The following is a 72,089-nucleotide window of genomic DNA, read 5'->3' as shown; positions in this document are numbered from 1 at the left end:
GCGGCTTGACTAAGTCGCGAGATCCAGTCGCGAGATAACCGTATGGCCAGTTGTCCTGTTTGGTCCTGTAGTGCTCCAGCTAGTATGACTGTTCACCTTCTGGCAAGTTTGGCACGTGTGCTACGTTTGGCGGCTTGCAGCCGCGAGTCACCCACGAGGCCAAGCCGCGAGTCTCTGTTTTTTTGCACACTCTTGAGCAAACTTCACTCTATCTCACTCACTACCCTTACAACAAACCCACCTAAATACAGGGTTACTAAATGCTGAATTACAAGCAAATTTGGCACGGAATAAAGCCAATTAGATGGTTGAATAAATTCAACCTTACAATCTCCCCCTTTGGCTATTCCATGACAAAACCCTAAAACAGACTCAAGACTTAACATGTGAGTTGGGAACAGTTGAACAAAACTCACTCACACCTAACTCTAGAAGCTGTGAAGTACTTGAATCATAAGAACAGAAACTCCTGAAACACAACAATACACCATGATCATTGTATGCAGAAAAACATGAAATGCATATGAAGCAAGCTTAAGGTGATCAAGCAAAGATGGAGTTAAGAAACAAACCATGGCTTGATCAACCAAGTGAACACCACAAGGTAGTGATCACAGTGCTCATTCACACTTGGAATGAACACAAGGACATACAAGTTAACAAGCACAAGGCAAGATACTTGTATGCTCAACACTCAACCAATGCATAATACACTAAGTATATGCATCTAGGAACAATCCTACAAGGGCACAAGAGTGACAGTACATAAATCAGAATGCAAGACATTTAGATTGAAGTATTGATTTCAACATGACATTAAAGGCTGCATTAAGCAAGGTACATACCATAAAGCCTACAAATATGCATAAAAACATTAACCCTAAAAGCTTACATAAGCACATGGGTACAAACCACAATACATTCTGAATAACATCATCAAAATATATAAAAGATTAAATCAAGAGTATAGGATATGAGTTAGAAACAACTATACACCAAAATCACAGTGTATCAAACCCATATAAACACTAAAAGTCCAAAAAAAATAAACCTATAAGTTTAGAGGATAAGACTTAAAACAAAAGTATGTCAAAAGTATGTGTGTACTCCCCCTATCACTATGCACACTTCCCTTTGAACTTTCTCCCCCTTACTGAATGCTCTTCCCCTTTTTGGCACGAATAGCTAAAGGCTGTCGTCCAACTTTCGTTGAATAGCGTCTAGCTGATTCTCCATAGTCTCGAGACGCATTTGGACATGGTTATTTGTGGAGTAGAGAATTGTCACAATCTCATCAACGTGTTTCTGAATATGCTCAAGTAAACTGCCCACTCTATCAATATGAGGAGCAGTCTGTGCTTGCGAAATACTAGCTTGTGAAGCTTCAAAAACAGCATGCGAAGTAGATGTGGTATGTGCAGGTGTCTCTGACTCAGGGGCAGATGGAGTAACCGAAGAGATGTGAGCACTCCTTGGTGTTTTAGAGGAGTGACTTCTGCTAGCTTGAAGAGTGAACATGGAAATGGGACACTGACGGGTCAACATTTTTCCTTCTGTAGGAGGAACAATGCCTTCATGAAGAATGAGCTTCATGATGAGACTGCAAAATGGAATAATTCCTCGAGCTGCAGTTCGAACCGCGGTCTTCCTCAAGGTGTAATAGATGTGAGCACATATTTCAATGGGGGCTCCTGTAATAAGATCACAAAGGAATAGAGCTCTCCCAAGATTGATGAATGTAGTGTTGGACAGTGGGTAGAGATTGGTGAACATGATCAACTTCAGTGTGGTCAGCTCTGGTGCAAACTTTGCGGTGCTGATGGATGTTCCTGTATTGGATACTTCATGATCGGATCCTAGGATTTGTAAAATTTCTTCAACCTCTGGAGTTCGATCATCGTACGGAGTTAGATCCACATTCTGAGGTCTAGTGATACCGAGAAGATCTGCGATGGAGTTTGGAGAAATGCCAAACTCTTTTCCTCTGACCCAGAAAATAAGTTCAGCTCCAAGATCAGTTGCATTGGAGAAGCATTCTTTGACCAGTTCATCCATTGGATCGTCAAAGTTCCCAAACAAGTTTGCCCAATCTCGTTGCTCAAAGATACGAGGGATAAAGGTGGTCCCTAATGTGTTAAACTCCACCACTCGTTCCACTATAGGAGTTGACTTGTCAAAGATGTTTGAGTAGATGTGTGAGGTAAGCGGAGTTCTGAACCTCTCCTCATTGGGGTCTTGAGATGCCTGTGATGATAGTCGAGTCCTTTTAGCAACTGGTGTCGCTGGATCATCAGCAACAATGTCTTTACCCCTGGAAGATCGACGAGACATCTGCAAGAGAATAAGCCCACAGCAAAGAACCAACAACAGTACCATACAAGATAAATATCAACATGATTCGATGCAAATAGAAGTGAAAAACAGACCCAACCAAACTTGAGATAGTGCAGACCCAACCAAACTTCCATCAATACTAAGGTGCACAATGTGACAGATGTAGCAAAATGGTGATAGTGCAAAAGGCATAGAGAGACAAGCTCAAACAGAACTGTCAATGAAACAATCTACCATGACCATGATATGCATACCAAGACAGCATCCGAGCATTAAGAACAGATATCATAAAACATAGCACATAAGATATGAACATGGAAAAAATTTTGAAATGAAGGATTAGAGCATCCAAACTAGAGCACATGGCTGTGAGACACAACATTTAGAAAAAGTTGTTTCAAAAGAATACTTTCAAGAAGCTATCAACCACACGATATATAAACATTAAAGCATAGTAAACCAATGCCGTAAGCCAACATCAACACCCAAACAAGTGAAATAAGCAAGTCATATAAATACCAAACCCATTTAACAAAAGATTTTCAGAATCAACAACAGGCAATTATCAGAACAATGAAAAAGCACATTGTGACCACTCAACATGAAAACAGATGAAAACAACAGCAAACATAACAAGCCATACCCATAACACAAAGAGAGAAATGTTTCGAACACAATATCAATCCAAATGGTAATAAAAATATCCATGAAATAGGGAAAATGAGATGAGGAAAACAAGATCCATACCTCTTCTTGATGATTTGGATAAGAGATGAAGCACCAATGAGGTTTGAAAATGGGTACACGGAGTGTTTGGGAAGGAGGCAGTTGAGAAAGAAGATGAACAGTCATAAATGTTCGAGGGAAAACTGAAAAAGATTTAAAAATTGCCCTTATTTTTGCCAAACACGTGTTTTTCGCGACTTAAGAGAGCCGCCACAAAGTCGCCAGTTCAAGCTGCCAAAACACTCAAGGACAAAAATTTGAAAAAAAATTTTCTAAGTGTTTTTCGCAACTTGAAGGTCTACCCGCGAGTGAGTCGCGAGCTGAGCCGCAAAAATCTCTGAGTAACCCTCGCGACTGGACCTTCCACTTGCGAACAAGTCGCCAAAAATGACCCGCGAAGACGCGACTGAGGCTCGCGACTTGACATACCCGCGATTGAGCCGCCAAAACAGGGCAAAACTGGATTTTTGAAAATTTTCAGATTTTTAAACAAAATACTTTCCAAAAACACCTAAAACACTCAAAAATCTTTTTGTGTTTGAATTAACAAAGATTGAGCGTGTGAAAACACATTTCATCAAGTACAATCACACAAATGAATATGGCATTTATTGAACATAAACTTGTGTGTTGTGTGTGGATATCAACAATGAGATAGTTCTTAGTCTAATGTGAAACTTCAATGATCAATTCAACCAAGGCATACATGATTAACACTAGATCATGTGAACCATCTCAATTATAGAAATATGTATATATGACCTCCCACAAAACTTGATAACATATCTTGGAGCTTTACATTTGACTCCACTTTCAATCATAACCTTTGATCATTTTGATCTTTTGAGGCAATCACCTCTCATTGTGAGAGTGATATCTGATATTTCACCTTAATGAATAAGCCTTTGGCTTTTTGAATAAACATTTTCTTTAATATAAGGTCGCTTACCCTTTTTCCTAGTCGAATACTAGAATGTGCGACAGGTTTTTGCAGCTCAATATCTCTTTTCATTTGGAGATTTACATTTGGTGAGCTCTTCTTAGCAAAAACAAAAAATAAAGAGTGGGAAGATATATAGACACAAGTCTATGCATGTCTCAAGATCAATATAACCATTCACTAATCATTCATGACAAGTTTGAAGATCTATTTACAACAATCACATAGATTTCAAAATTTCTCCCACAGTGATATGAGTGCAAAGAAACAAGCAATGCTCGAAAATGCACAAAGCCATTAGCACAAAAGTACAAGGCAAAACAAGTTTTGAGACAAAAGCTCAACAATGTCAATCAAACTTTTTGATTTTCTAATTTTTATGTGATTTTTGGATTTTTGACATAAAAGAAGAGAAAGATTGATCAAAAATGAAATAAAATAAAAGTATGTACAAGTAGGCAAGCAAACCAACCAACAACAAGCAAACAAACAAACATCGTCGCAAAGTATAGGAAGTATTAATGCATGGACATGTTGTAATGCTTATGCATGAGTACCATTTTTCACCCACACGTCACTTGCGTTTGGGGTGATTTCCTTATAGGATTGGGTATGGGAGTTAGGGCTTTCAAACCTTCGTGAGAAGCTTTCCAAGCAGTTGGTGAATGCACCAATCATCTTTATCACGTTCATCATTCCGGGATCACCATTCTGATCTCTAGATTGTTCACTTGCCCAATCTCTTCTATCATTTCTAGGTCCTCGTGACCTTTGAGGAGTTGTACTATTTTTTGCTCTCAGCTTTTGGCAATTTGGTTGAGTATGCCCTTGAAGTCCGCAATAATGACACACATAAGTTGCTCTAGGACCTCTTTGTGGTCGTGGGAGTGACTTGGCACGAGATTCAGACCTGCCCACAGATTGATTGCGAGAATTCAACAACCGTTGGTTCTCCACATTCTTCTTCTCCTCCATCTTGAGCTTTTCAGCAGTAAGGTCAACTACAATTGGATCTTTAGCCTTTACAAACTTCACTTTTTTAGTGTCATTTCCAGATGAGCTACTTCCTCCGGTATATCCCAATCCGAATTTGTCTGAAAAACTCTTTTGAGATGAAATAACATCATCTAACTTCTTGGTGGTGACCCTCTCTATTTTAGTATTTGCTTGCACAACCTCTTGCTCAAGAAATCTCACTTTTGTATAAGTTTCGGACAGCTCACCATTTAGTGTTTCTATCTCACATTTGGCCTCCCTATATCGGATTAGGAGACTTTTTTAGTCTTCCTCTGCCTTCTTCATTTTTCTCACAGCAGCCTTGGCCACCCTTGTGTACTCACCCGACTTCTCCAGGAGTGAGTTATAATTCTCTTGAAGATTGACTGTGCTTTCATCTTCTTCAGCATCTGATTCTTCAACAATTCCCAGTGATTCTTCATCACTATGTTCTCCAAGGTCTCGTACAAGCAGATTCAACTCGTCTGAAGACTCAACATGAGCAATAGTCATAAAATCTGAGTAGTTCCCCTCTCCATCACAGCTTTCTTCAGATTCTGAGTCAGATGAATCCGAGTCACTCAATGTCGTGGCATACACTTTGCCTTTCGATTTCAAATAATTCGGACATTCCTTCTTAAAGTGTCTATACCCGTTACATTCAAAACAAGTGACACCTTGTGTAGGTTGGGATTCTTTTCCATATTTCCTTTTGAATTCCTTTTTCTCCCTTCCTGAACTTTGGAATTTTCCTTTATCACCAAATTTACCATTATTTTTGAATTTCAAGAATTTTCTGAAATTTTTAACAAGGTATGCAACATATTTGTCAACCACATCTTCTCCCGATGAGTCTTGATCTTCCACCTTCTCATTAATGGTCTTAAGGGCAAGAGATTTACTCTTCCGTTGATTGGACAGCGACATCTCATAGGTCTGAAGAGAACCAACCAGCTCCTGGATTTTGATGTCATCAAGGTCCTTACTCTCTTCAATTGGTGTCACTTTAGCACGAAAACTTTCCGGCAATGATCGAAGGATCTTCCTTACAATTTTAGAATCCTCCGTTTTCTCCCCCAAATTGAACTTGCTGACAACCACCTCATTTAGCTTCCCATAGAAAGAGTCAAATGACTCATCCTCACTCATTTTGAACTCCTCAAATCGAGTGGTCAGCATTTGCAACTTGGTATCTTTCACTTTCTTAGTGCCTTCGTAGGTGGTTTCTAATATCTCCCATACTTCTTTGGCAACGGTAATGTGAGAAATCCTATGAAATTCATCTGGAGACACACCACAGAAAATAGCATTGAGTGCTTTACTGTTAGCATTAGATGCAGCAAGTGCTGCCTTATCCCATGTGGATTTTGCTGCCTCAGGTCTGGTCCAACCAATCTCAACAGCATCCCAAATAGATTTATCAATAGAACACAGAAAGGCTCTCATGCGAACTTTCCAAAAAGCATAATTACCACCATCAAAATATGGAGGTGCATTTAAGGATTGAGACCGATCCATCTCAAAAGGGAGTCAAGGATCACACAATGGTACTGAAACTAATAAGAGTGTATCCGCTCTGATACCAATTGAAAGTTCAAATGTGTGTATAAACACCCTTGAACGTTTAGACCCCCAAATTACAACTTACCAAGACAAGTTTTATATCAAACAATTAATGTGCGGAACATGAACAAAAGCTTAATACAGAATTGGTAAACAATTTAAGCCAATTAAAATCACATTCATAGCAGAAAATAAAAGGCAAAGATAAAGGGAAGGAAGATGCAAGCACAAAGACAACATGTGATGTGTTATCGAAGAGGAAACCGAAACCCTCGGCGTAAAACCTCTCTGCCGCCCTCCAAGTGGTAAACAATCCACTAGAAAATATAGTTAGGATACATGGACAGCAATAGACCCTCTAAGCCTAATCTACCCAGTGCACGTAAGCCCTCCAAGCTTCTTGCTCCAACGAGGTTGCGCCGAACCTTTTTCTTTTCTAGCTTCCCGGATTCCGCTACTAGACCATAGCATCAACCAATGAAGATTGGTTCCTTCCTAACTGCTTCCCAGAAATCCAAACAGCTCTCTCACAGTAATGAAAATGGTGAGAACCAGGTTTGGTAAGATGCCTCTCAAGGATGTGACAATGGAGAGGAAGAGAGTTGAGGAATTTGAAGAGACTCTAATGTATAGATTGTGGGTGAATCAATCTTGTTTTTCTTTAGGGCTTCTCTCTCAAAATTCTCTCTGGAAGCTCTCTTACATTTGTGGGTAAAAGGGGTATTTATACTGGAGTGGGAGAGGAATGTGAAACGTCAGAATTTACAAAACAGGGGTGGCTCGCGGCTTGACCTCGCGGCTTGACTAAGTCGCGAGATCCAGCCGCGAGATAACCGTATGGCCAGTTGTCCTGTTTTGTCCTGTAGTGCTCCAGCTAGCATGACTGTTCACCTTCTAACATGCTTGGCACGTGTGCTGCGTTTGGCGGCTTGCAGCCGAGAGTCATCCGCGAGGCCAAGCCGCGAGTCTCTGTTTTCTTGCACACTCTTGAGCAAACTCCACTCTATCTCACTCACTACCCTTACAACAAACCCACCTAAATACAGGATTACTAAATGCTGAATTATAAGCAAATTTGGTACGGAATAAAGTCAATTAGATGGTTGAATAAATTCAACCTTACAGCATTTTTAATACAATATAGGTCAAAAGATGTCTAGGAATGGAAATAATAATGTTCTCTCAATGATTCATCATGCCTTTGGTTTTGTAGCATGTTAGAATGAATAATTTCTTTCTTTTTTATTGGATAGTTGCACTTTCAATAATCTTTAACCATAAATAATCTCTCTCTCTCTCTCAACTAGGCATTAATTCTCACAAACTCTTTATTGTATATTATCCGTACACCACCCATTTCACATTTTAAATGTGGATATCAATAAAAAACGTGAGCACCATGGACGAAATTATGGACATTTTGTAAACGGAATGCATATTAACGAGTGCGAGAGAATATATACCGTCAGCAATATATATACATGAAATAAATGTGCATGAAACTGATTAGAACATATAAAATCCTTGACTCAGTGTCTTGAAGTGCTCCTTCTATATATCAGAGTAGAAATCCAATCCCTGGGGCCTGTGAATAAGTTTCAAACGCCAGTCATTATCTCCTTGGTCGCTAAACTGCTTTTGCTCCAATCACTCTCGTAGTTCCATGTGTGTGAGAAGGTGAAGTAAGAAGCGGCCACAGCAGATTCCTCTGTTCTCTTACTTTCCGAACAACCATCTTTGAACGTTGCCTTAAAACCCCATTCACAGCCTTCAGATAGTTGCTTGAGTCATGGTCTCTGCAGATTGTACCTTCTGAACCATAGGCTGTTGGATCGCCTAGGGTCTCTAGTGGATGTGGACAATTGAGGAAGGCTCTTAGGGCACTTGTAGAGTACCCAATCTGGGTCTTTTCCAATATATATAGAGCACTGTCTGGTGGGAGTAATGGATGTGCAGGTGATGACTTCTCATCAGGTTGAAGAATGAATAGTTTGCCCAAAGGAGAGTATAATAATTTCTGCATAAAAGATCGCCATAAGAAAAAGTGAGTGAAAAATCTTGTTAGAATATTGGTTAAATGATTAAATTTATTATTTCCTAATAGTTTAAGTTTTGGGGACAAATGGTAATTTATCATGATATTTGACACCATTTCCTAATGACTTAAGCTATGCTTCAAATTTATTAAATAGCATCAAATTTTCAAAATCCAGGTGTTTTTCCATGCCTGGAAAGTAATATGAATTTAAGCAATGTGGAGGGTTTAAGATAAGAAAGGATCAATCAAGGCTACAGAAACACTAAATGATGAATAAAAAGATGATACTTACATTTTTTATTAAACAAGAATGTGAGCGAAAGGATCCATTTAAACGCTTCAACAGTGAGGCAACATGATCAGGGTAGTTGCAAGAGAAGGCTCTAGGGACAATATCTCTATGCATCATCACACAATGAATGTTGCTCTCATCCAAACCCAACTCATCAAGCAAGTTCTGACCTCCACAGAACACAAATGGCGAGCCGAAAGTGACAACTGGCCGTAGATGGGAGGGCTTGACAACCTTTCTGGTCAGTAGCATCAAGTTGACTAAAAGAGAGAGACTACCCCCAAGAGAGTGTCCAGTAAATTGAAGTTTTGCACGATCCCCATATTTGTTCATATGTTCAATTATTTCTGGCATGTATTGCTCATATATTCCCTTTGCAGCTTCATAAATTCCTCTATGAACAAGCACATCTGTACCCTGCAATCAAGGCAGGTAAATCAATGGTTCTGTTTCATTGTATGGTACATGTATTCACTAAATGGAGAAGATCGTTACCTCAGATTTAGTTGGTTCAAAGAAAAGGTTTGCTTGCCAAGATGCTAAAGAGTCTGATCCCTGCAACTCAAAAAACTAGTCTTCTTCCTCAGATCCTAAGCAAGACACATATATAAATGGAAAATCCATGGCCTACAGATCATCATGTGATCAACGGCTAAAGTCGGAATTACCTGAATCACAAAGCAGCGAGTATAAGTGCTTAAATCATCACAGACAAACCATTCACAAGGTGATGAATGGAGTGACTGAAGGACCCTTGCTGCCTCCAGCTTTTCCCTCTCTCCGGCAGCAACCACTACAGTCATTGTTGAAGCTGCCATGTAAGCGGCCACCTCTGACTTATATAATCGGGTTGAACTCTCTCCCTCCTCTTGTGGTTGGCCTTCGGTTTCGAATGAAGCCTCACCATTACCCTCCTTCGATTCAGGGCCTGGGCACAAAAGGCCCTTGGGGCTAAATTGGACATAAGATGCAGCTGAGGCAGCAATCTCGTAAGCAACAGATGGGTGGATGGGACATTTCTTCTCAAAATCCACAGCTTTCTGTGAACTGGCATCAATATTTATTGAGGCAATTTCGGGTACTCTAGTGGAGTCCTCATCCAGCTTGGCTTTAATAACAGCGGCCTCTGCTTTCTTCTCTGGTGACGATGTTACAAATTATAGGCCATAATATTTTTTCAAATCCTTGGCCTGCATATTAGTAGGATGCTCTTATTTGTACTCAAAATATATTTGATTGATCAATCTAAAAATTTGGTTAAGAAACAGAATTATAAGTAATTAAAATATCAAGGACATTTTTTAAAAGGATGCAGAATAACATACCTCGATCTCTGGTATCACATAAGCCATGTTGCTCAAAAACGCCAATTTAGAGAATAGCTTGGTATCAGACCATGGTACTCGGACCAAAAGTCATGAGAATGATTCACGATTATGTCTCACTTATACTTCTTCTTCTTCTGCACTATAATCAACTGTCCAATAATCACAATCACCAATGTCATCTCCTTCACAAGCCTCATCTTTATCCACACTCTCCTTCTGCTGCCTATCTCTCCAATGACTTCTTAATTCCAACAGCCTCTCCACCCAATTCAATCTCTTTCTTTCCTCTCCTTCGCTACTATTCACCGAGTTCTCCTTTATATTCATATCTTTCTCAACTACATTCATGCCCTTACTAGTCTCCGGGTCAAACAAGAATGATCGAACTGAATTTGGAATAATGGAGCCAGATAATTGAAATGGGAAAATTCCCATTGAACGACTGTTCTTTTGTTCTGGTTGTGTTGCTGTGGCTTGAATATGGTTTACAGAATAACAAAGGTGGTTATCAGAGTAGGACCTCCGGATACCAGTGGCTCTATTATGAAGGTCCTTGCTAGAGAGTGAGCGGTGAAGACCATTGTGCTCCTTGAAGATGTCTTTTGTTGTTGTGGCAACTGGAGATGTTGGAATGGACACCGTTGTGCATACCATGACTTGCACGCTATTGGTTTTGCAGAATCCTAGCAAAATTCTTATTAATGAAGGGTCTTCTTACGCTTGGGATGGCCTGAAATATTATCAAAATCTATTATTGAAGAATGAAAGAGTCTAGAACTCAAAACATTGGGTTTTTGGTGGAGTTATTGAAACAAATTAACATAGAGCATGGACCTTGTAGGACACTATAGGGAACCATCACCCCTTTTTAACAACGAGAATGCCTTTGTCCCTATTGGGCCAAAACAATGAGCACATTAGATGAAAACATTTGCTTGTGTCAACTTTGCCAACAAAGTTAAACGCTGTCTCTAGGCTACAGATAAGGGTTTTTCAATTATTTTATTTTATAATTAGCTCAGATATGGAGTGGTCATGTTTTTCCCAAAATAAGACAGTTATATTTGATATCATAATCCATTACCTCAGTTCTTTACCATGGACTTATCACCAAAAAACATAAATGCCAATGTTTGACGATTATAACAAATGTTCTTACTTTTTCATCAAACAAAAAAAATGTTCTTACTTTGACATTTGACCCATAGAACTAAAAAATGTGTGAACAGTGAACACCACATGCCATGGATATCAACGTTGGTAAATTCAATACAACCACCTTCAAAGACTCTAAACTGATTATTCATTAATTTAATCCACCTGGTTACAATAGGGAGAAAACAGTAATGAGCGACGAAATTACAAAAATTTAATTTATCCCCGCTGTTTCAAATTACAATAATAATAATATAATAGTACCTTAATTTCTGTTCTTTTATTTTTCCATCTCTTATCAAATACATATGAAGTAAAACAAAAATATTTTATTTCGTCCCATTTTTCTATCATTTTCTATTTTCCATCCACATTTTTCCATCTTCAAAATCTTAGTTCGATATTGTTAACTCAATGAAAATTTGGGTAAAATTTCTATTCTATACTCTTCCATTTTTCTATCTCTCATCAAACACAAAGAAAAACAAAAATATTTTCTTTTCCCCCACTATTCTATTCATTCTTTATTTTCCATCCACATTTTTCCATTTCAAATTCTTTACTCTATACTCTACTCAATAAAAATTGTGTAAAATTCTATTTTGTACTCTTCCATTTTTTCCATCCCTTATCAAAAAGAAAAACAATAATATTAAATTTTCTCCCACTTTTCTATCGTTCTATATTTTCAATCCACTTCAAAATCTCAATTTCCACGGGTGAAAATGCACTTTTGGTCCCTACATTTTGGGCTTATTTACAATTTGGTTCCTAAATTGATTTAGCTCCTAGGCCAGTCCCTGATTTTCAAAAATCGTTTTTAAAATAGTCTCTATCGTCAACCCAGTAACAGAAAATGCTGAGATGACAAACAGAAATGCCAGGTGGCATGTTAGATCTGACATGGCTAATAAAATAACATTAATAAATACCACGTCAGCATCCATGTCAGCATTTTAATGACAAGTCAGCATTTTAATTAATAAAAAAATAAAAATAATTTTAAAAATATTAAACTGAAAAAATTCAAAATCAAAAACAAAAAAATAAAAAACTTTTTCAGAAGAACATTGTTCTTCTTCTTCCCCAGGACATGAACTTCATATGCTTCATGTTCTTCCCCAAATCAAACCTAATAAATCCAAGAAATCAAACCCATAAACATCCAGTAAATCAAACCCATGGCTTATAATTTCTCTTCTCCACACATAACCTCTCTTCTCTTCAACCCTCACTCTCTCTCTCTAGCTCTCATGCACTTCGACTCTTCTCTCTCTCTACCCTTCTATTTCCCTTCTCTCACTCCCGTGACTTGCGATTGTTCTTGGAGGTTTCGTGGTTGTGCTCCGGCGGGTCATGGGTTTGATTTCATGGGTTTTTGTTGGCTATGATATGGGTTTGAACTTTGTGGTGGTCAGATTCGTGGGTGAGGACGTGCTCGATGGTGTCACTGTCGGTTTGGCCGCGGGTCGTGGGTGACTATGCTTCGATGGTTCCGATCGGTTCATGGGTTTGACTGGTTTATGGTTTGTGGGTTTTTTTTTTTTTTTTTTTTTTGCCATGGATCGTGGCTAATTTGGCCGTGGGTCGTGGCTGATTTGGTTGATTTGGTTCATGGGTTTTTTTTGGCTGTGGGTTGTGGTTCGTGGGTTTTTTTTTTGTTTGGCTGTGGTTGGTGGTTGCAGATTGAGAAATGGTGGAAGAGGAAGGTTGTTGGGTTGTGTCTACTGTGGTTTGTGGTTGTGGTTGGTGGGGCAACGGTGGAGGTGATTCCGTTGAAGCAAGATGACCCAAACAAAACGCCAACACCGATGGAGCTTCGGTCAATCACGGATCCAGACGAAACCCAGATTTAGACTAAAAAAGCTATGGAGATTCGGGCATGGGTCTTTGTTGAATTTTTTGGGTTTTTTTTTTTTTTTTTTTTTTTGTGTTTGTTTCCCATGAAAATTTCTAGGTTTGGGTTTGTTGGAGATTAGTCTGTTTTTTTTTTTTTTTTTTTTTTTTTTTTTTTTTTTGAGTTTATGGGTTTGATTTGCTGTAGAATTTGGTGTTGATTGTGTTAGAATTTGTTGAGTTTGATTGTGTTAGTTATGTTAGGGAAGAACATGTTCTTATGTTCTTCCAAAAAAAAAATGAAAAGAAATTTAAAAAATACAAATTTAATTATTTAATTTAATGAGATTTAAGGTTTTTTATTTTATTTTATTTTATTTTTAAATTTTCTGACATTGATTTTTTATTTTTAAAATGCTGATGTGTTATTTTTTAAAAGCCAAATAATTTTTTTATTATTATTTTATTAGCCACATCAGATCTAACATGCCACCTGGCACTTCCGTTTGCCACCTCAGCATTTTCTATCACTGGGTTGACGGTAGGGACTATTTTAAAAACGATTTTTAAAAATCAAGGATTGACCTAAGAGCTAAATCAATTTAGGGACCAAATTGTAAATAGGCCCAAAATGTAGGGACCAAAAGTGCATTTTCGCCATTTCCACGAGACAAAACTTTTACTTTTACATGTGTTATTTATATCAGAAATTCTTTAACATATGTAAGGCAGGTAATTGGCTTTTTAATATATATATATATATATATATATGTCTGATAGTAATACCTAGAACCAAATGAAATTTTGTTGATTACTTTCAATGGAAGCTTTTCTCTAGCGTTGCAAATATAAGAATCCATAGTCTCTTTCAAGCTTGAAACTCTCCGCCTTCACTACCTGCCTGCCACGAACTATAAATGGAAGTCATAGTCTACAAAGATGACTGATAGTCTCTGTTAGGGTACTTTCTTTTTATTACACCTAATTTTATTTAAGTACCACCTATTCACTTTCAAATACACACAGTTTATCTATATATATATATATATATATATATAAAACCGAAACTTTTGAAGCTTCCACAATTTTCCACGTCAACACATCATTAAAAAAAAAAAAAACAAATTAAAAAATAATAATAAAAAAAAAAAAAAACCATAACCAAAAATAAAACAAAAAAAACCCGACTGCCTTCTCTTTCCCTTTCACGAATACCTTTCCCCTTCACGAATACCGGACCTTCCTCCCACACGAATACTCTGCCATTACCTTCCTCCCAGCTCCTCCTCTACGAGCTCTTCTCTGCCTTTTCCTTAGCCCGATTCTCTGCCTCTTCCTTTCCACGGCAACACCCAACAGGCCGATTCTCCTTTTCCTTAGCCCGATTCTCTACCTCTTCCTTTCCACGGCAACACCCAACAAGCCGATTCTCTGCCATTTCTTTTCCACGGCAAGACCCAACGATCCGACCCAACAGACCGATCCTCTGCCTCTTCCTTTCCACGGCAAGACCATTTCTTTTCCATGGCAAGACCCAACGATCCGACCCAACAGACCGATCCTTTACCTCTTCCTTTCCACGGCAAGACCCAACGATCCGACCCAACAGACCGATCCTCTGCCTCTCCCTTTCCACGGCAAGACCCAACAGCCCGATACCGATCTGACCCAACAGACCGATCCTCTGCCTCTTCCTTTCCACGTCAAGCCCATGGCCACAGATCCCACCATACCCATATCCACTTCGCTCAGTTTCCACTCTTCCCCAGCCCATGGCCCGACAACTATGTCGGTCGGCAATGCAACCGACCCAGCCCGTCGAGATCGGCCTAAAGGTATTATCTTATAAACCTATAATATATATATTTTTTTTCTGAATCCGAACTCTATATAGATTAGGACTCTATAACTATATATATAAACCTTTCACGATGCTTTTTTTTTTTTTCATGGCTATTCAATTTCTAGGTATGGTTTTTTTTTTTTCATGGCTATTCAATTTTTAGGTATGGTTTTTTTTTTTTTCATGGCTATTCAATTTGTGTGGAAACTGAGCTATAGATTATTTTTTTACCCCAGCCTATTTTGTATTCTATAGTTGATTGAATTGTAGTTTTTGTGCACACACTTAGATAATCAATTTAACTTTTTTTTGAATTTTAGTTATATGTTTTTGTGTGGAAACTGAGCCACGGGTTTGAATTTGTTTAGTGGAAACTAAGCGAGGTGGAGTTATCTGCTTGCTTCCTGATAATCTTAGCGAAATTGGTGTGGAGTACGTTGAGGTTAGTTATTACATTGTTTATACTGAAATTTATTTATTTTTTTACATTGTGTTTAAATCTGCTTTTATGCTTGGAGTTTTAATATCATAGTATATTGTAGTGTTCTGTTCACAAATTTGGATTTTTTGAATCTATAATAGTCTCAAGTAGTACCAAATACGAATCCTTATATTTTTAATAGTCTCAAGTAGTACCAAATATCAATCCTTATATTTTTAATAAAAAAAATCAAATAGTATCATTGTGTGTCAAGAGTTTTTTTTTTTTTTTTTTTGGTTGGCTGTATATATGTGTACATAATAATGATGTTTGTTGGCTGTACATATGTTTTTGTTATTGGCTTCGCACAAGAGTTTGATAGAATTCCTAAATAGTGTTCATATGGTTGCTGTTTTAAATCTGCTTTTATCATTGTGATGAAGAAGTTGCTGTATATATATTTGTCTTCTATTAATGAGTTTTATGGTTGCTATTTATTATGGTCTTTTTTTTGTTTTTGTTTTTTACCCAGTAGATACACATTGCATTAATAGTAAACACAAGGAACATATATAGTACTTACACAGTAACTTCTCAACTAGAATTGTGTTCTCCTTTGTTAAATTATTTAGCTGCATAGAACATATTGTAATTGCAAACATTGAGATGAATGTTCAGTAAGTTTTCTATAACTATTAAAATTTATTTATAAGAAAGAATAAAAAGAACTAAAAAAACTATAAAAAAACCATTCAGGAGCCCCATGGGTTTCTCATGACAAGTGGAACCAACTCCTATTCTATACATTATCAGAAGCTACAGACTCATCATTTAAAATGGATTTAGAGGAACAAATGTGAGCAATCACATTGATAAGGTTTCTCATCCCATGACACATGGCCATTAGGATTTTTATTAGCATCCCTTTTCAGTTACAGACAGAACATAATGGAACAATTCAATGTCCATTGGAAATGCAAAAACACCTTCACCAAATGTAGTCAGTTCAACTTTAAGTGCTGACAACAGAAAGAAAATTAATGAAATGATTATACGAGAATGTTGTACCTGCTTCTGGATGCGCTCCCTTTTAGTGGCTATTGGTCAATTTGAATTGCTTTTGTGTTTTTGAATTTTAGTTATAACTATTAAAATTTATTTATAAGAAAGAATAAAAAGAACTAAAAAACTATAAAAAAACCATTCAGGAGCCCCATGGGTTTCTCATGACAAGTGGAACCAACTCCTATTCTATACATTATCAGAAGCTATAGACTCATCATTTAAAATGGATTTAGAGGAACAAATGTGAGCAATGACGTTGATAAGGTTTCTCATCCTATGACACATGGCCATTAGGATTTTCTACCATTATTTATGAAGGCTGTCAATTTCATTAGCATCCCTTTTCAGTTACAGACAGAACATAATGGAACAATTCAATGTCCATTGGAAATGTAAAAACACCTTCACCAAATGTAGTAAGTTCAACTTTAAGTGCTGACAATAGAAAGAAAATTAATGAAATGACACTTTTGTTTCAGCTTGAGCATAGTATATCTGCTGCATATTTTAGGAAGAATACTTAAAACAAACAAAATAGTTTATTTTTACTAAGATAAAAGAAAAAGAAAAATATATAGTACTTACACAGTAAATTAAGATGAGTATAATACAAATAAAATATATTCAAAATTGAACTAATTAAATCAATTTGCAAAAATGCAACATCACTTATACAACTGCAGAACCAACTTAGTCAGTGCATTAAGAGATTGGTACTCAAAATACTTAGAAAAGGGCCATAGTAAACTTGTGAGCACCTTTTCATAAGCTAAACAATAGTTCCCAAGTTGGGGCCAACATTTTGGTAAGGTACTCAGTTTAGGTTGTTGAAGCACTAGGCAATTACTCGCGACCATGTACCAACACAAATTTTTAAACATTACAATCTATCAATTAAGGCATGGGCACTATTGAGAATGAACCCTAAACCACCCAACATTTATATGCCACACCTGAACCAAAATACTATAACGACTTTTGTCAAGCTTTAGGCAGATGAATCCACATCAAGAGATTTATCAGATTACAAAATTTTTGTTTTGTGATTAGCTTTTCTTCTTCTCTTTGTTATGAATTCAGTGATATGATAGCATAGAGAGAACTAATTTTTACTCAACAGTGAGTGATATTTTATGTTGATATTGCACTTGCAGTAAACAAACCAAGATATAGTTTTGTTAATATTAATTTAGACCAATTATTATGCGTTTCATAAGTTAAAAGAGAAGAGACAGAAAAGATGATTCAGGGTAGTTTTTGGGATGAATCGGAGGATTGTGACTTTTCATGTCCCTTTGACTGACTCTATTATTAAGTCTCCTGATATATATGTTTGCAATTGCCCGTCAATAATGTTTGTGCCACATTCAAAACAGTAGGTGTGTGCTGTTACATAATTAGATATGCAGAAAGTATGGCTTCAATCTGTTTGACTTTTCTACTGCTTTAGGGATGTCAATGGGGTGGTTTTGGATGGGGTGGCACCAAATTGAAGAAAAGATCAGATTACATAATTGCTCTTTCTCTTTATAAAGTCTAATATTTACTTATAAAGAAAAGATCCACTATTATCTCACCTTTAATAGACTTGAATTTAATATTAGGTATATGCAAGTACCTATCCTAGACTGTTACACAAGTTGCGATGAATCTACTAAGCAAGCAAACTCTTAATGTTACTCAAAATTTCAAATAGCCCCCTTGCTGTTCCAATTGCCCTCAAATTAAGAGCAAATCAATGGACATGAGAAGGAGAAAAACCTGAAGAGAGCTTTGGTTGCATCTTTTGTTGTTGTTGTCAACTTTGGTTTGGTGGCACATTTGTGGAATAATCTGCTGTTAATTTGAGGGAAACTGGAACAGTAGAGGGCCATTTTGGAATTTTTGAGCTATAGTAGGGCATTGGTTGCTCAGTTTCAGATATAAGGGGACATTGCAACTTGGGTGATAGTTTTGGTGAATATTTGTAATTTATCCCAAATATTATTTAATCCAAAAATATGCTCATAACCTGATCATATGCCCAAGAGAAGAGAAGTTTTATTAGGGATGGGGTAGGGAAGGTCACCTGACTAACAAAATAACAATGCCCAACAACCTTTTTTACACATTTTTATTCTAAGCTTGCCTTAAGAGAAACTTTTCATGATCCAATGTTCTATTTTCATTTTACTTTTGAATCTATAATAGTCTCAAGTAGTACTAAATACCAATCCTTATTTTTTTAATAAAAAAAATCAAATAGTATCATTGTGTGTCAAGAGTTTTTTTTTTTTTGGCTGTATATATGTATACATAATAATGATGTTGGCTGTACATATGTTTTTGTTATTGGCTTCTCACAAGAGTTTGATAGAATTCCTAAATTTTATATATCTCTAGCATTCATTAATGCAATATTTCAATTAAGAGGGTGATTGAGGAAATTGTTTCAATAAGTTATCTGCTGAATCAACAATAAACAAAAAAAATTGTTTCCCTGTGCACTTTTGTTTCAGCTTGAGCATAGTATATTTGCTGATTTTTTTTTTTCTTTTTCAATTTTTCAAACCAGTGCCCAGCAAACTTTTTTACACGTTTTTATTCTGAATATTATACTTACTCTAACCTCCATGTATCCAAGAATTTTGATCCAGCTCAAATATGCGGTTTAAATTGTGTCCATGATCCAATGCTCTATTTTCATATTACTTTTAAATTGTGTTTGTGATGAAGAAGAACCAGACATTCATGGTGCAATGGATTTTTTCTTCTTTTCATTTTGCATTTGTGATGAAGAAGTTGCTATATATGTCTACAGTGTAATGGGGTGGTAGAATATTGCTTATTGTATTAATTTGTGTATGTGTGTGGTGAGAGTTTTTTTTTTTTTTTTTTTTTTTTTTTTTTTTTTTTTGCGTTTGTGATGAAATGAAAAGTAAAATATCCTTTGTTATCAGGAATTGATCTTTTGTCCTTTGTTATTTTTTTAAGCATAAAAATACACTGGTATAGCAATTGATCTTTTTTTGTGCAACTCCCAAAAAAAAAAAAAAAAACCCAAGTAGTACCAAATACTAATCCTTATTTTTTTAATTAAAAAAAATCAAATAGTATCATTGTGTGTCAAGAGTTTTTTTTTGTTGGCTGTATATATGTGTACATAATAATGATGTTTGTTGGCTGTACATATGTTTTTGTTATTGGCTTCTCACAAGAGTTTGATAGAATTCCTAAATAGTGTTCATATGGTTGCTGTTTTAAATCTGCTTTTATCATTGTCTTCTATTGGTTTTGCAGGTAGGGATTTAGCATTTTGATATCTGGCTTATTTGGTAATACAACTACAAGACTGGGAAAGTCAGGTATTTACCAGTCTTTCTTTTATTCTGTACTGTTTATTGTATATTTATTGGTAATATGTTTGTAGAGAGAATTTGAAAATTTTATCAAATAATCATATCTTTATTTTTTTTTAATTCTAAAGTTAGTATGTGAATGCTATATTTTTCTTCAATTTTTCACCTTTCTATAACATCTAACTGTTAATTTGTAATATATGTTTTTGCTATATAGTTATATTTATGAATTAAAATTTTGTGAATGTTTTGCTTTTAGTTTATTCCCCAAGCATGGACTCTGCTTTCTATGCAAGATTGAGACGAAGATTAATTTTATCTGAAAAGAGAAATAGAAGGGGTATGATATTGACATATTAAAAAAATATTTTTCTTTAAAAAACTCATAATTAGTACGTAACCTAATAATTAGTATGTAACCTAGGCCAAACAAGAACAAGAGATGACGAGCCATTTGAAAGGAGTATTCGATGTAGACAATATAGCATTAACGATGAAAGCAGAAAACAACGTAAGTGTTACATTTTTTAGTTCTCCCAAAAAAGTTCTAAAATTAGGAAGAAAAAGTGAATTTTTTTGTTTTTGTTGTCATAGGAAAATTTACGGAACCATTGGATTTAGGACCTCCAACAATAGTATGTGAACATTGTGGAGCTCAACTTTGGTATGAAGAGAGAACTGTAAAGTCAAAAACGCCTACAAAACCGAAGTTTAGTTTGTGCTGTTCTGAAGGAAGAGTTGAACTCCCTCTATTGAAAGAACCTCCACCCTTTCTTGGAAACTTACTCAATATTAATAGTGATCAGAGATCAATAAACTTTCAACTAGGGATAAGAATCTACAACTCTCTCTTTGCTTTCACTTCTTTGGGGGTTAATGTTGATAGATCAGTGAATAATGGTTCTGGTCCATATGTGTTTTGTGTAAATGGTCAAACTCATCATAGAATTGGATCACTTCTTCCTGTCCATGGCCAAAAACCTAAGTATGCACAGCTTTATATTTATGAAACTGATAATGAAGTTAAAAATAGAATTGATACTGTTATACATGAAGATGATAGAAATTATGTGGATACAGATATTGTTACCGGGTTGATGGAAATGTTAGACCAGTGCAACCAATTGGTTAAATGTTTTAGAATGGTCAGGGACAGATTTGATGAATCAGATATACATAATGTCAGAATTCGTTTAATACGAAGTCGCAATTCTGGTGAAAGGCAATATGACTTACCTGTAACATCTGAGATAGCTGCTCTTATTGTTGGAGATTTTAATATTGAAAGTTCTGATAGAGATATTATTGTTGAGAATCGAAGTTTAGGATTGCAACGTATAAATGGAACTCATCCAAGCTTTATGGCATTGCAATATCCATTACTTTTTCCGTATGTTGAGGATGGGTATATGCTTGGTATACCTTATAGGAATTTGAATGGGAGCAATTCTAGAAAAAGGGAATCAATAACAATTAGAGAATACTATGCTTATAGGCTTCAACAACGCTTTCATGAGGGCAAGACATTGTTGCTTGGTAGGAGGCTTTTTCGACAATTTATAGTGGATGCATACACTTCCATCGAAGAAGAAAGACTACAATGGGTTAGATTCAATCAAAAAAAATTGAGGTCAGAGTTGTACTATGGTTTGAAAGATGTCGTTCTTCGTGGTGATACAGATCCCATTACTGTAGGCAAACGAATAGTCCTACCATCCTCATTTACTGGAAGTCCAAGGTACATGGTTCAAAATTATCAAGATGCAATGGCGATATGTAGATGGGCAGGTTACCCGGATTTATTTCTTACATTTACTTGCAATCCAAAATGGCCAGAAATCAATCATTCCTTAGAATTTATAAAAGGCCTGAAATATGAGGATCGGCTAGATATTGTAGCAAGGGTTTTTAAGATAAAATTAGATGAACTATTACATGATTTGAGGCATAAATCTCATTTTGGAAGAGTTATTGCTATTGTGTATACAATTGAATTCCAAAAAAGAGGACTCCCACATGCACATATTCTTCTATTCTTGGATCCAAAGGATAAGTATCCAAGTCCAACAGACATTAATGGTATCATTATGGCCGAGATACTAGATCCAGATGAGGATCCTGTTGCTAATGAAGCTGTAAAACAATTTATGATGCATGGGCCATGTGGATCTGCAAATCCGAAATCACCGTGCATGATGAATGGTAAATGTACAAAACATTTTCCGAAAAGATTTTATGAAGAAACAACAATTGATGAAGAAGGCTTTCCAGTATATAGAAGGAGAAATGATGGAAAAACAATAGAGAAGAATGGAATTCTTTTGGATAACTGATATGTTGTACCTTATAATGTAGATCTTTTGGTGAAGTACCAATCCCATTTGAATGTAGAATGGTGTAATAGATCTCGATCGATCAAATATTTGTTTAAATATATATAAACAAGGGATCAGATAGAGCAACAGTCGTTGTAGAAGAGAATTTGCCAAATATTGCGAGTGATGGACAAGAGACCGAAATTGTTGTTGAAGAGACAAAAGCATACTTGGATTGTAGATATATTTCAGCTTCTGAATCATGTTGGAGAATATTTGAATTTCCAATTCAGTTTTGATATCCACCTGTTGAAAGATTAAATTTTCATTTGGAAGACGAACATCCCATCATTTATCCAGAAAATACAAGCTTGGATAATGTTTTAAATATGCTTGGTATTGAAGAAACAAAGTTTACAGAATGGATGAAAACAAATCAGGCTTTTGAAGATGCTCGAGAGTTGGCTTATGCTGAATTTCCTACAAAATGGGTATGGCATAGTAATGATAAGCAATGGCAAAGAAAGAAATCTAAATATTGTATTGGAAGAGTGTATTACGCACATCCTTCAAGTGGTGAAAGGTTTTATTTGAGAATGTTGCTTAACATTGTCAAAGGTCCAAGAAACTTTAAAGAATTAAGGACTATAAACGATGTTACTTATCCAACTTATAAGGAAGCCTGTTATGCACTTGGACTTCTTGATGATGACAAAGAATGGCATGATTCCCTAATTGAAGCTTCGAATTGGGCCAGTGAGCAACAATTGCGTCAACTATTTGTTACAATGATATTGTTCTGTGAGGTAGCTGATCCATTAAGTCTTTGGGAATCCAACTGGAAACTGATTACAGAAGATATACTAAATAGGCAAAGGCGTATCCTCCAATTTCAAGAACTAATTTTATCAGATGACCAATTGAGAAATTATGGATTGTATGAAATCGAACAAATCCTCCAACAATATGGAAGATCACTTAGAGATTATCTACAAATGCCCCAGCCAAATATGGATCTTATTCAGAATGGAAATAGACTTATTCAAGAAGAAATGTCGTATGATGTATCAAGTTTGAAAAGAGAACATGAGATCCTAATTTCTGGCCTAAACAATGAACAGAGAATAATCTACAATTCTATAATGGAAGCTGTTGCTACTGAAAGAGGGGGAATGTTTTTTTTCTATGGACATGGTGGAACGGGTAAAACGTATCTTTATAGAACCATCCTGTCTGGTATAAGATCAAAAGGCAAAATTGCTCTTGCTGTTGCGTCTTCAGGAATTGCTGCTTTGTTGCTTCCTGGTGGAAGGACTGCTCACTCAAGATTTCATATCCCAATTAATGTAAATGATGACTCTACCTGTGACATAAATCAAAGAACACAAGCGGCGGAACTTCTCTCAAAAACAAGTATTATACTTTGGGATGAAGCACCGATGGCACATAGGAATTGTTTTGAAGTTGTTGACCGCACGTTACGAGATATACTACAAATCGAAGGTCCTCAAAATGCTGAAAAACCTTTTGGTGGTAAAGTTGTAGTTCTAGGGGGTGATTTTCGACAAATACTTCCAGTTGTGAGAAAGGGAAGATGAGAAGATATAGTCCAATCCTCAATTAGCAAGTCATATCTATGGAATGATTGTAATGTCTTTAAACTCTAAACAAATATGAGGCTTCTACAGAACAGTATGAGTGAATAGAAACATCATTTATAAAGGACTTTAGTGAGTGGATTCTTAAAATAGGTAATGGTGAATTGGGAGAAGGAGATGGGGATTACAACATTTCAATTCCAAGTGATTTGATTATCCAACCTTTAGAGAATCCAATGCAAGATATTATTGACAACACATATCCATGTTTGGAAAATAAATACACAGATCCAAGTTACCTACAGGATAGGGCAATTCTTGCCCCTACAAATGAAGTTGTAGAAGAACTAATATTGTGTCATCCTTAAATGGAGAAGTTCATGAATATCTAAGTTCAGATTCTATATGCAAGGCTTCTTCAAATGTTCCGGACCAAGATCTCCTGTATATTGTTGAATTTTTGAACACGTTGAGATTTCCAGGATTGCCAAACCATAAACTGACATTAAAAATAGGTTTGCCTGTAATGTTGCTTAGAAACTTGAATCAGAATGAAGGTCTTTGTAATGGAACAAGACTCATTATAACAAGATTGGCTACATGGGTGATAGAAGTAGAAATCATAACTGGCACTAATATAGGCAAACGTGTGTTCATTCCAAGAATGACATTATCTCCAAGTGATTCAAAATGGCCATTCGTTTTAAAGAGACGACAATTTCCAATTTCAGTGTGCTTTGCAATGACTATAAATAAAAGCCAAGGACAATCATTGAAACATGTTGGAGTGTATTTGCCAAAACCTGTTTTTAGTCATGGGCAATTGTACGTTGCAGTGTCTAGAGTTACAAGCAGAAATGGCCTAAAATTCCTCATCATTAATGATGACACTGAAAAAAAGTTTGAAACAAAAAATATTGTGTATAAAGAAGTTTTTACTAATCTTTGACTCAAGAAACCAACTAATAAAGGTAACATAATTTTATATATATATATATATATATTTTTTATTTTTTTATTTTTCTGTTTATCTCCTCCAAATTGATTTAGGCACTTCGTATATGCTTACTGTTTTGTTAAATTTCATGTCTATAACATAATTGAATACAAGCTAATTACTATTTTCTATCTTTAACAAGCTAATTACTTTTTGGTGTCTTTGTTATATTGCTTTGTTTTGTTTTATTCTATGAAGTATCTAAATGAAATATAGAATTTTTATAAAATTTCAAATTTATTAATCTATACAGGTAGGGATCCAAGATGATGCAATATTCTCTCCTTAATCAGCTTTGTATAGACAAACACAAAGAAAATTGGATAGTCAAGATCAGAATATCAAGGATGTGGAATGCAATCAACTCAAAAAATAATGATATTGTTAGTTTAGATATGATTTTAATTGACGAGCAGGTTTGTTTTTCTTCTATAGCTTTTAATATTGTTTGATCATTATATATACCATGAACTCTTATCTATATAAAATTGATGCACTTTACTTGCAGAATAATTCAATACATGCAATCATTCGAAATAATATTGCTAAAAAGTTCAAGCCTCTTCTGCAAGAAGGAAAATTTTATGAACTCTCTTATTTTCAAGTGGTTGATGGCAATGCATTGTATAGACCAATAGACAATGACATCAAGATCATGTTCACATTGAGAACTAGCATTAAGGAAATAAAGGAGGTTGATGTTGATATACCGCGTCATAAATTCGAATTTGTTGACTACAATAAAATACATGAACGCGTTAATAAACATGTCCAGCTATTAGGTATCTCTATATATATTATGCGTTATATTAAATTTATTAATAATTATGCATTATATTATTGTTATATATGAAGATAATTACATCCACATCTTTGTAATGCCTAGATATCATTGCAAATGTGATTGGTATTGGACCGATTGAGCAACCTTGCATCAAAGGATCAAATGTCTCGATGAGAAACATAAATGTCATGACTATAGAGTATGTCTTTTTTTTCAAGAAAAAAGAAATTATTTTCAATACATGAACTTTTTATTTATTTATTTATTTTTGATAAACCAATATATGCACTTATATTATATGAACTTACATGATAACATTGGAAATTTTGAACAGAGGAAATGAAATAAAGCTTACACTTTGGGGATCAGTTGCAAATGAAGTTGAGGAGAGCTTCTTTACTGAAAATCCAGGCCCTTTTATCATAGTTGCTACATGTTTGACTATCAAGACTTTTAAAGGCAAGTTCATTTCTCTTTTCTAATTCTCTTTATAACCATCTTTTGAACTACATAAGAAATCATCCAATTGTTTGAAATACAAAGTATTTTGGCTAAATTATTATTTAAGCATCCAATGAATCAAGATAATTATGTCTCTAAATTATTGAGCAGAGAAAAATCATTTCAATGTATAACAATTAAAAAGGTATTCATCACTTACTGTTGGGGGATTCATTCCCTCCCTTTACAATTTTTCTTTGTTGAGAGAGATTTTTCTTTTCTTTTTTTTTAATCCATTTCAATAGCATGGTTTTTGGGGTCCTTTGGTTTTCAAAATGTGACAAACATTTAATCAAGTGTCATTATCTATAGCATCTATATCTACCATAGCAAAGTTGGATTATTTACCTCTGTATTGTACATGTCTACAAGATACTATGCCCTCTAATCTAGACCTCTCACTGTTACAGTAATCATTTCATTGAAACTTCAATGTACTTTTTTTCCTAATGAATCCTGTGCATTCCAGGAGAGTATAACTTGTCGTCAACAAGTGGAACAAGAGTTTATATTGATTTGGACATTCCTGAGACTGCTGAATTCAAAGATCAGTAAGTGCTTTGTTTTGGATACACATTTTTAATATATTTACAATCTCTACAATACTATGTCTAATATCTTTATGTAATATAATAGGCTGGTGGAAAATAACCAACCAATAGTACAAATGCCCAAGCAATTCAAACCACAAGTAACAATCGAAGAAGAGATGAACATCAACAGAAGAACCATAAGTGAAATCAAAAAAGTTATGTGGGACTCTGATAATAAGGTAAGAAAAAAATATACCTTCAACATTAACATTGTGTCCTTAACATTGCTTTATGTACTTTAGACTTGCTTTTACAAAATTTAACTATAAAATTATAAATTGATTGATATTAAATTCAATTTCTAGGAAATGATCTTTACCTGTGAAAGAAAGATTATAAACACTGACATAGATCGTTCTGGCTGGTACTTTATCTCTTGCAAAGTATGTCGTAAAAAGGTAAACTCAAAAGATGAATTTTTATGGTGCGACAATTGCAACAAAAAGGCATGCTTCCCAATCTCAAGGTACACAAAATGAAAATATTTACTTTTTATATTAAAATACACAACAAATAATATGATATTAACATTATATATGTCATTTCTTTTATCAGGTATAGAATTCAATTAAAGGTTAAAGATAGCTTAGGAATGGCCACATTCATTTTATTTGATTCAGAAGCAGAAAAATTACTTAACATATAAGCCAAAGACCTTTTGAATAAATCTTTAGAGGTGAGAAAGTCGAAGATAAAATTAGTATTTAATATTTACTACTTTACTTCAGTTTACAATTTGAAAAATGTTACTTTTGTTAGGAGCCCGATGAAGTCATCCTTCCTGTGCAAATAGAAAATCTGAAAGGAAAACCATTTGTTTTCCAAATACAACTAAATAACTATAATCTCAACTATGGATGAGAATTCTACACTGTCAAGAAACTTTTTGACTCTTTTGAAGAAACTGACAAAGCAATTCAGCTTGATAAAATGACAGAAGTAAGTATTATTTAATTTAGCAAAATTACAAATATGATATTTAAGATGTATATATTGTAATACATTCCTCATCCTGTTCTATTGCTAGGTTTACATCAGTGATACTTCAAATGAATGTAGCAACAACTTATCAATTGAAGAAGATGGTGATTGTACAAAATTTCAAAAACTTGATGTTCAAACCAATGTGAAACTCACACCAACATTTGTACTCAAGGAAAACAAAAGGGCATATTCAGGGACTACTACAAAGCAACAAAGGAAGAAGATACAAAAAACACTTTAAAGTTGTCTTTCAATCTCTAAGATTTTCTATGCACAATTTGGTTTTAATGACTTTGTGATTTTGATACTAAAGACGTATTGGAACAAAGGAATTTTTTTTTGCTTTTATGCACAATTTGGTTTAAATTGAAACATAGAGGAATTAAACTCTTATATTTAGTTATTTGAGGATTTCTTTTAGTATAGCGTTAACTGTTTGTCTATATACATTTAATTTCTAAATATTGTAATATTCTCTTTACATTTAAAAAACTCATGAGACTCAATTTCAATTGTAACTTATCATGTTTAAATAATTTATTTTGAATTTTAAGTAATTAATATTTGCATTGGTATGTTGTTGAGATTCAATAGTTATGTCTTTATAATCAAGACGAATTGAAAAACAATATCTAAACTTCAACATTTTTTATATATAATGAATGCATTGAATATTGAGTGGAAGACATCAAATAAATGAAATTGAAAAATAAGAATGTGCTACTAGAGAATCGATGCTGAATTCCAATAGCTAATGTCACATCATTTGGGAAAATTGGTAGCTTTCCCGTGCATCGCACGGGTTAGCGACTAGTTATATTTAAAGCCCAAGAATACTTATGCTTGGCAATATTTGAAAAGCCCATGATTCAAGTCTATGGCAAAACAATTTTATCAATGGAATTCAAATCCATAATCAAAGCCCATGATTCAAACCCATGGCAATTCATTCATCCAAAGTCCAATTCTTATTGGCAATATCAAAACCCAATTCTCATTGGCAACATCAAAGCCCAATTCTTATTGGCAACATTAAAACCCAATTTTCATTGGCAAAATCAAAGCTCAATTCTTATAGGCAATATCAAAGCCCAATTTTTCATTAACTACTTTATCAAAAAGAAAAGAGCCCAAGATTATCAACGCTTGGCAAAGAAAAAATATCATGCTACTGTAGCAAGAAAGGCCCATTGCAAGTATTTATGAAGAAACCCAAAAAAAAAATGTTTACTAATAAAAGTCCATGAGGAATAAAAACCCATGACAACATGCGCACACAACTCAGCCCATGTGAGCAAGAAACACCGGCAGAAGGCAAAGGAGAACAGCCCCTGTTCAGTCCTAACCAAAAAGAGCAACTAGAGACTCATACAAAGGAACCAAGCCTTTGAGAATGGACTAAAGGCTGTTCCCTCAATTTTTTGTCACCCCCCACCTGGCGTGAATAGTGCCCAAGGGCTGTCACATCAGCTGAAGCCTAAGGAATGATGAAACTCCATCATCTTCCCCAAAACTGCACCTCTAGTGGAAGGGGAGCTTAAACCAAATTGTTCAAACTCCAACAAATTGATGTTAAAAATGCTAAAAATGTTTAAAACGTGATTCATGTGCCAAGCCCATGAATCCTAAAGGGGGAAAATTGGGAACATGTGGTTTGGAGGGCATAAAGGGATCTCCAGCGGAACCCCCTTGAAGTAGACTAGAACTTGACACCTGGCTTGGGGTGTTAAATCTTACTTCTCAGGGGTCCGAATCTCAGTTGTAGCATTAGGATTCACTCATGATACATGCCTTAAATCACAATAATCAAGCTCAGCCCCAAGAATCCTGGCATTTAATGCAAAAAGCTCTAAAATCCCATCATTACCCAAAAAAGCAAAGCAACCCCCTAAATGGATTTTCCTACTTCTGAGCAAAAATCCCAGGGAAGCTTGTCTCTAATTCATCACCTCTGAGTGGTCACATGTTTTTTGGAGCTTTGTCAATAAATGCTTCTCTAAAAACTCCATTATAAAAGCACAAGCAAGCTAACCAAAAAACCAACTAAGCCACCCCTTTGAGATTCTGAAATTCGTTGGCCATTTTTACTAGTGGTTCAACTCTCTTCTAGCTCACCATCCATCACCTTCAACCCATACCCATCTGATCCCAGACATTCTTCTCCTCCCTTTACACTACCACAGCTCATAAGTGTCTTCCAGCTAGCCACAAACAGCCCATTACCCACAAAAGTCTTCAGTCTCAGTATCAACCCCATCTCACTCACTCAAAAATAGCCCACATTCATCTTATTCATGTCTTATAAGTTTACACCCACTAAAGTCTTAATTTAGATACTTGCTGCACTGAGCTGGGGATCTTTCTCTCCCTTCACACCATGCCGATTAATCCTCCATTTTTTCTTTCTAGGGAACCTTTAATCTTTACCTTTTACATTTCTGTTGAAGGATATGATGTATTTGTAACAATTGAGCTTTTCCCTCACATTGATGTAATGATGGCTGAAAGCAACATAAATTCCTCTTGAATGAGACACATAAGGACCTAAAATTTGCTTAAATACTATCTAATTATTGATGGCTGGATCGTGTAATTCCACCCCTACTGTTGGACAATTTATCTTTTGGACTTAAGAACAACTTCACCCTTACCGCTAGAGAATTTGTTTTCCCTTGAACTATCAAAACAGGACCACTAATATACTAATTAAGTATTGTAACGTATTTTTTATTGGGCCTTTGTTGCCGTTTTGTTAATTGTAGTTCTTGTTTCTTCTTGCTTGGATAGGATTGTCATCACACCGAAAGCCTATGGGTGTCATCTCAAGAGCCCATAGTTGAGTCTCGGTTTGGTTTCCCAACATTTCATTCAGGGGCAACAATTTCTTTCCTCAACAGTCTCCACACTCCAATCTGAAATATATGACACTTTAAAAAATGTGGCTAAGCGTAAAAATAGTGACAACTAAAAGATAAAGACTAAGGAGAAAAACCATGTTACTCTTAATTTAGTTTCCTGTAATTTATCTTCCTTCCCATATTTTTCTTTAGATTGATTATGTTTTTATTTATTTGTTATACTTGAGTTGTTCAATTGTTACAAATTCAAAATATTTTTATAGTAGTTGAGGTATTAGACTATTAGTCCATTATAGGTTAAACTAACATAAAATAAAATAATAAAATATTATCATGTTGAGATTAACCACAATTAAAAAAAAAATGTTATTACAAATTTTTTTTAATATTTTGTTCCATTCTTAGTTAAATATAATATTTAGAGCTCGTTTATTATCGTTGTTTAAATAACAGTTTTCAATGTTTAAACAACATTATACGTATTTTCATACACTATTTCACCCATACGTATTTTCAAAAATTACAAACAATATTACTAGAATAGCATTATCAAATTGGTCCTTAGTTTTTGAAGTCTCAAACATCTTGAATTTTTTAACCTATTTAAGTAAGAATGGACAGTGCACCCAACCATATGAGATTCCTTTAATAAAAAAAAAAAAAAAAAAAATCATATGAGATTGAACAATTGGCCATGGGATCAAGATGTTGGAAAACTTTTATGATTTAGATTAAATTTCATAAATTTATATTTTAAAAAAAAAAAAAAAATTGTTAGTCATATTTGAAAAGTGTTTCACACGCGCTAAGGTGGCTTAGTTTTAGTTGTTCCTCTCTGGGGATTGCCGTGATTTCATAGAGTTTACCGTGGAATTGCAGCCGACATTGTTGGACATGAAAATTGGAACATAAAACTCTCTAAAGCTGAAAAGAGTAGTATTACATTCACAATATTTTTATAATGTTTTCACACAAATCACAGGTAGTTAATTGTTATTGGTCCAAATTTAAATTTAGCACTGAGATTACTTTTTTAACCCAACAATAACAACCAATAACAACTTACCACTTAAGATTTATTATAAAAATATTGTGGACATATCACGTATCATTTCTCAATTGGAAATAAAAATTTGATAAGGAGGAGGATTACGTGGGATTGAGTTGTTGCAACTTGGAATTACGGTTAATTCTAATGCCACACTTCTTCACAACTAATAATGTGGCATGCTATACATGATTGGTTAGCTGTTGCTATTATATGGATTTACAATTGTTTTTTCATCGCTCACAATCTGATACATAAGACAATTGTGGCAAAATATGTGTTGTGGAGTATGTTAGTAGAATTATTCAAATTGCAAATGAGGTGGCACAGCAGAATCTGCCCCGAATTGTGTTTCATTCAGCAGTATTTGAGTTTAAGTTGTTTTTGTGTTCCCAGTATTTGAGTTTAAAAGTTGTTTTAATGTTACCATATTTTGTTGTGTCTTTACTCTCTAAACTTTCTCTTTATTCATTCTCAAAAAAAAAAAAAAAAAAAAAAAAAAAAAAAAAAATTAAATAAATAAACTTTCTCTTTATTCTAACCAATATTTAATTGTTGGGTCCTTTATTTCAGCTTTAGTCCTTTATTTTAGCATTTGATTTTTGTTAATTCCTACATTTTTGCTTGTGAACCTTTTTAGTATTTGTATGAAACTAGTCTATAGGGTGTTATCAAAATAAATTATCAGAATTATTATTTAAATTTAATTTTCTCTTAAGGAGGTCTGAATTACCTCAAATCAATCCAGTTATTTTCTTATTTTCTTGCACTAAAAAAAAGTCTTTTTAAATTTTTTTTTTTTTTTTTTAATGTATTCCTTTCAAATGCAAACATCATAGATATGGACAATGTTATACATACCAAAACTTCTAATAGAAACGGAAGTTACAATGTACAAACATGGCGTAGGATTAATTTGATGAATGATTAAATAATGATTAGATTATTAGAGTCTATCTACTGTGCACCTTTAACGCAATGATTACTCCACAAGTATGAATGTATATTTAGTAGATTGTAATAGACACTGTAATATAATAGTTATTTCTATGGTTTAGCTATTCAATAGTTTAGTTATGCTTTTATTACCGAAAATAGTCATTACTTATGAATAGCTATCTTTAAACTAAGGAATAAGTATTCATCTCTAAAAGGGATGTAATAGTTATTCCTTAGCAGGTGTATTAATTTTTACAATTAATATATTTTTAAATAAACAAACTTTCTATAAGCACATAACAATTATGAAAATAAAAAATAAAAATAAAAACTAATCTATCTTTTGAATTTAAAAAAATATTATTTTTTAATAAATATAATTATATGAGTAAGATATTTCTTAAATATATCTTAATTTTGATTTAAAATGATTTCATTCTATTATTTTCAGGATTCTATAATTGTGTTGTTACTAAACAAATGAATAGTAATAAAAATTACATTACAACATTTTGTATTTTTTGTAATATCTTTTCCTATTCCTAATTTCCTATGGAATCACTGTTACAAATGTGTCCTAAGTGTTTGTAGAGTGTGGCATGCAATGGTCAAAATTCAAATTTTTAAGAATAAATTTTATATATATACACACTTAAATTAGATTAAAGTAAAATTTCTATTTTGTATAAAAAAAATTTATTTTTTAGTCCATTAAAAATGGCCCCCCTTGCATGTGTGCCAGGAGGAATGAGAAAGGAATTTTTTTTTTTTTTCGAAATAACCTTAAATATCAAACCATTTAATTAGTTGTCACGTTTCAAAATAATGTGGAAAACTAGCATCTCGAGTGTCTAAAACTCGAGTTCCAAGATAAAACTCGAGTTTATAAGTCTCAATTTGTAAGTGGTGAGTGGTGGTGTGGGAGAAAAAATCCATGTGGAACTCGAGTTTTTAAGACTCGAGTTCCACCATTTTATTTCTCTTCTTTTTCCTTGCATCTGTTCATGTTCTATGTTCTTCTTCGTCGCTCCACCCAGCGTTCTTCTCCAGCTAGATCGCCCAGCGTCGCTAGTGTTCTTCTTCATCGCTTCACCCAGTGTTCTTCTCCAGCCAGATCGCCTACCTAGCGTCTTTCGTTCTTTCTTCAGATCTTCTGTGGGTTCTTCTCTTCTTCTTAGATCTTCGTTTTTTTTTGGGTTCTTTCTTTTTTTTCTGGGTTCTTTCTTCTTTTTCTGAGTTTGTACATTTTTTGCTCTTTGTTTGAAATTGAGTGTAAAAAACTCGAGATTCATTTTCTTTGAACTCGACTATTAAAAACTCGAGATCTATGTGAAATAATTATGTCCAATTCAGCAAACTCACAAGCGGGAAGCAAGTCTTTGAGACTCGAGATTGATATAGAACTCGAGTTTCTAAAACTCGAGATACTAGTCTGCAACTTTCTTTCAAACCCGTATTAACTTACTATATTCTATCCCTTCACAACGTTAGTATGCAAATATCCCCAATGAGAGGCTTTTAAAAAACTTTAACTCCTTCCCCCTTTTCATCTTCTTTTTCAAAATAATACTACTGGAACAACTTTTTCTGTCAGAACATTTAAGTTTAGTTTAGACTTTGGAGCCTGTACATGTGTGTGCCCTAGTGCTAGCTGAACCATAGCATAATTAATGACAATATACCTATTTTCCTAAAGAATATTCTAAATCTGAATCGTCCTCTTTTCTTTTAGTTGTTTTTTGGGGGGGAAAAACCACCTTCCTTTCTTCTCAAACTGAATCTTGGAGCGTCAATGCAAGGAGATTTGAAAGGAATTTATTTGTCCAAGGAAAAACAAAATTAGAAAAGAAAAGCCAAAACTTGCTATTACGAGACAGAAAATTATTGCACAACTATACTTATTAGAGCATTTACAACATTGGAGCTAAAAATTTAGTTTTAGCTCCACCAAAAGTTACTTTATCTATTTTAGCTTTCAACACAAAAAAATAATATAAATATCACAATAAAATAATATAACCACTACAATAAAATAATATAACTACTACAATAAAATAATATACCCCACTACCAAAAAAACATACGCAGCACTGGTCACAACCATCTCTACCATCCGCCACAATCACAGCCACAACCACAGCCACAACCACTACCAACACCACCACCACCACCAGTAGCAGCAATCCACAGCAAGCAAAAAAAAAAAAAAAACCCAAATCTCCAATTTTTTTTCCTCAACCCAGACCAAACAAAATAAAAAATCACTAGAAACCCACCTGATTGGCGAGTAAGCACTCTGATCAGCGGCGTGGGTCTTAGGCTGATCGGCAACAACACCCACACCCACCACCACGAAACCCACCCGAGCCACCCACTTATGTCGATGAACCCAGCCACTACCCACTGATGCCAACGAACCTAGCCATCCACTGACGCCGATCTACCCACACAACCACAACCACCACCACACCACAGCCCACAGTAGGAAAAAAAAAAAAAAAAAAAAAACCTATTTAGGGTGAGATGGGTTAGCGGCGTGGATCGGCGGTGCTGGGGTTTGGGGCGTGAGCTGGTGGCACGGATCGGGAGTGTGGTGGTGGGCTGGCAGCGGTGAGAGGAAGTTGAGAGAGAGCTGAGAGAGAGAGAGAGAGAGAGAGAGAGAGAGAGAGAGAGAGGGGTAATATTTTAATGGGGGCAGGAATAAAAATTAAATTTTTTTTTTAGCTCTAAGCTATAGTGTACATCTATTTATAGATGTGTACTGTAGCAAGTCATCTAAAAAAAATAAGTATAGCTTTATTGCTGGAGCAAGTTTTTTATGTGTGAGGAGCTAAAATATACCAATATGGCTTTTTAGCACCACTACTGTGAGTCTTTAGAAAAAGAGTTGCGTTAAGGAATGCTTAAAGAAAATTGTTTAATTAAGAAATATTATAGTCAGCTAAACCTGTCGTACTTTTCAATGACAAAAAAAAAAAAAAAAAAAACTTATAATCACTATTCTGTCATGCATGTCACCAGTTTGAGCGTGCAAAACACTAACTTTAATCTTTCTACAAAAAAAAAAAAAAAAAAAAAAAATGTTTTTACGATTCTAAAAAAAAAAAAAAAAAATCTTCTTTAAATAAAAAAAAGATAAAAAATAAAATCATATACTAAATGTTAAAAAAATTATTTAGATAATATGTAAAATACATGTTAAACATTGTTCTAGCTAAGAGCACTAATAGGAACTGTTTGGTATGAATTCATCGAAACTGAGATAAAATGTACGTACCTTTTGTTAGAGATATATTAAATATGAGTATATATAGCTGAACCACGTAACCCTTGTGTTCTCGGTGTTCCTATTCTATACTTCCCCTTTTCGCATTCACTCTAGCATATACAATATGGTATAACACATTGCGTTAATAATAATACATTTAACATGGTATCAGAGCATGCAAAGAAGATTCTCACGTGCTCAGATCTGTGCAAATCCAAGCTTCACCTGATGAAACCAACCACACAGACGTGCCCCACAGCCTCCGGCGAGAAAAACCTAGAAGTCCGATCTCCACTGAACGTTGCATGCGCCCACATGCACTGACGCAGTTTCTACCAACTTCTCCACGCGCTACCGCGAATTTCACAGGTTCAGATCCTCTTATGGTTACACATGCCACCCTAATGGCCTTGTAGCCCACCGATTTGCAAACCTGAGAAATCTAGAGCTCATAGGATGTTACACGCGCCTCCACACGTCGAAAGTTTTCCTAAACTCTCCTCCACGTGCCGATTACCTACTCTCATGCGCCTCACGCGCCAACAAACTGTTGCTGATGTCATCACTCCACGTCAATAGCCACGCAAGCACGTCCACATCAGCCATAGTTCATCTCAACGACACATCATAGGATGACGTCAGTGACTCTGTTGCTTAATCCGTGACCTGACCCGAAAAACCCAAAACCGACCCGGATCGGTATCCGTTGACTTTGACCTTGGACCAGTTGACTTTGACTTTTGCGTTGACCTTTGACCAAAAGTCAAGGTTTTCCGAAAGGGCCTATCTTGCTCAGTTTTTCACGTAGATTCTGATTTTGGACTCTGTTGTTCATTTGAAGCTCCGAAATTGGTCAATTGGCACATTCTTCATTATGGTTTCTTCAAAGGCATCTTCAAGTGATCTTCTCATACTTATCCAACTTCAAACTTTCATCAAGCTTCCGCCTTGAGTTTAAGGAAGGGTGTTAGAGATATATTAAACATATTAGCCCAATGTAATAGGCTTAAGCCCACTCCTGCTTGTACTAGTGGTCTAAGGTTTAGTCACCTATATATACTCATGTTAGGGTTTATTGTAACACAGGTTATTGTACTATACTCTTATACATTATAAAGATGTAGCCCTTAAGGGATTCTTCTGTGGATGTAGGCCGTTAAGACCAAACCACGTAACCCTCGTGTTCTCGGTGTTCCTATTCTATGCTTCCCCTTTCCGCATTCACTTTAGTATATACAATATGGTATAACATATCGCGTTAATAATGATACATTTAACACCTTTTATATATGTAAGGTGAGGACATTGAACAAAATGAGAGACTGGAAGCTGTATAAGTAAAATCACACACTAATTCTCAGATGAGAATATCAAAAGCAATATGTATGAGAATGTAGGTCCCAGCTGCAACTGCAAGCTACAGGTAAAATGTCTGAGTTTCAGAGTAAATATCATATGAAATGAATTTCAGACAAGATTCTGAACTATGTTGGGAATTTCATTTGTTTGTTTACTTTATAAGGTAACAGAGGAGTACGTTGCTTATCTTTCTCTCTCTCTTTCAGATTCTGGGTGTGTGTAAATGTGAGATCTTGTACTATATATACGAGTGGAAGCAATCAAAGAATGACAAAAGATACTGCCGTAGAAGAATCTGTTCACGTGGTTGTTGAGGATTTCCACTGCCACTGTTGTTTTCCATATTACCTTACAAGTCCACAATTTAAGCTATGTAAAAAAAAGTAAAATTATGGAATGATGGAGTTTTCAAGAAGATTCCCTCCCCCTCCCCCTCCCCCAACTTATATTACATGACATCTTAAAAAAAAAAATTAGGAACATTTATTTTTAGTTACATGATTTATTTAATATTCATTTGATTTGTTTAAGTGATTTAATGATAATGTTATTTAATTCATGTAAATGAGTTTGTCTATACATTCTTCAATTTGAATTGGATTTTTATATAGTTCAAAAATACCCTTATTTATTAAAGACAATTTCTCTTAAAAATAGAGTAAAAAATGTTAAATAACAAATTTTATTTTGAATTTAAAAAGAAAACTCCTAAAATTTATGATTTTTTTTTATTACATTCATTTTTTTATTCCATAAAATTTATTTATTTATTTAATTTTTTTTTCATTCGAATAAAAGTAAAACACCCATCACCGCACACCCTTGATGCAATAGTCACTCCACAAGTATAAGTGATTGTGGGGTGTGGGAGGCAAGAGCCGGGGTTCAAGTCTCTAGGAGAAAGCTTTACACATATATACATTTAGATTATGCTAGAATAGAATTCTATCTTGTATTAAAAAATAAAAGAGGTAAAACACCCCAATTTAAAAAATAAAAACTAAGAAAACTCCTAAAATATAGTCTTCTTTCACCTTAGATTCATCTCATTGTTCTACCCAAACTTTTTTCTATATCACACATTCAAAAAAGAAATAATAGTTACTGGTTATCTTTAAAGTTTATCATTTTTATTTGTTTGAAAAATAAAAATATATAAGATAAATTGCAAATTACACCCTTGAAGTTTGGGGTTGACTGGATTTTACACCCCAAAGTTTCAGAAACTTGATTTTACACCCTGAAGTTTGGTTCCGTTAGCAATTCACCCCCCATTGTTAGTTTTTGCTGTTAAGTGACACATTATCATACTGATGTGTTTTATTTTGCAAAATCAACCCCAAAACTATGTCGTTTCAGTGATGACCAAGTGAATAGCTGGCAAAATCAAAACTACATAATTTCAAGCCTAAACGTAAAACATATTACTCTAGCTTTAACAACAACGTTCAAGCCAAACTAAAAAAAAAAAAAAAAAAATAGATGCAAATTATTAATCTTTACCCAAAAAAATAGAAGAGCCGCTAAGCATGTACATCGTGCTTGCTTAGAGGCTAGTGTGTATATATATATATACACACACACACACTCTGATAGTTAGAGGAGGAAGAAAAAATTTGAACGATGAATACTGATGAGTCAAAAAATAACCTAGGATCATCATTCCCATTAATGACGATCAAAGAAAGCGTTACACATTTATTGCACGCATTGATGATGAAACGTAATGGACGGAGCAACGGTAACAAGTGAGCTATGCACATCAGAACTCCCATCGGTAACGCAATAGCTGTTGTACATAAATACAAAGATTCACTGTCCATTAAGGCGAAGAACAACCATAATAGAAAGGAGAAACAGAATCCAAAGGTATACACCAATACTCAACCAAAAAATCACTCCAAGTCAATTTCTCTCTAAACAACTTTCTCCCTTTCTGACTTAAGCATTGGAGTGTTTTTGGCAAATACCACATCGGTGTATTCCATTTCTTTCCAAAGCTTTATCGTAGGTTTACCTAAGAGACACGACCAACCATAGGATCGTCCATCGACTGAGATGAGGAGCTCAACTAATGATTTTTCGCATTATCAATTTGGTGCTGTCTGTGGGGAACGCTAATCATTCAAGCCGTCTTCCCTAAGTGACAAAAGAGAACCACTGTCATGACCCAAATCCATGGAACAGGAATTTAGATGCATGACTAACTTGCTAAACTTATATAACTCCATAGATTGAATTAATCCAAAATAAATTAATACTCTAAAGAAACAATACTCTTAAAAATCTCTTACAAAAATCTAAACTCCACAAATAGGAAATAATATCCACTGTATAAAACATGAATTACAAAATAAAAGTAGCTAAAATTCTATAAGTCTTCAAGTAATACTGAAATCGCCTACGACTCCATGCTCTACCTTGCACCTTGTACATGAGGTCTTGTGACCATTTCTAGACATACATTGTACTTATCTCTTTATTTATATTGATGTATGTTTTTCTTTCACCTACCCCTTCATGTGTTGTTTCTTTTCGCTCTTTATACACATGTTTCTTATACTTGTATGCAATCTATTATTTCTGTTTCACACAAAGATGCCTTGATGAGTTTTGTTTAAAGTGTTTCAGAAATACAGGTTGTCAAAGTCTACTTGCCATAAACTCTCTTCTTGCAAAGTTTTTCAAGAGTTTGTGTTAGGATAGATTTTATTGTATTCAACAAGTGAATATGAGTTGAGTTTTTTATGACTTCTCTCATATGTTCATTTGTTTGTTGTGGTTTTGTCACGGATTGCCAAAGGGGGAGATTGTTAGGACATATGTGTTTCACTTGTTAAGAACATATGTCATGATTTTATGTAATTGGCTTATCCTTTGACAAAACGCACTTTACTTGTATTTGGTAGATTTAGGATGTTTTAAATACTTCAAGAAACCTTATTTCAAGATCACGTATTGAAGCTTTCAAGTCTGTTCAAGAAAACAAGTTCAGAGTGCAAAATCATTAAAGCTCGACAGCTGGTAGCTTTCAAGTCTGTTCAAGAAAACAAGTTCAGAGTGCAAAATCATTAAAGCTCGATAGCTGGTCGACAGCTGCATCTATCGAGCTTAAGGAAGCTGTTTTTCATTCGGTGTGCTCGACACCTGCTATCTGTCGAGATTTAAGATTTTCATAATTTCAATATGATTTTCTTGGGATCCGTGAATATGTCTTTGGGCTTTCTTTTCTCCTAAACCTAGACATATAAAAGGATCAGTTTAAGGGCTGTCAAACTGTTCACAAGTTGCACAAGCTTTGAGCAAACTCTGTTCGAGCAAATTGTGACTGGAGACGAAGTTCTTGCCCTAGTTTATCTCTTTCTCTTTGAAGAAGTTGCTGTGTATGTATACCATAGGGTTTTGTGACCAATCATCTTCTTGATCTTCATCGTTTGGATGAACTGAAGAACTTTGCAACCAACAACCTTCTTAGTTGGTGATTGAAGTCGCGTACTGGGATCCGCACAATTGGTTAGTCACGTACTGGGAGTCGTGCATCTGAAAGGGGAACTGTCACTACAGAACAAGTCCAATTGGGTATTGGGGTAAGGGTTCAACTTTAAGTTGGTAAGGTACTTGGATTCCTTTACTTGTAACCGCTTGTTGTGATAATAGTGGAGTTTCGGGAGTAGTGACCTAAAAATTACCTAATGGGGTTTTTGCCGTTAGGTTTTCCCCATTCGTAAACAAATCACCGTGTTATTTATTTTCCGTTGCATATTTAGTTTATTGGTGATTTGTTTGTGCTACCACGTGTTTGCATGATAAATTAATTAATTAATAACTTGGCTAATTAATTAATTAATTTCTATCACAAGAGGTCATTCAGTTTGTGGCCTATCAAAAGGTACTTTTTCATCATTGTCCTTTCTTCTGAATTCAAAGTTGTCTTCATCGAGTTTTTCTTGGTTGTCTTTGAGGAATTTTTTTCTCATAGCAACCATCTCAACTTCCTTGTTAACAATCTTGTTCACCAACCAGTTAGAGTATTTGTAGACATCTTGTGAAAGTGAACCTTGACAAAAGATTGGTCCATTCGGTCAGCGATTTCTAAACCTAATAGCATGTTCTTTACAAAAGTAGGAATTGTGTCCACAGGAGAGAAAGGTCTTCTTCTTTTGCCATAAGGCATTCCTTGCTCATATTTGAATTGCCTTAAGAGTCTATCTCCCTTGTAGAAAGTTGCCCTCCGCAATCCAACAAGGAAGATGGGGTCTGATCTTGGAGACCTCAGTAGAGGGGGTGGGCACTTCCACCAATAACAGTCCCATTGAATTGAGGTACTGGATATCTTGTTTAAGAACCTCACCCAGTCACTCTTAGTTTGGCACTTAGTCTTGATTACAGCCCTATTAAGAAAACTGCTAGGCCCATAATTACTAGTTGTGGGCTTGGCAATCATGTCTAATCACTCCATCAGCTATATCTGCAAAGTCAAAGGACTCCCTAAGAAGTTCTGAGTTTCTCCACCCGAAATACGGCATCTAGTCCTAGAAGAGTTTCTGCCAAGATCAAAGAAACAAGGTTATCACCATCCTTAATCTGATTCACAACACTTATGGCTCTAGCATCCACAAAACCGCGCCTTCCAGAACAAAGCAAAAGTTCTCCCACCATGCATAAAGCCAAACCGAAGTTTTTCTACATATTATTGGTCACTCCATAGGTGCGTTTGTCAATCAGCCGAGAGATAATTGCATGAAGATTCACCATATGACCTTCAATCATACTATCGGTAATGGAAGTAGGAAGACCGAGAGCATCAGAAAAAGATTCCTTATGCCGGGGATCATAAGAAACTACTACAGATTTTTTGTTGGGATCATAGCCCAGAATAGTAGAAAATTCTTCAATTGTCAAACAGAGTTTAGCAGTATTAAATTGAAACACATGATGTTCAGGATCCCAAAATTTCGCAGTAGCACGAAGGAAGTCCCACTTGATTTTGACATTCCTTAGAGCCTGATTCCCTTTAATTTGAAGGCTGTAAAATTGGTTTTGGTACTGAAATTAAAGCTATGAACCCATCTGTTGATATCATGAATTATTGAATGAGAAAAATTATGATTGCTACCTATGGATGACTTTTGCTTATGATTATTATGTTTTACTAACCTTTATGCAGAGATTTGTCACATGAGAATTCGTTCAAATAAGATGCATCAGTTCCTAATTAGGTTTGAAATAGGTTTTAGAGAGTTTGTAGCTGATAAGGAGAGTGTTTCATGATCACAAACAAAGTAAATGTTTTTCAAAAAACGCAAAAACGCAAGATGTGCATTAGAAAGGCATGAGGAGTCGGCCCACCATGGCGTGAGCATCATGGTATGGCCAAGTGCAATTCGGCACTCTAAAAGTGCTGAACGACACTCCAAAAGTGCCGAATGGCACTCCTCATTTTCCAAGTGGCATGCAGCCCCTCGGTCCTACACTCATGCAATTCCATGCAGTTTTACGTTCTTGTGTAATTTTTTAAGACCGTTTGACACTCAAAAAGATTTTTTTTAATCAAACTGGGACATTTTGACATGTCTAACTCACTTGTTTTCAAAAATCATTACTGGCATCATTGTTTTCAAAATTGATCAAATCTAGTTTTTTTCAAGACTCATGGATTTATGTTCCAAACTAAGGGCATTCACCCATGCCTCATTCATTTTCAAAGAACCAAAAATCATCATCTCAAAAAAAAAAAAAAAATCATCATTGTCAAGATTTCCAAAAATCATGCATTCATTTTAAACTAGGGGCATTCGGCTCCACCTCATTCAAGTAAGTGCAGATTCCAACAGAGCCAAGCAAGATAAGTTTAAATTAGTACTACAAGATCTCATCAGGTGAAATCTAAACTTGTCCTAGTTAAAGTTTCTACATGATCCGAGGTGATGCCAAGGACAAAGAGCTAAACATGGGAAATAATACAAGATTGTCTAAGGAAGACTTCCTTTTGTTTTGCAGGAAAAATGAAAATACAAGTCATACATCATTGGGACTCTGAGTCCGCCTACGTGAGGATCTCCTTAATCCACTTCTAGAGGAGCCACCTTCAGTATTTCCTTCCTGACTTGCGAAAAAGTGAGGATTGTATTGACAATTTTCAAATTCAAGGCTCCTGATCCTTTCCTCTAAAGCTCTTTTGGCAGCATCAACAGTTTCCATTCGATGTGCCTGAAAATTCTGCAAAATCAAGTGTTAATTTCACCATCAAGCATAGTTCAAGCCAAAGATGCTTAGAAAGCAACATGGCATACCCAGTTCGAATCATTAAGCACATATTGGGAGGACTGAGTGTGAGCCAATGATTGCAAGCCTCCAATCATCCGCATGCTTTCTTCCACTAGATCCACATCAACCTGAAGCAACTCTACCAGATTAAGAGCCATTCATCTATTTAAGAAGAAAATAAGGACAAAGAACTGAACATTCAAGAACATACTGGATCGGGCCAAGGAACATTTAGTACGTGCTCTAGCCTAGTCAAAGGCATGGAACTATACGTTCCATCAGGATTCATCACATCGTACTGCCATGCCAGAAAATGAGGATAAGTCTCCATGAAGAAACTAGAAGAACTACCAACATGATGAGGATCTCTTCCTCCTCCTCTCCCCCTTTCTCCCCTTCAGAAGTAGGAGGCTGAAGTCCAACATCCAAATACGGTTACTAAGTAGAAATATGGAAAATGAATTTGCAGAACGAAAGTTTGATCTTAGAAGGGAAGAGAAATACCATTCTGCCAACCAAGCAACCTTGCAGATGATCCCGGACAAATTCAGAATAATTTCCTTCTACTCCTGCAACAATATAGCCATCATGGGCTCGAGCAATCTCTTTATCAGCTAGAAGGTTAGCCAACCGAACAGTGTGATAAGGAGGAGTTAGAAATGTGGTAGGAGGATACACATGTTCAACTTGGGGCAAGACCCGATCAACAAGATACTAGTACTTTCCATGCCCACATTCAAACAATACTTGGCGGCCATTCAGTTCTAGAGCCTGCTCACACTCAGCATACCCCTCAAATCCAGCCCAAGGATTTATGTTCATCTAAAAAATCACAAAAAGGAACTCAGAAAGAGAAGAGACTAAATCTTAACCAAGTGCCAAAGATTTAAAAAGGAGAAGAAAGAAAGAACTCATATCATCAATTGTTAGGTTGTCAATCACCAAGCGCCAAATCTCCAAAGAATGCCTGGAGGGTGTAGACAAATGATGTTCGGGCAACCAATGGAGAAATCTAGGAAAAATGCCAGCAACTTCCTCTTGATTTCAGAACCAACTCTAAAACACTCATACATCTAGACCTGAAAAATTCACAATACCATTGCCACATAGCCAAAATAACCCATACATAACCAAAATAATTTTCACCACCCACACATAGCCAAAATAAATACCAAACCTTACCTGCCAAACAAATGGAGCCCCACCTAAGCTTGAAAGGCTTTGCCTAGAGAGTTGGGTCATGAAATGTATCAGAGTAGTATAGGCCTTGCCACCCCAGTCATAATTCCAGATTTGTTCAATTTTTCTCAAGCTCCCTAAGTAGCACAGATTCACAGTACTGCCTAAATCCGGACACAGAAAGGTCCCAATAAAAAGAAGCTTTCACATTGGGGAATATTCTCATATAGCCAAGATAAAGGGATATTGTTACTCCTCATTCTAGAAGGCACTACATCTAGAAGTTTCTTGAGCTCAGTTGAAGTTAAGGAATCATTGACAAGAATTCATTTACCACCCAACCTCAGGCCGGTGATAACATAAAAGTCATAAGGTGTCAACATTATCTCCCCAATGCTTGGAAAATGGAAGGTACAGGTAGTGTCCTAGAAACGCTCTACCAAGGCAAGAAGTAACTGAAGATCTTTGTACTCATGTATCTCATGATTTAACAAAGCTTCGAAGAAAGTGCCAAAACCAGCTTCATTGATGATATTTTTAATGGTAGGAGACAATGCTGCCCATGCACTTTTCAACATTTGGAGACTAACTCGACTCTTGAGACTCTGCAACATAAAAAGTTCAGCTCATCAATTTCCATAACCAAAACCCACATGACCAAAAATTTCCATAAAAAATATTCTCACAACCAATGCCCCACCACCACAAAATCAAATCAATGACCCACCAAAATTTCACCACAATCAAACTTTTTCACATATCTATTCACAACTACCAAATTTTTCCATAGCCATGCAAAAAGAAAAAAAATTCCCACATGACCAAGATAAAAATTCCCACAAACTCATGCAGATATAAATTCTCACATAGCCAAAATCATAACCACACAAATTTTCCAAGAATCAAACATCACATATCCAACAAATTTTTTCACAGGTCAAAATTTCATACCCATAAAATTTGCCCATCTCCACAAATATATCCATGCACATACCCACAAAAGTTTGCCATGTCTCTAAAACAAAGTTTACATATACCAATAAACTTTTCCCACATACATCATGAAAATATTCATATAAGCCTAACACAAAATTTTCACAATGCCAATACTCCCAAAATCCAAACCAAAATTCATTCAACAATATCACAATTTACCTACATTGTCAAAATTCCATAAGCCACCAACATTGTCTAAGTTGCACCATAAAAAAAAAAAAAAAAAAAAGAATGCTTCAAAACTAACATTTCCAAACATGATCAATCACACAATTCCTCAAAATTTCAAAAATGACAATATATCATTTTGGAACTTTCATTAAAACATGCAGCAACATTTTTCCAAGCAAAGAAACCAAAGAAAAACTCACCTTGGTGTCTACATGACAATATGGAGCATGTGTCCTAGGGTCTTTGGTGTCTACGTGACAATATGGAGCATGAGAAGCTAGAAAAGAAGATCCCTTGGTGGAAGAAGCCATTTTGATGCAAAGAAAATGAGTTTTGGAAAATGGGTTTCACCAAAAATGGGTGGTGGATGAAAAATGTTCAAAACACGAAGTTCTAAATAAATATTGATAGAAATGGATGAGGGAGAGTTAAGAAGCCTAGAAAAGTGTTTTTTGTGAGAATAGATGGTGAGATGAATAAGAAAAATTAAGGGGAAGAAGAAGGTGAATAGTGTCAATGGAGGAAGAGAAGTTGATGGAAGATAAAGTAAAAAAGGAAAAGAGAAGAGACAAAGAAGTGGGGGGACCAAAATTTCGGCCCTTACACTTAAACTCAATCAACCCAAAAAAAAAAAAAATCTTATTTTTCAAAGTTTTCAAATATCTTTCAAAATCCAAATTTTCAATTCAAACTTTTGATTCCCAAATTTTCAATTTCACACTCTCAATGCCCAACTTTTAAACTCAAATCTGTAGTTTTCAAAATAATTCAAACTTCAGATTTCATGATCAAAATTTCAAGCCATAATTTTCAAAATTCTAAGTCTCAAAATTTCAGATTTTAAGTTCCAGATTTCAAGTAAAAAATTTCTAGGTTCCAAAGTTTGAAAATTTGAAATAAGAATTACAAAACTTCCAAGTTTCAAAAATCAAATGTTTCTCAAAAGAAAAATCTTTTGTCTATTAAACTTTTCTTGATAAAGTTCAAACCAAGAATGAGCAAATGAAAACCGCACATCTCAGAAATAGTGGGACCGCGAAGCACTTATCAGTTAAAGTCTAACTCTAAATTTTGACTTTTTGCAGACAATACTAGATCAAAGTAGAAGATGACCTTTGATCGACATTTCAATTCCAGATCGAAGTAGAAGAAGACCTTTGATTAGCATTATAAATCCAAGTCAAAGTTGAAGAAGACATTTGATCAACATTATAACTCCAGATCAAAGTAGAAGAAGAAGACCTTTGATCGTCATTCCAGCAATTCTAGATCAAAGTAGAAGAAGACCTTTGATTGTCATTCCAGCAACTCCAAATCAAAGTAGAAGAAGACCTTTGATTGACATTACAATTCCAGATCGAAATAAAAGAAGACCTTTGATCGACAGTACAATTTCAAATCGAAATAAAAGGAGACCTTTGATCACCCTTTCAACAATTCCAGATTGAAGTAGAAGAAGACCTTTAATTGCCCTTTCAGCAATTCCAGATCAAAGTAGAAGAAGACCTTTGATTGTCATTCCAGAAATTCCAGATCAAAGTAGAAGAAGACCTTTGATCGTTACTCCATCAATTCCAGATCGAAGTAGAAGAAGACCATTGATCTACATTCCAACAATTCCAAATCAAAGTAGAAGAAGACCTTTAATCGACACTCCAACAATTCCAAATCAAAGTAGAAGATGACCTTTGATCAACATTTTAGAATTCCAAGATCAGGATTGAAAAGTCCTTTGGTCACCCTAATTGCCAAAAATCATGTCCAGAATTATCAACTACCAGCAAAGTCCAGTATTTTCAATTTTTTTTTTTTTTTTTGGTCAAAAGATAAGGCTAGTTCTATGTTCCAAGATTTTAGGTTCGAGGGCAAGGTAATCTTTGAAAATTCAACCTTAATTAAATCATTGTCGCTAAAATCAATGTCTTCATTTTACATTGACATTCGCTTTTCAAGCCCTGTCAATGAAAGGCATTCTGTAGACACTCAATTTTGCACCCATAATTTAATCAAGGAGAATGACCTGAATGACCATCCATGTACCTCAAAAATCATGATTGCATTACATACATTAATTGGTTCTTACATTACATGCATCAACTTGTCTTTGCATTACATGCATTAATTCATTCATTGCATATCATAAAACTGATCTTAAGATTCTAACGATTGCAACGGTGCTTTCGGTTTTCAAATCGAACCATTGGATCGAAAGATATCGCATGATCATGTTTGCATAGTCAACATGCATTGTGATTGGTTGATAATTAGTGTTTAAAATAGGATTGCATGCATAAGAATAAAAAGGGATGATTGGATAACAATAAAAATGTTGATAATCTGAACTTTATCAAGATTTATTTTAAGATAATTATCTACAAGATAATTGCTCTTAAATAGCTTGAATTATCCAAAAAAGAGATGGAAAATCATAAACAGAGGATGAAAACACGTCTAGGTACAAGGACTAGCCAAAAAACCTTAGAAGAGGAGTCCAAACGGCACCCAAACGCGAAAGAACGTTCAGAGTCCGAAGGCCAATCCGGCATTTTTGGAGTGCCAAACGGCACTTTAAAAGGCCTAATTTTCATGTATTGGGCTTTGGCCCAACGGCTTTCGGGTGACGATAATGCATACCCTTTTTGATCTTTTCGCAAATGGATGCGTCCAGATTCACACCCTAATCGTCCGTGACTATTTTTTTGAGCCTTATAACCTTTATAAATAGAGACTGAACCTCATAATTCAGAACTTTTTTTTGACGCTTTGGGAGGCAAACGTTTTAGGCTCTCAAATTGCTCATATTTTCTGATCCCCTCTTTGAGTGTTGCTGCTTAAATTAGGGTTTTTAGGTTTCAAAGAGAATTGCCTAAATTTCTTTGAACCCTAAAACACCCTCTCAAGAAGAAGAGTGCTCATGCAAGAGGTTGCTTTCTAACCCCCTTATTTTTATGCTTCTCTTATTATGATGATATATGCTTAATTGTCTTAAATATCCATATTCTACTTTGTTAATTTAGTTTATGAAAATATGTTCATTGGTATAATCTGTTTCTTAGTTTTAAAGATCTGCATGTAATCAACTCTTTTTCTTAAAAAAAACATATCTGCATCTTCCTTAGATGCAAATTTGAATTTTTCTTCAAAATAAAACGGATCTGCATCTTCCTTAGATGCAAATCTGAATTTTTCTTCAAAATAAAACGGATCTCATCTTCCTTAGATGTATATCTGAATTTTTAATCAAAACTGATTTGTATCTTCCTTAGATGCAGATCTGATTTTTTAATACATGCAGATTTTTGAACTAAAGAAAAAGATTAAACATGATTGTGTTTGTGTTTGTTTTATGTAAATCATGTTTCATAAATTTAAATTATGAGTGAAACTCTCTTCTTAAGAAATCTTTTTCATTCTTTTAAAACATATAAAAACAGATCTGGTTTTTTTGTCATTAAAGATCATTTTTTTACCATTACAACACAGATCTGAATTTTTATCATCAAAAACCACTTTTTCTAAATACTACAAAACAGATTTGGTATTTTGACAAATCAAAATAATTTTTTTTTACCAATCAAAACAGATCTGAATTTTAAAAAAAAAAAACAAAAGAAGAGACTTCATTCCTAAATAAATTTGTGTGATTTGATATTTGTTTCACATATTCAACATATCATTCATGACATGCATAAAATGGTACATTGGTCACAAGTGTCTAGAAGACTAGACTTTGTCTGGGTGGAATAGGTGCCTAACATCTTCCCATTCCATAACCTAGCCTCCAAATTTAGGTTTTTGGTTAAGTAGATTTAGCCTTGTCTTTGTTTATTTTGGGTAGAATGTATCTAGGACAAAAAGCCATGTATTTTGGTAGTTTGTAACTAGGACCCAAAGCCATGTAATCTTTCAATTTTTCCAATTATGTATTTTATTTTTATTCAATTAATGAAGAGAAAAATTGAGTCATGTTTTTATTCTTTCTTATTATTATTTTTTTTTATAAAAAAATAACTGGCGACTTCATACCACTTACCCAAAAGAGAGGTGCCCTAAAAGGTACCCGAATCTCTTTTTTGAGGGACACTTTTTTCGAGGTCTCTCATAGTTATGTTTATGTGCCTCCTACATTGTTGTGTTCAACCTTTTTTGTTAGATTTTTTGATCACATGTTTGGTTGATGTTTTATGTGAGTATTGTGTATTTGTTTGTTCTTTTTCTTATGTGAGTCATGTGTATTTATGTTTTGTATTCTTGAATGTTTGCATGAATCTTGTGTGTTTTTTTTTGTAGGCCTTGTGTGGTTATGTGTTTGTGTGAGTCATATATGACTATTTGTGTCTCTGGCATAAATGCTCATTTTTGAGTGGCCTGTTTGTGTTTGGATGTAAATTGCTCGATCGAGTGATCCCTTTGGCGTAAATTTCTCATACTTGAGTGATCTATTTGTGTTTGGACGTAAAATGCTCACTTCAAGTGGTCCCTTTGGAGTAAATTTCTCATTTTTGAGTGGCCTGTTTGTGTTTGGATGTAAATTTCTTGGCCAAGTGGTCCCCTTTGGCATAAATTTCTCGTTTTTGAGTGGCCTATTTGTGTTTGGACATAAATTGCTTGATCGAGTGGTGTCCCTTGGTGTAAATTTCTCATTTTTGAGTAGCTTGTTTGTGTTTGAATGTAAATTGCTCACTCTGCGAGTGGTCCCCCTAACTTTAGGTAGAGTCCTTAAAACTCGAAAGCATCCTAGATTTTTCTTATGATACATTTCTTGTTTGCATGATTGCTTGCATGTATGTGTGTCATGAAGGTTGAGTCTTTAAAACACGAAGGTAGAATCCTTAAAACTTGAAAACATCTCAGTTTTTTCCTTTTATGTGGTTTTTCACACTTCTTGTTGGAAGTGCCCCAATCAACTTTTTTGAGCATGCCCCCATGTTTGCATGTTTGCTTGCATGTTTGTCTGTAGTGCATGGACTCAAAATTTAATTACTTACAAAATGATGTCTCTTCAATCTTTTAACTATATTTGTAGTGAAAGCAAAGTTAAAAGAAGGGCACTTGTAGACACCGCATTTTGTACCCATTAATAAATTTTGGTCTCTGACCCCAATGATGAGCTTGAAATATGTCAACAAAGGGCAATTAAAGAGTTCACAATAGTTTGGAAGTAATCACAACTCAAAAGTGCTCAAATCACTTTGAAATCAATACTCAAAAATAACCTTTGCTCATTATTTTGACCATAACTTTTAATTCGCAAAGAATTTTGTGTCAAGTTTGTTTCATTGGAAAGTAGACATCCTAGGCATCAATTTGAACACAAATTTTGCCTAATTTGGAATTATATTGAGTAAGTCATGACCAATTCAAGTTGGGCTAATTGGGAAAATTTTTTCTTCCCCTTCATGACTCACCAGGGAACTTGTGTTGAATCCACTCATAAGGGGGTTTTATCAACTCCATGGGGAAATTTCTTCACAACTCTCAAGGGGGTTGCCTCTTTGCCTTGGACCCGCAAGGGAGCCTTTCCATGATATTGTACTTCATTGGCGATTTGATTGATGGTCTTAAGTTACGAGGGAGTTTCCTTGGTGATTTTTGATCAGCTAAGTGATGTCTTTGATGCTTTAAATCCACTAGGCATGTTTTGAGGGTCCTTGTGTCTTTAACCCAACTGAGGGTATTTTCGTCATTTTGAATGCATTCTTGAATTTGCTTTTACACTTTCTACCTTCTGGGAACCCATTGGGGTTATTTGGATTTTTTTTTAATTGACTAAACTACACATAGTTTAGTGGGTAAGCCTAAACTACATGTAGTATAGCCATCAGATGCGCTCTCGCCTCTTCAAATTTTTCCAGTAGTTACCAACAGTTTCTTTTCTTTTCTTCTTATTTCACTTCATCTCTCTCATCTCTTCACTTTCTTTCTATCTCTCTAACTCCTTGCCTTTCTCTCATTCTCTAATAATCTGATCTTTCCCTCTCACAATCTCTCATCCGAAATTCTCTTCCTTTTCCACACTCCCTCATCTTCTCCATGGCACCCATGTCTAGGACCAAAAAAACCTCCTATGTGCTTTCTAGTGATACCTTTAATCTCATGTGTTGGAACGGGGCTATGAGTCTGAATGAACCTCCTCCATTGACCTACAGGCCATAAGATCATCTCTCGGCAAATGCAAGGGCCAGATTGGTGAGTTTTTCAAAATTTTCTCATTTCCAAGTTTTGCTTTGATCTTCATTTTGATATGTTTTTAGAAATGTAAATGCTTGAGTTTTTCTGTGGGATGGGTTTAGATGAAAAATTGACACCTTAGGAGGGGTTGGAACATGTTTAGGATGATTTTTGATTAGAATGTGCTTATAACTGTCGAAGAAAAACTTTCTGCTTGGGTTTGTGCGTATGTGGCTATCGGCTTGCTTACGCAGCTTGTGCTCATGCGTATGTAGCTAGTCTTTATGCGTACATGGACATGTTCATGTGTACGTGTCTTTGTTCTTCAGTTCATATGGATGTAGGTTCCAATTTGCGTACGCATGCCTAGTGCCTGTGTACGTAGATGTGGGCCTACGTATGTAGGTTGACAGTTAGAAACCCTAATTTAACTCCTTTTTTATTTGTTTCTCATCCTAATGTAAATCTAACATCCTTTATTCATCTTTTTGTAGATCTTACCCCCATTCTCAGGTAGGGGAAGCACTAATAGTCAAAATGAAAGTTAGAGTCAAAATGGACAAGGAAAAATGGATCAAAAAGAAGAAAACAATGCAAGCACGAGATGAGTAGTAATCATTGGCAATTAGGATGCATTGAGAATAAAATTGAATTTGAGCCTTAAATACCTTTTCTTTTTTAAGCCTTAGAACCTCAGCCTCATTACAGCCCAAAAACAAGTCCCCTCTGATTAGTTGAGATTGTTTAGCCCTACAAACTATGGAAAGCCTAGCCTTGGTTGTGAAAAGAAGGGGAAAAAAAGTAAGAAAAGAAATAAGAGAGGCCTACTAGGTTGAAAACCTGAAAGGGTAGCCTAGGCAAAAGTTAGGGCACTTTGAAAATAAGCGAAGAAGAGCAACAAGGAAAATGGTGGACTTATCCCGAGCTAGGGGCAATCCATGAATGGAAAGGAAAAAGGAATGAATATATCATGGATGATGAGACTAGCTCCAAGCTAAGGCAACCATGTTGAGGAGAAAAGTGACCATACATAAGAGATGAGTTGATTTAGGAGAATACAAGAAGAGGGAAATGAGAGAAGTAAGGTGTGCATTGTCAAACAAGGACAATGAACGAGTTGACTAGAGATGATTGAATTTTAAATTCATGTTTGGACTAATCAATGAAGATGGCAGGTAATTTATGCAAAACTAGTTCAAAGAGAATATGCATTGATATGCAAAATCATCTGGATCCATGATCCCTTGTTTCTTTACCTCTTTTCTTCAACTCCTTCAAATTTTCTTCAAGGTCCTTTTTATATTCAAATCATGTTGTGCTCTATTATCTCTAAACTCTCGTCGTGCTTGAAACTTCTTTGGTCTAGAGTCTTTTCCAACTTGTTGTGCCCACAAATACTTATTTGTCTCAAACTTGTGTCGTGTTTAGAACTTCATTTATCTAGAGTCTCTTTCAACTATCTTTTACCTTCATTTAGAGGTGTAATTCTAGGAAATTGATGGTCATTGTCAATACCTTGCCTCGTAGCACACCCTTCGACCGCCTATTTTGGTGATACTCGCTTGAGCCCGTCGGCAAGCTTAGGGAGCTCGGGTGCTTTCTTTTTCGTGTGAAGGAGGGTCATTTTACCCCTGGTACTTGACTGGAATTTGGGTCAATTTTAAGGGATCACCAAAGGTAAGTGAAGTCACCACCAATCATTGGACTTTTCTAAGGTGTGATTGGTCACCTGACTCTATTTGATTTTATTACTGAGTTCGAAAGTCTAGTTACATGTGGGGAATGTGTTAGGCACCCCACAACGCCTGTCTAAGGACAATCCTTTGTTTTGTTAAAACCTTAATTTTCAAAGATTGGCAATTGAAAATAAGACATTGGGCAAGAAACTCTACCCTTTTTTTCTTTGGACAACCGGTCAACACTGCCTGGCGGCCAGTGTATGTGCACCAGGCAGACCCGGCAGCCACACAATGTGCGCCGGGCTGCCTAGGCCATACAATGGCCTATAAATGGCTCATTTCAGCCATATTCACTCCATTTCTCTGTTTTCTCACTTCTGAAAATTTCTCTGGAGAGAGTTGTGAACTAGTGGGTCAGGCTTCCAGCTTCAACTTTCTATTTCAATCTTTTTCTACACTTAGGGTTAGTGTCTACTTTCTTTTTCTCTTTTGATTTTCTGCAAAAGTGTTAGTAGAAAAGTGAATGCTCAAAAATGTGTTAAAACATAAGAGCTATATAGACCCCCAAATTAAAGTTACGGCTCGATTGATTTTACTCTAACTTATACTAAGTGTGGAATAGAGTAAATGCAAGTTGATAAACAAGTAAACTACTCTAACCCATAATCATTATAACACAGTAGTAAAATGAAAAGTAAAAGAGTAGGGAAGAAGAATGCAAACACAAGATAACATGCCAATGTGTTATCGAAGAGGAAACCGAAGAACTCGGCGAAAAACCTCTCCGTCGCCCTCCAAGCGGTAATCGATCCACTAGACAATCAGTTGGGATACATGGGTTAGCAAGAGATCCTCCTAGCCTAATCTACCCGATGCACCTAAGCGCTCCAAGCTCCTACGCCAACAAGGTTTCTCGGAACCATGTCTTGTCTAGCTCTCCGGATCCTGCAATACGCCTGATTGCATCCGCCAAAACTTGGCTTCTTCCAATGCTTCCCAGCAACACCAAAACCTCACTGAACACTCTGAAAGGGTGTGGTAAGTGTTTAGGCTATCAACCTCTCAATGGTATGGAAATGGAGAGGTAGGAGTAGAGGAAAATCCATAAGCAAATGTGTATAGAATTGTGAGTATAACAATCTCTAACTCTCAAGGTTTGTGGCTAGGGTTTTCTCTCTGAAGCACTCCTCAACAACTATAGGTAATGAGGGTATATATAGTGTAGGTACAGAAAGTGTGTAGTGGAAATGACAGTCTGGCAAAATAGAATGTTTCGTGGGTATCTCATAGGAAGGCCTTACCTGCGAGACACTCGCAAAACACAGTTGTTTCCATCCTATCCTGACTCTTCTCATTCCAGTCATGTGTAGGACACATGCATCACTTCGCGGGATGCTTACTCTCGAGCTACCCGCGAAAAAGTCTTCAATGCCTTGTGTCTTCACACATTCTCTCTCTCTCTCTCTCTCTCTCACACACACACACACACACACACACACATACAACCCTTACAAATAAATCTCACATGAAATACAGGGTACAAAATATTGAACATAATTACAATCAAATTTGAAACGGAATAAAAGCCAACAAAACACATAGTTGTAAATTACAACTTTACAACTAGGAATGCATGCTAGTATTTATTTTATTCTTGGTATTTTGAAAATATATGTTTTTTGTTTTTATTATTCATGCCATGATGTTGTTGGGAGAATATTTTTTGTTCACATGCTTGGGTATTTACACCACACGCTTGCATGTATTCACATGTACATGCGTAATTATGTTCATACCCGTTTATGCGAGGGAAATTTAATTTTTATTCATACCCGTTTATGCGAGGGAAATTTAATTTTTATGCCACATAGATGCACATGAAAATTTTGGATGCTATAGATGCTAAAAATAAAATAATGAGCAAAATAAGGGAAAATACTTGATAATTGGGAACTTGGGAATCTTTAAAAATCTGATAATTGTGCGATTGTGAGACGTACGGGCATTGCTGCTAGTTAGCCTCAGATAGGACTCAGGTAGAGACGGAGGGCACCTGAATAGCATTCCTAACAACTAGGAGCTTGAGAATCTTTAGGAACTTGATGATTTTATGATTGTGAGACGTACAGACACTACCGCTAGTTAGCCTTAAATAGGACTCAGGTAGAGACAGAGGGCATCCAAATAGCATTCCTGACAACTAAGAACTTGGAAATCTTTAGGAATTTGGTGATCATGAGATTGTGAGACGTATGGACGCTAACGCTAGTTAGCCTTAGATAGGACTCAGGTAGAGATCGAGGGCATTCGAATAGCATTCTTGGTGAGACGTACAGTCACTGCCGCTAGTTAGCCTCAAATAGGGTTTCAGATAGAGATGGAGGGCATCTAAGTAACATTCCTAGTGAGATGCACGGTCACTGCCGCTAGTTAGCCTCGAATTAGGATTCAGGTATAAATGCTTTGACATTCTTAAAGATGTGAGTTCTTGGTATGAACCTACATGACATGTGTTAGGAAGTAGGGTTAGGCATACTTACCTATTTTTTTGCATTGCCACTTGACTTAGGGCATACAAATCAGGTTTGAATTTATTGTTCTTTTGTAGTTCATGTCTTGGCGGCTAAGATTTAGGGCACATTTGGTAGACTGTAATAGACACTGTAATATAATAGCTATTCATATGGCATAACTATTCGGTTGTTTGGTTATGTTTTTATTACAATGAATAGTTATTCCTTATGAATAGCTATTCTTCAAAATGAGGAATAACTATTCCTTATCAAAGTATTGAATATCTATTCCTTCACCTTATGTAATAACCTTTTTAAAAAATTTCCTAAAAAGTTATTCGTTGCCACATTTTCAAAAGGAAAGAAAATAAATTTTCCTTGTTGTTAATTATTAACTCCATTTTGAACACCTTAAAATAAGTGTATTTTAGGAAATTTGACTTAAAAATGATTTAATTACACATTCTTTTTATACTCTACTAAATTGTGGATGCATATTCAGAATTTTATTCCTAAATGGTCACCAAACTAATGAATAGTAATACTTATTACATTCCAACTTAATGTATTCCTTGTAATACTTATTCGTATTCCCATGTAATAATCATTACAGTGTACCAAACGTACCCTTAGTAGAGACTGGGGGAAGGCCCTCGCTTATGACTCATCCCAGGGGGATTTGTCTAGCAGTGATAATGACACCATTTCTGCTGGCGTGTAGGTTGCTCGGATTCTTTAGAGTCATTTTGATTGTGGGGGCGATGATATTGCACCCATCGGCGGTGTGCCTATTGCGAGTTGTATTAGGAGTCGGCGTTTTGTGGAGACAGACAGTACTTTATTTTAGTCCCGCATTGGTTATGCCGGTGGTTCTTCACGATATCCTAGGACTGTCAACTCTTGACAAGTCCAAAGTTACCATTAATTATATTTAATGCAACTATATAAATATAATTGTACTCTAGGCTTTATTAATAAATTATATCCCAAGATTCTAATGATATCATTTGACCCCTCCATGAAATATCCATAGTGAACAAAATCATAATGAAATGTCACTTTGTAAACAACTATTTTATCATTGAGAACCCGGTTTAATCTTTTAGCTATTCATATTTATTGAAATTTGATTTCAATAAATTTAAACTTTAGTAACTCCTTACTAAAGTGGCCACCTTGAATAACCAGTTCCAATTAAACTTATCTCAAAGGGATATTTCGTGCCTCTATAAAAAGAGATTATAGATTCCAACTTGAGAATATGTGTACCCTCAACACTACGTTTGGTTACCCAACTTACTGAGATTTTGACGATCAATATTAGATCTCACTCTTGATATATCAAAGTAACCTACATTTCATGACCGAGTTCACTATCCTCTCAAGATTGAGAGTCTATGAAATTAGAAGTCATAAGATTAATCATTCAGGTGACAGTTGTTGATTGAATAATTAATCTCATAGCAGTCCAGTTTAATATGTCTTAACACTTAAGACACATCAACACATCAACTAGAAGTCTCCACTTCCACGATCAAGACAAACCATCTTAGTTGATGCGTTATAGTCTTCGCAGATGAAATGTCCAATTTCATCACCAACTACGAACTATGTTTTGAGTTTACAAGGAACTTGTGATTTATATATTCTGTGACTAAATCACATAAATCACATACAATGCATCTCAAGGACTATGATAATGTCCCATTAGTTCATTTACAAATAGTCTCATATAATTAAACAATTTAATTGTTTATGACATGCCAATAAATTGGATTTTAGGACATAAACCCTAATAAAAGGAATGGTGAGAAAGTGATATTGGATGCACAATAGGATGAAATGTGACATGGGACATACAATTGAGTGCAAAAAATGGTGAAGGATGATGTTAGAGTTGCAAACAAATGAAAAACTGGTGAAAAAGGAGCTAAAATGCCTAAACTAGGGTTTCTGCTTGGAGCCATGTGTATGCATGAACAAGCTTGCGTATGCAAAATTCTGCATGCGTACGTAGGATGGAACTTGCGTGCGCATAAACTAAAGAATAGATACATGCACGCAAGAACAAGCCTGCGTACGCATGAATCTAGGCTACGCAGGCAAGAACAAGTCTGCTTGCATAGGCCCGAATTTGCACACGCAAGAATGAACACAGAAGGTTGTTCTTCGACATTTTCAAGCTTTTCTTAACTAAAATTCAACCTAAACATGTTTCTACCCCACCTAAAGTGTCAGGTTTTCATCTAAACCCATATCAGTGCAAAACCTAAGCATTTATAGGCCTAAAAACATATTAAAATGGAAGATTGAAGGAAAACTTAAAAAATGAGAAAAGTTTGAAAAACTTACTGATCCGGCCCTTGCACCCTCTGAAAGGTGTTGTTGTGATCTATAGGTCAAGGGAGGAGTTGTTGTTAGCCTTGGAAATCATCGATGGAGAGGATGTAAGAACTCTTTTTGGACTTGGGTGCAATTGAAGGAGATGAGAGAGTTTGAGAGAGAAGTAGAGATTGAAGAAGAAGATGAGAGTCAAATTGTGAGGGAATGAGAGAGAGGTAGAAGGCTTTTGTAGAGAGAGTTAGAGAATGTGAAGAGATGAAGGAAGATGGAGAGAATGAAGAAAAATAATTGGTTAGTAACCGTTGGAAAAAAAAAAAAAAAAAAAAAAGATGAAGAGGCGAGAACATACCTGATGGCTAAATTACATGTAGTTTAGGCCTCCCTGCTAAACTACGTGTAGTTTAGCAAAATAAAAAATAATTGTCTTTTTTTAAAAATATCCCTATGGAGTTCCCAAGAGACTAGAAGTGCAAAGGAAGTTTCAAAAATACACCCAAAAATAACAGGAATGCCCTCAGTAGGCAAAGAGCATAAAGACCCTTAAAAGCATCCCTAGTGGATCGAAAGCATCGAAAGTATCCCTAGTGGATCGAAACCATAAAAAATATCGCCAGTGGATCAAAAGCATCAAACATCCCTCAGTGGACCAAACATCATCATGAAAACTCCTTTGTGAGTCAAGACCATAAACTAAATCCCAAGTAAATCTAGTATCATAGATGGACTCCCCCTTGAGTCTAAGGCACATAATCAGCTCCCTCGAGAGATGCAAAGAGAAATTTCCCCAGTAAGAGTTTGGTAAAACCCCCTCGAGGGTGGAGTCAATATCAATCCTCAGTGAATCACAAGAAAGAGGAAGATAGTTATTCCCTAGTGGAAGAAAGTTCCCAAGTAAACAACACACCATCAGAAAATCCCCAGTAAGCTACTCTCTTCTTTAGTGGGCCGTACACCATCAAGACTTCGTGGTAAGTCAGAATCATTACCAAAACACTTTCCAATAGAATTATACTCCCCAGTGAGTCCTCCAACATCCCCTGTGGATCTTTCATCCAAAAATAGTCAAGCAAGTCAGAACACAAAATTCGTGCACATATCCTCTGGGAATTGAACATGTAGGCACAAAACCCCATAGAAATAAGATTTTGTGCACATATCCTTTGGGAATTGAATGTACAGGCATGAAACCCCACATATCTTCTAGACTCTAATTACCAATAGACCATTTTTTGCATGATGTGAATGATATGTTGAGTATACATGACAAACACTTGACCAGAACTAACTCAAGTAAATTTATCTTATGAATGTATCCTCTTTTTTTTTTAGAAAAAATCATATTTGTTTTGTGAATCAAAAAATTAAGATTTGTAAGGAAAAATTAGATTTGTTTTTATGAAAATAAAAAATTAGATTTGTAAAGAAAAATTAGATCTGTTTTACTGTAAATAAAAAGAAAAAGACTTCTATTAAAAAAAATGTCAGATCTATTTTTGTGTAAATTAAATAAAAGAATGATTTTATCAAGAAAAATCAAATCTATTGTTAAAAAATTATAAAAATGATTTTTGGTTTGTATAAAAAAATCAGATCTGTTGTTGGGCATAACATAAAAAAAGACTTTTTGAAAGAGAATTCACACTCATGAGATAAATTTATTCTACTTGCATCGCATATTAAAAAAAGATTTCAACGTAATTTTTAATTTCTTAATTCCAAAATCTACAATTGTGTCATAAAGAAAACTTTTCTAAAAAAATCTGATCAATATTTAATGAAAATACAGATCAGTTTTATGTGTTAAAAAAATTAGAATTGTATTTAATAAAAAAACAAATCAGTTTTTTATGTTAAAAAAATTAGATCTGTATTTAATGAAAATATAAATCAATTTTATATGTTAAAAAAAAAAAAAATCAAATCTGTATTTAATGAAAATACAGATCAGTTTTATGTGTTAAAAAAATGAGATCTGTATTTAATGAAAATACATATCAGTTTTATGTGTTAAAAATCAGATTTGAAAATTTTAGATAAGTTTTTAGTTTGAAGAGATCTTTGACAATTAACAGATTTTGAGATTCAAGAGAAAGATCACAAAAAAAAAAAAAAATCATCTAAGAACATATTTAAAGAAAAATTTTAAACAAAACATGGCAATTATATCAAGAATAAAAAATAACCAAACATGCATCATCAACAAAATTAATAGAGAAGACTAGAAAAAGAAAAGAAATAGACTACCTCTTGCATGAGCGTGCTCTTCTTAGTGATAGAATATTTTAGGATTCAAAGAAATTTATTCAACTCTTTGAAGCCTAAAATACTTTGCTTACAGAAAATAAATTATTTAATTAATTCTAAGGCAACAACCTCCAGAACATCTTTGACGTAAGGGGGAATTGAAAAGAAGAGAAGAAAGCGTGAAAAAGTGTACTGAATTTTAAGAAGCATCCTCTATTTGTAGAGGTTGGAATGCTTCAAAAAATTAGCTGAATGATCAGAATACGAATTGGGACGCGTCCTTATCTCTAAAAAATTGAAAAAGGTAAGCTTTATCTCAACCTAGAAGCCCATGGGAAGATCCTTTCATTTGTGCCAATCGGCACTCCAAGAGTGCTGAATGGCCCTTTTGGGTGTCAGACCTACATTCGAGGTTTGGTCCACTTTGTACTCCTTTTTTGAGGTTTTTTGAGCAGGGACTTGCACTTAGACACGTTTTTAATTTGTATTCTAAAAATTAAACCCCTTTTTTGATGATTCAAGTCTTTACAGTAATGATTATCTTGTTCAAGTCATTACAGTAATGGGCATGAAGTCTTCCTTAGGCTCATCCTTGTGAAATAACTCATCTTCCTCATCATTGCTACCACATTGTTGTTGCTGTAGGGATCGAAGTAAATAGGGATCTTTTCAACCTCTTCTACCCTTCTTTCAAAACTAGGCTTCTCAATCTTGAAGCCATCTAGGGTTATTGGGTCCTTCTTAGAATCGATACCAAAAATGGGCTTTGGTATGGTTAAAGTGTCACCATATATAGTAACTATAGCTCCTTTATGTGGAAACTGAACCTTTTGGTATAGTGATGAAGGCACAGCCTCTATATCATGAAACTATGGTTGCCTAAGAAGCATGTTAAAGCATAAAGCTATGTTCAGTACTTGAAATTCCACTTTTGTGATCATGGACCCTATGGTAAGCTCTAGCATCACTGTCCCTAAAACCTCCCTTTTGTTGTGGTCATATGCTTTCACATGCTGATCAGATGGCATAAAATCTTCAATACTCAAGCCTAGGTAACTTGCGGTTTTTAAAGGACACACATTCAGAGCATTTCCATCATCAATTAAGACCATTGGTATCCTCTTGCCTTTGGCATCTTCAGTAATGTGCAATGGGTCATTATGATGCTTCCCCTTCTTAGTTAAATCTTTGTCGGAATAGGAAATAGTAAGCTCTCTACTTATAGACCTAATCATAACATTCAAATCTTAAGAAGTAGTGGTTGTAGAGACTTGGATTTGATTGAGAAGGGCCACCAGATTCTAGTGGTGTTTGTGTGAGGCCATAAGGATATGTTGGCTTGCGTCTTCTGCAGTTGCTTAAGGACCTCATCCTCCTTATTGGGTGTTTGTTGGGTTTCCTTGTTCAAGGCTTCTATCGAGTTGTTTGTTTCTAAATGTAGGGGTTTGAAGTGTCTCTCTCCCCCCCTCCCCCCCTTATGATGTGGGCGATTTTTAATGGGTCACTTAATTCAATGTCTTAGGGTTTGAAGTGTCTTCCCCTGTAGGCGGGTTTTGGGTCATTTGAGTGGGGTTCGAAGTGTCTCCTTTCATATGTTGTTGTTGGGTTATCTAAGTAGGGTTTGAAGTATCTCCGCCCATATGTAGGTATTGGGTAATTTGGGATTTTTGCAATATCCTCACTCCATATATCGTATCCTGTTGTAGACTTCATGCCCATTAGTTCTTCCTAAGTCATCATAAAGCATTCGGGTAGGTCATAGATTAACTCAGATGGATCCTCTTCTCCTTCCTCCTCAGAAATCAAACAGTTGATCCTGGGTCCTCTACCAAAATTATGGTTGGGCAAGGGATTGTTGGTGATATTAGGCTTTGTAGGCAATGCAATCACCTTGGTGTCTATTAAATCTTGAATTGCATGACGAAGATTATAACACCTGTTAGTGTCATGGCCTAGGCCTTGATGGTAGGCACACCTTTTACTCACATCAAACTTTGCAGGTAATGGGTTTGGAACTGGTTTTGGGTCTAAGGGTATTAGTAACCCCCTTGCTTTCAACTTTTTAAACACTTCGCTCGTTGGCATATAAATTTCATGAAATTCCCTTCTAGGCCTTAGAGCAGTCCTTATGATATTTGCACTGGGGCAATAAGTTGGTATGGGTCAAAATTGTATATATTAGATACTTCTGCAGTTTTAGAGCTAGAAGGCCCAAAATTCCTTTTCCATTTAGGTGCATCCTCATTATTTATGGTCTCATTATTTATTGCGTCCTTAATTTAAGTACCATCAACTATTAAAATTTTAAAATTTCGAAAGTACTGAGCAAACAAATATTTATGTTATATAGGTAACAAGATTTTTTTCAACCATGGTTGATAGCTCTTCTTCATTCGGCCTATCATCATTTGAGCGGCTTTGGACCTCCATTTGGTATTGAAGGTGGATAAGGACTCCTTCAGCTCTTGCTTGGTGGTCTCCAAGTCTCTTCTTGTCACTTCCACCTCTATATTGTACTTGTACTGGTTATGGAACTCTCTACAAATGTCTTCCCAGTTTCAAGCTCTATTATCTTCTAGGTTGAGAAACCACCTGACCATGGCACCTATCAAGGTATTTTGGAACATTTGTGCCAACGTTTCCTCAGTTGCTCCCAAAGGCTACATAGCCCTCATGTACAACTTTAGGTGGGATTTGGGGCAACCGGTGCCATTAAACTTGTCCAAAACTGGCATCTTGAACTTTGGGGGTAATCTTGCATCTGGGAAAAGAGAGAGTGACTAATAATCCATGAGGTCTTCCATCCTGTGCGCCCTTTTGATCATCTCCTCCATCTTACTTATCTTCTCATTAATCTTCTTCTCACTCTTTGAGATAGGGGAATTCTAATCAGTCTTGTTTTCCTTTTGACTACCCTTTAGATTCTAGAACTGCTACACCATGAGGTTTATGTCTTCCCTTAATTGGATTTGGCTTGCCTCCATAGTGTTTAGTAGCTTCGGAGTACTCATTTGTTCTTTAGTGTTTTGGTGTTCCTCTCCCTCTGCCATGGTGATAGAGTCTTCAGATTTCTTGTGGCTTGGGCTGTCTTGCAAGTCGAACATGGTGTTGAGGTGTTGTAATTGTGGGGTGCCTTCTATACACAAGGGCTTCAGTACTATGATAGGCTTGGAACTGGAATTGTTGGCTTGGCTATCGTTCTTGGTTTCTCTTTGGAGTCTTCCCTCTGATCTTGACCAAATTCTCCCCTAAGAAAAGGCTTCGTTGGGTTAAACAAAGCTAGGTCCCCATCTATGTCAATCCACTTAACCAAAACAACACACACAAGATGCAATGAAATTTTAACATGGAACGACCTATGGATAGGCTCTAAGTTATTACATTGTAGGGTAAACATTAACAAGAAATAGATGTAATGTAATGAATATTACGTTGGTCCAAACGTCATGGTCTATCCTTTTTAGTTAAAAAGAAATGATCTAGTGACTTTGGGCTATGAGCTAGTGAGTTCACCACTGGGTACCCGAATCTAATGAAGACTGGTGATCCATGGTTACTACCACCATATGTTGAGATGGGTACATGCATATTTGTCGTTTGATGGCACACACCATGACAGTTAGGGAAAGCTTTTAACAACCAACATGGCAATTTCAAATAAAATATTGTACAAACAATACACAAATATAAGCAATACCAAACAAACAAACAAAATATCATACAAATACAAGGATATTTAATTGGTCATTGAAATTTTAATGTGAAGCTTAGCCCTTGACATCCTTAGTGGAGTTGCCACTATGAGAGATTGGGATATTTGGTTGCTCTCAGAAAAGGGTGTAGGCATCGGCACCTTCCCTTTTCAGGATCACATGGAGTCACAACTTAATTTATAAGTAAAATAAGAAAACTGTACAAATTACAACACATCTTGAATAATACACATTCTCATTAATTGGAAACCATTACATCTTGAGAGAAATAACTTTACATGACTTTTTTTCCTAGTTACAATCTAGTAAAGAAATACAAGGCCTTGTTTTCTAGTTACATTCTACCAAAAAAATAAAATAAAATAAATAAGACACTAAATCTACTAACCTAAGATTCTAAGATTCGGAGGCTAGGTTACAGAATGGGAAGATGTTAGGCACCCACCCTTGCCCATACAGAGTTTGGTCTTCTAGACTTTAAATGACCATTAAATACCCATATTTAGAATGTCAAATGATGTACAACAAGTGCCATGTCAATTCCTAAACCTAGGGTTAAAATGCTATTTAAGAACCTTAGATCAGCAACTTTATTTTATGTAAAAAAATGTTTGATGAGAATGTTTGGTGAAAAATTTAAATCTAAGTTTCCATAAAAGAAAAAGAATGAATTTTTAATAAAAATTCAGATCTAGTTTGGATTTTTAAATGTGAAAAAAAAAAGATTTTTTATGAAAATACAAATTTTATAAGGAAAATGCAAATCTAGTTTTATTTTAAGAAAACAGGTCAGATTTTTATTTTGAAGAATGTAGAGCAGATTTTATGAAAAAATACAAATCAGATTTTTATAAAATAAAAAAAATACAGATCAGATTTTGTTTTGAAAACTGCAGAACAGATTTTATAAAAAATACAAATCATATTTTTTATTAATAAAACAGACCATATTTTATAAACAAAATACAGATTAGATTTTATAAACAAAATATAGATAAGTTTTTATAAACAAAATACAGATCAGATTTTGTAAAAAAAATACAGATCAATTTTTATAAACAAAATACAGATCAATTTTTATAAACAAAATCATGGAGAAAAAAAAATCTGGTTTTAGTTTAAAAAACATGGAGAAAAATGCAAATTTGATTTTAGTTTTCAAAAAAACATGGAGCTTTTATGATGGGTTCTCTTGCAGATCTAAAATCTTAAGAAGAAATTCAACCCTAGATCTAGGCATGTTCATCGACTAATCATGTGAATTTTTCAAAAGCAAGAAGAGAGAATACATTACATATGACAAACATGGTTATATAAACACAAAAAGCAGCATCACATTCGTAGAAAAAAAAGCATAGATGAGAGCATCTTTTTGAAATTAAAATAAAAACAAAATCATGTTATGTAAAGTAAAGTAAGAATCATACCTGCGTGAATGTATTCCACAAGCAGAGAACTATCCTAGAGATCAAAGAGAATGAATTTTTAAGGATCTAAGTAAGGCCATTAAACAGAAAAGAAATTCCTAAAGCAAAGCTTCTAGAATTTCTTTAACGTAAGGGGAGAGAGAGCTAAGAAAAAGGGTCCTGATTTCTTATTTTGATTCCCTATTTAAAGAGGTTTGGTGCTTAGAAAATAAGATAGGTTTGATAAGATAAATTTGGTCAAACTCTTATCCCTAAAAAATCAAAATAGATGTGTTTTATCTTGATCTAACGATTTCTAGGCTGGGCTTCGAAACTGTGCCAATCGGCACTAGGGAAGTGTCGATCGACACTTGCCATGTGCAAAACGGCACTCTAAGAGTGCCGATTGGCACTCTCAAGTGCCTAGCCCAATCCTCTCTTTTGGTTTGATCTGGACTCTTTTTAGGGCTTTTTTGAGCCGAAATTGTACCTGGACGTATTTTTAACTCATGCTTCCAAATAAATCCCTTTTGCTTTGATAATCAAGTCCTTAAAATAATAATTATATGATAGATAAATATTCTAAAAAGAATTAAATATCAGCAATTCCCTCATTATCTAATTATTCATTTTATTCCTATTCAACCATGCTTATTTCTGATAAGAATGACCAACCAATCACACAAATCATTTAATTGATTTGAATTGTTCGATCAATAAAAATTAATTTCAATTAATCACACTTGATTAGCTTCACCTTCATACAATGCATGCAGACCATGAAAACTCGATCTTGTGATACCTTTCAATCCGACGGTCCGATTTGGGAATCGGGCATATCGTCACGACTATTAGAATCTCCAAATCATTTTTACGATATGTGATGAATAACTTAATGCATGAAATGCAACTATGATTTTTGGGTATCTGAAAATTTCATTTTAGTCATCTTCCAAAACTAAATTATGGGTGCGAAATCAAGTGTCTACAAATATCATGGTATAATATTATTCTATACCGTTCTCAATCTTCTCAACAAAAAAAATGAAAAAAAAAAAAAAAAACCATTCTCAATCAATTTAAATTTATTTGATAATTTACAAGATTACTGAATGATAAGACTACACTTTTATATATTGCTAAAAGTATAATCAAACTTAGCTAATCAGAGTTGTTAGATTGCTGAATAAATTATATAACTTGAAGTTCATACAAATTGTCAGATTGCTCGCTGCTCATTCTCTCTCCATCATGTGCCGTTGTCCGCTTCTTCAATCTTTGCAGTTTATCAATGCCACCACCAAGGTTTGATACTTTCTTCTACTTTTTTATTTTTATTTTGTTAATCTCTGCCCATTCACTAGGGTTTCTAATTTCTGTACTGTTGTTTATCTCTGAGTTATGGACTTCTTTCATTTTAATTTTGGATGGTTCTTACTTCATTTTGAATGAAATATCTTGAATTTGTTGCAAACCTTTATAGGTATTGCTTAATGAAAAGTTATGTCTCCTATATGTGGTCAGCTGCAACTATCATGCCCATCACTCTTGCACATGGAGGGGTAGGTCCATATGACTTCGACTTTTTTCTTTTTCTTTTTTTATCTATATTTTATAGCAAGGTTAGCAATTTGATGCTGACCCACAAAAAACGAAATAAATATGACTCCAGGCTTACTTTGTTGTGAAGATTTTCATTTTTTTTTTTTTTTAAGTGTAGCTATTGGTGAATCTTGAAGTTATTAATTTGTTTTTGCATTAGTCATCACTCAGATGAAGTTGAAGTGACATTTTGAAATTTCGTAATTAGTCAAATTCAATTTTTCAGTAAAAGTGTTTGGGGAAATTTTTGAAATTTTATATATTTATGCGGAATAAGAGTTTAGATTATCGTGACTTTTTTGGCATCTTGATCTTTTAAATAATTAGAACAATACTGGCAATGCAGCAACTACTCTTGTGGTCTGGTTGGCCCCAAAAGCCAAGGTCTTCTTTTCAGATGGAACGGTAGTGTTATTTATACTGTTCATGGTTATGTAGTTTATTCTGGTGCTGGAAGTTCTCTTTCTAATTCAATTTTAGAATTTTGGGCATAGTTAGTTTCACTTTATGATTTTTAGTACTTGCGTTGAATGCCATATAATGTGTTGTTTTGCATGTCACATAAGTAATAAAGAAAAAGTAAATAATGGGCTTCATTACATGCTTGTAGCATTTTCATGCATATTTCGTAGAGGGATTTTTGTGTCTTAGATCCAAATTTGATATCAGTAAGATCTTAGAAGGCATATCATGTAGTTTGAATATATATATACACAAATTTGCATGCATATATTGGAGATGAAATTTTGTGTCTTATATCCTAACTTGATATCGCTAAGATCTTAAAAGCATATCATTTAATTTGAATATCTATATATATATTTATGTGTATTTTTTGGTGAGTCTCAAAGCTAGAACCAAAGAAAGTGTATGTAGGAATTTCCATCTTCGATAGAGGATCAATTGAAGTTTTTAATTTAGATGATGACCAATCAAAGGGGAAAGTGAATGGTTCAAATGGAAGCACCAAAACCCAAGGGAGAATACAAAGAGAAATTTCCTCAACAGGTTGCAATGTACTATACACTATGATTAAGATGTGAGAAAGTTTCAAGTTATCTACCTAGTTAAGAATTTAAATATGTGATTCTCTTTTGAAGATCATTTTATATTTTCTAATTATTTGCTTTGTGTTATTTTACAAGGTGAAAATGTACCATCAACTTATGTTTAAAATGAAATACCAGCTTTCTAATTATTTGTTCACGAGAGTAAACTACAAACATAGATGTTCTAACTATGTATTGGTTTGAACCACATTACATGTTTGAGTGTTTTAGTTATTTAATGTTTCTTACTAGCAATTTTATGGATGCTATTTCTACCTAGAAAAAAAAAATTATGGACACTAAAACGTTCTAGAAGTTTGAACTCACGTTTATAGCAAAAACTACTCAAAGAAGAGATAATTCATAAACCCATGCTATATATATATATAACCGAAGCCTCTGACCTCTCCACAATTTTCAACATCAGCATTACTTAAATAAATATTATAAACTTTTTTCATTTATAAAAACAACAATCAATTATCATTTTTGGTAACGTTGTTTTAGTAACATTGTTTGTATTTTTTGGAAATACGTGTGGGTGAAAAAGTGTGTGGAAATACATGTAATGCTATTTAAAAATTAAAAAGTGTTGCTTAAAATGCCACCAAATGGCCCCTTAATTTCTACAACTACATCCTGATGTCTTTTAAAACCCAATTACTTGCTATATTTTAAACCTCCCAAAACCCAATTTCCTTCTCTCTCCCACGTCCCACCCATGCCACACCATCAATGGCTCTGCCATTGCCATAACTACCATCACCCACCATAACCATGACAAGATCTCAGCCCAAGTCACCGAAGCATTAAGCTCCAGCCCCAATTCACATAAGTGAGGTGCTTTAATCATATTATAGCCTTTTGATTTCTGTAGATTAAAACTATTGGGTTTTGATTCAAAAGACCCATTTTTCTATTGAAATTGAATGGTGTTGTGGCAATTCAAACTGGAAATTTCAATTTTGTGTTTGAGTTTTTTTTTTTTTTTTTTTCAAATTTAATTTTTTGAGTTCAAAATTAGGGTTTTTGAAATATGACTTTTTGTTATTCAATTATTGGAGACTATTGCCCGTGAAGTGTTTGATGTTGAGTCTTAGTGAGGATTCTACGTATGATTGTTTGGTTAATAATTGTGATTTTCCTCAAAGTATTTTTAACATCACTCTTTAAATGCCCTTATGGATTTTCACAAGTATTATTAAAAGATCAATGCTCTGCTTACATACCTTTTACTTTTAAACCTATATGGAACCCAAGGAAATAGGTGGAACACTGTGGTACTCTGATTAACATGCTAAGTCCGGATCAATTAAACTAAATGTAGAAGCAGCTTTGTTACAACAATTCGCTTTCACATTTTTTTTTTTTTTTGCGGATAGTAATCCACTATTAGATTTTTTGTTTGGTTTTTTTTTTCCCTATGTATTTATGATTATTTGTGGCTAATTTGAAGTCTGTTTGGGGTGAATTTGTTTGAGCTTGATGTAGTTTTAGACGTTATTGGATTTTAAACTGATGAGAAGCTTTGTAAGCTTAGAATGCTTTTCTTAAAGCACACAAGCATGTTCTTACATAGAGTCCCAGGTAGAGTAGTGATACAATTATGAACTCATATCAGTTCACTGAGTATGGTCATAAATTAGCAGAACTAATGTCTGAAGCTAGTTCCACATCCTGAATTTGATGTTGTAGAACATTTGAAACAGATGCTAGGATATAGCACTTAGCCATCTCATTAGATTTCTGTCAACGATCATATCGCTGGTTTTCCTCGAAAGGAGCATATAATGAAGAAAAGTTTGGAAATGTTCACTAAGCACAAATTTGTGTTCTTCAGCAGTAAGAACAATGTCTATGTTTCTTTTCCAGTCAACATAGTTGGATCCAGTTAGTTTGTTTTGATTAAGAATAGTAACAAGTGGGCTAAAGAATGCCATGATTAATCTGAAAACAATAAACATGAATATAATAAGTAAACTGGACATTATCAATTTAGCAAATAAACATATAGTATGGAACCATAATATAAAATATGAAACGACAACCCAATACCATGTTTAAAATTCCTTGGTAGCAAGTAAATTATAAACACTATGATTGATTGAGAACTATTCTCATTATTAGTGTTGTCATGATAACTCTTATCAAGCACTAATAATATGTCGTTTTCCCTTTAGCCTCTAAGTATTAATGGCATAGCTCCATAGGGAGGTTAACATTAAACTCAGTCTAGTGTACATCATTGCCTAAAATCTATGTGAGTTATCAAGTAACTCCACGGTAGCGTGGCCGTTTTTAAAGTAAAAACACATATCATCCATCATTAAAAGGTTTAATCTATAGTACCATGAATTAAACACCTTCCGTTGGGAGCAAGGCATATACGTCAAGGCGAGGTGCTTAACCACACTACTATAAACTAGCAATGAAGGTTGTGAGGTTCAACCTTTGAATCTTTCTCCCACTAGAAATTTTAAAAGAAAGGTTTTCATTTGGAAAGCATGTGTAATCTCATCACACATAGCTTTGCACTTTATCTATGTTTTAACACTTAGTGAAATTTCAAAAAACAATTCCTTCGATCGGTCGAAGGTAGTTCTCGATTGATCGAAATATTCAATAAATCCATTTCGAAGTTTCTGGATGACTCGATCGACTCTCGATTCCTATTTGATTGATCAAAAGGAAAATCCGATCGATCGAAAATCATGAAACTGAATTTTTTAAGTTTTTTCTGGTAACTATTTTTTAACATTTCCTTGAACAAAACATAGTTTCTTGATCACATCAAAATGAGATTGAGATCAAAACTGAATTTCATTAATGCTATAGTCTTAAAGTTCAATATGGCATGGTTGAAATCAAACTTAAACAACATCATAGCATTAATATTAGTTTTATCAAACCAGAGTTATAAAACTAAAATGGAGAAAAATCTACTGCAGAGTTTTCAAAATCATGAAACCAGTTTTCTTTGATTCTAAAACTCACTAAACACGTTATGCAAACATGAGATTGAAGACCGCTCTAATACCATTTAATGGAAGAACACATGGAAAATACAGTTTTTTATCTCATACAGAAATACACAGCGGAATATGAAAGGATCTACTTCATTCATGTAAGATAGAATGTAACATTTGAGTTTTGGAAACAAAGAACGAAAGAGCATACCTTGATGTAGTGAAATTCAAAACAAATGAAGATTGGTCTTAAGATGCCTTTCAATCTTCACTCCAATTCCATAGTGTGCCCAAGATGTATGGTTTCTCAATCAGTTCTATATGTGACCTTTCAAGAGAATAATCAAGTGTCTCCCTTGAGAAGAACTCTTATTCTTTCTCCTTTTCAATTACACACATATTTCTGCACTTAGGCAGTTACATTTATTTTAATAACTCTTATTAAATAAATAATTGATTATCTAATTGGGTTAGCCTTTTGGGCCAGCCCAATTGGGCTTTAGTGTGTGGCTTGGAGTGGGACCAAAAAGGGCAAATAAAGCTCTAGCTCCAATGGGTTTTGGACTTATCTGTCAACTCTTGACAAGCCCAAAGTTACCATTAATTATATTTAATACCACTATATAAATATAATTGCACTCTAGGCCTTATTAATAAATTATATTCCAAGA

General features: G+C 35.0%; 3 protein-coding genes across 3 annotated transcripts; 2 read left to right on the top strand and 1 right to left on the bottom strand.

The window, feature by feature from the left end:
* Nucleotides 1-8,157: 8,157 nt before the first annotated feature.
* Nucleotides 8,158-10,871, bottom strand: LOC115985492 (phospholipase A1 PLIP1, chloroplastic). Its single transcript, XM_031108434.1, is given in 7 exon segments — nucleotides 8,158-8,231; nucleotides 8,234-8,576; nucleotides 8,890-9,306; nucleotides 9,385-9,444; nucleotides 9,558-9,763; nucleotides 9,845-10,079; nucleotides 10,215-10,871. Coding segments are annotated over 7 exon segments (1,992 nt in total).
* Nucleotides 10,872-14,994: 4,123 nt separating this feature from the next.
* On the top strand, nucleotides 14,995-22,208 carry LOC115985491. Its single transcript, XM_031108433.1, has 5 exons — nucleotides 14,995-15,043; nucleotides 15,420-15,493; nucleotides 19,821-19,881; nucleotides 20,135-20,215; nucleotides 20,470-22,208. Exons 1-5 carry the CDS (start codon nucleotides 14,995-14,997, stop codon nucleotides 22,206-22,208), a joined length of 2,004 nt encoding a protein of 667 aa, XP_030964293.1.
* A 371-nt stretch (nucleotides 22,209-22,579) lies between these two features.
* LOC115985490 lies at nucleotides 22,580-24,737 on the top strand. The gene is made up of 3 exons (XM_031108432.1): nucleotides 22,580-23,744; nucleotides 23,942-24,055; nucleotides 24,187-24,737. The coding sequence occupies exons 1-3, from the start codon at nucleotides 22,580-22,582 to the stop codon at nucleotides 24,735-24,737; spliced, it is 1,830 nt and encodes a 609-aa protein (XP_030964292.1).
* The last annotated feature ends 47,352 nt before the right edge of the window (nucleotides 24,738-72,089 follow it).

This window comes from Quercus lobata, chromosome 4 (genome assembly GCF_001633185.2).
Source record: "Quercus lobata isolate SW786 chromosome 4, ValleyOak3.0 Primary Assembly, whole genome shotgun sequence".
In the NCBI taxonomy this organism is placed as follows: domain Eukaryota; kingdom Viridiplantae; phylum Streptophyta; class Magnoliopsida; order Fagales; family Fagaceae; genus Quercus; species Quercus lobata.
This window is presented reverse-complemented; position numbering and strand designations above follow the sequence as displayed.

Excerpts from the sequence above, each read along its gene's own strand:
- LOC115985491 (XM_031108433.1), top strand. The coding sequence starts at position 14,995 with ATGTCGGTCGGCAATGCAACCGACCCAGCCCGTCGAGATCGGCCTAAA. Across the intron at positions 15,044-15,419 it reads CCGTCGAGATCGGCCTAAAG|TGGAAACTAAGCGAGGTGGA; the intron begins GTATTATCTTAT and ends GAATTTGTTTAG. Across the intron at positions 15,494-19,820 it reads TTGGTGTGGAGTACGTTGAG|GGATTTAGCATTTTGATATC; the intron begins GTTAGTTATTAC and ends TTTTGCAGGTAG.
- LOC115985490 (XM_031108432.1), top strand. The coding sequence starts at position 22,580 with ATGCTTGGTATTGAAGAAACAAAGTTTACAGAATGGATGAAAACAAAT. Across the intron at positions 23,745-23,941 it reads TAAAGTTGTAGTTCTAGGGG|GTAATGGTGAATTGGGAGAA; the intron begins GTGATTTTCGAC and ends TTCTTAAAATAG. Across the intron at positions 24,056-24,186 it reads TATTGACAACACATATCCAT|ATTCTATATGCAAGGCTTCT; the intron begins GTTTGGAAAATA and ends ATCTAAGTTCAG.